At 45.9% G+C, this 72,089-nt stretch overlaps 1 protein-coding gene across 1 annotated transcript; it reads left to right on the top strand.

The window, feature by feature from the left end:
* Positions 1-22,639: 22,639 nt before the first annotated feature.
* On the top strand, positions 22,640-41,568 carry PYM1 (PYM1 exon junction complex associated factor). Its single transcript, XM_075334437.1, has 3 exons — positions 22,640-22,812; positions 34,844-34,937; positions 40,246-41,568. The coding sequence occupies exons 1-3, from the start codon at positions 22,740-22,742 to the stop codon at positions 40,700-40,702; spliced, it is 624 nt and encodes a 207-aa protein (XP_075190552.1). The 5' UTR covers positions 22,640-22,739; the 3' UTR covers positions 40,703-41,568.
* Positions 41,569-72,089: the final 30,521 nt, after the last annotated feature.

Here is a 72,089-nt window from a genome sequence, read left to right as displayed (position 1 = left end):
GGTAGCCCTGGTGGAGTGCTCCGTGAATCCGGTAGGCGGAGCGAGATGCTGAGCGAGGTAGGCGTCTCTAATGGCCCGCACAATCCAGTTAGCGACGGTACTCTTAGCCACCTTCCTGCCCTTATTTCGACCAAAGGGCTGGATAAACAGGTTATGATCAAGACGCCAAGCTGCAGTAACATCCAGGTAGTGCAACACTGTCCGACGAACGTCCAAAGAATGAAACACTTCCTCACCCTGAGTCCTAGGATGCTGACAGAAGGAAGGCAGGATGATGGACTGAGAACGGTGAAAATCCGAAACCACCTTGGGAAGGAAGGAAGGATCCAGCTGAAAAACAATGCTGTCATCTCTGACGGTCAGGTAAGGCTCCCGAATAGATAATGCTTGAAGTTCCCCGACTCTACGAGCAGACGTTATAGCCACAAGAAAAGCAGTCTTGTGAGAAAGAGAACGAAAGTTACAGGAGGACAGTGGCTCAAAGGGTGACTGAGAAAGTTCGGTAAGGACCACATTGAGATCCCAGTGAGGCGTCAGGACCCTCTGACGCGGACAGATCCTATTAGCGGACACAAAGAACCGGCGGATCCAGCGATGATCTGCCAGAGCCATGTCAAAGACTGCACTGAGTGCCGATACCTGAACCTTCAGGGTGCTAGGCCGAAGGCCCAGGTCCAAACCACTCTGGAGGAAGTCTAGAATCTGCGCAATATTAGGCCTGAGTGGGTCAGGAGGCCGAGAACCACACCAGGAGGAAAATCTCATCCAGATTTTATTGTAAATACTATTAGTCACTGGTTTATGGTTCTTCTGTAGGGTAGTCACCACTTTGTCAGATAGACCCTGGGCCTTCAGTGCCCGGGCCTCAGAAGCCAGGCAGCCAATTTGAGGTTCTGAGGATCCGGATAGAAAATCGGACCCTGGGATAGTAAACTAGGGTCTGAACCCAGGAGGACCTGTCCGTCTATCCCAAGAGTTATGATCAGGCTGTACCAACTCCTCGGAGGCCACAGCGGGGCTACTAGGATAGTCGTGACCCCATCGTCTCTGATCTTCCTCAGGGTCCGTGCGAGAAGAGGAAGAGGGCGGAAAGCGTAGGCGAGGCAAAAGGACCAATCGTGGCAGAAGGCGTCCACCCCCAACGCCTCGTCCCGAGGGTTCAGGGAGAAATATGTTGCCACCTTGCGATTTCCTGCCGAAGCAAAGAGGTCCACCTCTGGAGTACCCCACCTTGCCACCAGAGAGCAGAACACTGCTTGATCCAGACTCCATTCCCCCGGATGAACATTCCGACAACTCAGGAAATCTGCCTGAAGATTTAGTGAGCCCTTTAGATGGACTGCAGAAAGGGATAGCAGGGACTGTTCCGCCCATTGGAAGATCCGGGAGGACACCGACTTCAGGGCGCCTGATCGTGTACTGCCCTGATGGCGGAGATGTGCCACTGTTGTGACATTGTCTGAGTAGACCAGGACGTGAGAGTCCTGGATAAGATCCTGAGCCGCAAGGAGGGCTTCCCTGACTGCCCTGAGCTCCCGGTAGTTGGAAGATTGGGAGCTGACAAAAGGACTCCAGACCCCCTGAAATGGGGAGTTTGCCACCATAGCACCCCATCCCCGCAGGCTGGCATCTGTGGTCATTGTAACCAGGGGCGCCTGATTCCAAGCAACCCCTACCTGCAGGTTGTTGGGCCGCAGCCACCAGAGAAGGAATGAGGAGACGGTCCCTGATAGGCGAAATCGCCTGTTTAGGGATGACGGGAGTCTGTCCCAATGTGCCAGGATATGATCCTGGAGACACCGAGAATGGGCCTGAGCCCACCTGACTGAGGGAATGCAGGATGTCATAGAACCCAGAGCCGACATAGCCTCTCTAAGTGTCGGGCGAGCCTGACTGCGAAGCTTTGATATTTTGGCTAACAGAGCCACCCTGTGGCCCTCCGGGAGAAAGGACGCCTGCCTGTCGGAGTCTAGCAGTAGTCCGAGAAACTGCCGAGTGGAGGAGGGGTTAACTGTGATTTTTTGAGTTTGTGAATCCATCCCAAGGACCGAAGGATTCCCAAAGACTTCTCCACATGGCTCCGGAGGGTCTGAGCAGAGGGAGCCACGAGAAGAAAGTCGTCCAAATATGGAACTAGACAGATACCCTGCAATCGTATGAAGGCGACCACCTCTGCCATGATCTTTGAAAAGATCCTTGGAGCCGAGGAGATCCTGAAGGGAAGTACATTGAATTGGAAATGAAGCACTTCCTCCCCGTGCAGAACCGCAAACTTGAGGTATTGTCTGTGACCCGGATGGACGGGCACATGGAAGTAGGCGTCCTTCAAGTCTATGGAGGCCATCTGGTGGTGCAGACCTATCAGGGGGATAGCCGATTTCACGGACTCCATCTGGAACCGCCGGTACCTGACCTGTTGGTTGAGACGCCTCAGATTGATGATAATCCGGACGTCACCAGACGGCTTTTTGACAAGGAAGAGGCGGGAGTAGTGTCCTATCCCTTCTTCCTGACTCGGGACTGGGGAAACGACCCCCGAGTGCATTAGCTCCAGAATCTTTGCGTACAGTAGAGCCTGTGAAACCTGTGACGCCAGAGCTGTGACTCGGAGACCCGGAAGAGGGGGGGAGATGAATTCTATTAAGAGGCCCTCTGATATGATCTTCAGAACCCATTGGCAGGAGGTTATGGACCGCCACTGGGGAAAAAACTCCGAGAGCCGGCCCCCCACCCGGGCCGAGTCACTCTTTGTCCTGCTGAGGACGTTGTTGATTGGGAGGGATGAGGATGTTTCTCCCTCTACCCTTAGGATAGCTCCACCTGCCCGTCTTCCCTTTCCCTCTGGATTGGGAGGCCGTAGGCAGTGAGGGATGAAAGGACCGCTTCCTGGTGGGTCTAGAATCAGGTAAGGCCTTACGATCAGTCGCCTTATCCAGAATATCATCCAGGGCAGGCCCAAACACCAAATCCCCTTTAAATGAAAGGGAGCAAAGTCTCATTTTAGAGGTGGAGTCTCCACTCCAGGCCTTAAGCCAGAGGGCACGTCTGGCAGAGTTAGATAGAACTGAGGTCCTGGCCGCCAGGCGGACTGATTCCACCGAGGTATCTGCCAAAAAACTGGTAGCCTTCCTAAGTAATGGAAGGGATTCAAGTAACTCCTCCCGAGGGGTACCCTGGGAAATATGAGCCTCCAACTGGTCTAACCACCTAAGTAGGGACCTGGATACACAAGTGGAGGCAATGTTAGCCTGAATGGAAGAAGACAATGCCTCCCAGGATCGCTTCATAAGGCCTTCTACCTTCCTATCCATCTGATCCTTAAGTTGGGAAGTATCCTCAAAGGGAAGCGCTGTTTGCTTAGCTACCCTAGCCACCTGTACATCTACTTTGGGGACCTCCCAATGTAACCCAGAAGGTTCTAGAGGAAACCGGCGTTTAGGGTCACTCCGGAACCGCCTCTCAGGAAATTCCCATTCCTGAGAGACAATATCCAGAAAATTGGCATGAACCGGAAACCCTAATTGTTTGACAGTTTTCAGGCCAGCAAACATTTCATCTTGGATAGAGGGAAGAGACTGTACTTCCTCTAACCCCATAGTACTCCGAACCGCCCCAATTAGATCCCCCAATTCTTCTGAGGGAAATAGGAAGGACTGGGCAGACCTCCCGGAGATAAACCCTTCATCGGGACCCTCTGAGGCGGAATCAGCGTCCTCATGATCAGACGGGGCTGACTGGAGTTTCCTTTTCTTTGGAGAAGAGGGGCCAGGAGCAGGGAGAGAGGCTAGTGAGGCCTGAATCTCCTGTTTCATCATGGACTGCAACTCGTCTACCAGGGACGGTTGTTCAGCCCTAACAATCTGGTCCGTACACTGTTGGCAAAGCTTCTTATCCCAAACTGCAGGAAGCTTCTTTATACAGACTGGACATTTTTTAATCTTTTCATTCCGTTCATATCTGTCAGGTCTATCCGGTTTATCGGACTTCTCAGACCTCTCTGACTTCTCTGACTTTTCATTTTTGTCAATTTTCTTAGTGGCCTTGTCCTCCTGGAAAACACAGACCAGAAATAGCCATAAAATAGCCGCCTGAGACCTATGCATGAGGGACCATCCCCCTCCGTACTTACTGTGGCAGGGGGAACACTGGGCTCTGCAGATGCAGCTGCAGGGGAAGACATGACAGGGAGCAAAGCCGAATCTCTTACCATGAGTCTGAAGTCTTCATGGCAGCCCTTATGCATAAGGGCCTGCCCCCCCAGTGACAGCTAACGTTCCCCGCCTCCTGCATCCGGTCCCGGGCAGGCCGAGTCAGTGTCGGCGTGTCCTCCACGCTGCCTCCGCGACCGGAAGTGCCCAAACCGGAAGTACGCTAGACCGGAAGTCCCGCCCGCAGTAGCACTTCCGGATCGCTCCAGCAGCGTGCATGCAGGAAGCGGCCGGCGGCTCAGGGAGGACGCCGGCCGGGGAGCTCCACAGCCTGCATCACCCCAGAGGAGTTCCGGAAGGCTGGAGCAGCGGTCCCCCACAGCGTGAGGGAACAGCAAGGGAGGAGCGGCGAAGGCCCGACCGATACTGTCCGGCTTAAGGTAAGAGGGAAAAAAAAAAATAAAAAATTTTATACTGTAGTTCGCCGGCCACCACAGCATAGGAGAAAAAAGAAAACCTCTCCATGCCCCATGGGGACAGGAAAAACACTGGCTATGGGAGGTGGGAGGGTCCTTTTAAACCTCTTGTGCTTCCTGTCCCAATGAGGGCGTGGAGAGACAACCTCCTATGCTGTCGTGGAAGGGATTAGAGAAAATTAAACGGGTTGTTCGGCCTTAGGATACAAGTCTGAAGTCACTCTATGTGATTGCTGTCTGTGAATCCTCACAGCTCGCGCACACCATGCTGTGAGCATTCTGCGGGGCCGACTAGATGTGCGCAGCCTCGCCTAATGTAAGTGAATTGAGCTCGGACGGATACATCCAAAGTATACAAATTCCATACTTGCGGTCACATGACCTCCAGCTCCCGACGAATCCTCACAGTATGGAGTGCACGCACTGAAAGGCTTCACAAGTCAGAAATCACTTACAGGCACTGCAAACTTGTACCCCAAGGACAGACAATCCCTTTAATTTTCCACTTGCAAATTAACCCCTTCACGCTCTAGGATGTATATATACGTCATAGGTTGGCTCCCTCAGCTTACCGCTGGCTCGCACCGCAAACCCGCAGTCATTGTCGGACCACCAGCGCCTGTTAACCCCATAGATCGCACTGCCAAATTTTGACAGTGCAAACTTACGTACTCCAGTGGTGATTGCGCTGCTGCCCGCCACCACTGGCAGCTACGAGATGTGATCATGAGGTGCCAATAGGTTGTCATGGCAACACGGTATCAGAAGTTGACCCCTGTCGCTGTCATGACTCACTTCCTGTGAATGCTGGCAGAGCATTGGCATTCACAGAAGAACAGCATTTCTGCTGATCAGAGCGATGCTAAAACATTGCTCTGATCAGCATGAGTGAACAGACTATGCGGGCATAAAGTCCCCAAGGGGGACAAGAAAAATAAATAAAAAATGTAAAACAACCCCAGAGTTTCAAAAAAATAAAAAAAACCGAAAAGTTCAAATGACCTTTCTTTTGCCCCATTAAGAAAACAATTAAAACAAATACACATTTGGTATCATTGCTTTCAGAAATGCCCGGTCTATCAAAATATAAAATCAATTAATCAGATTCGTACAGGACATAGTGAGAAAAAAAATTCCAAACCCCAAAATTACGCTTTTTGGTCGCCGCAACGTTGCATTAAAATGCAATAACAAGAGATCAATACATTGCATCTATTAAAAAAAGGTATAATTAAATCATCAGCTCAAGACTCAAAAAATAACCAGTTACTGAGCCCCAGATCCGGAAAAATTAGAATGCTAATGGTCTCAGAAAATGGTGTCAAACGCTCAATTCTTTTTTTATACAAACTTCTGAATTTTTTTCACCACTATAGTAACAGTAAAGGGATACATGTTTAGTATCTACTAACTCATACTAACGTGAGGCATCATACTGACACATCAGTTTTACCATATAGTGAACATGGTAAATAAAAAAAAGCCAAAACACAATCATGCAATTGCACTTTTTTGCAATTTCGCCGCACTTGGAATTTGCTTCCCATTTTCTAGCACACTATGGGGCAGAATGAATAATGTCGTTCAATGTTGTTCAAAAGTACAACTCGTTCCGCAAAAAGCAAGTCTCCCTCGGGTCCCTGGTCGGCATTCCCAGACCCAGTCAGGTCTCCAGGATCCCTTGCGTCAATCACTTTTGAAAGCCAGGCGTCTCCTTCAAAAATATCCAAGGGTGCCAGGTCGCAAACCATTTAGAATCAAACTTCTTGTCGAATGCCCTGGCTTCTTCTAGGCATTGGAGTGTGTTAACTGTGTTAACTGTTTCTACCCAATCTATTGTTGTCAGGATGTAGGTGGTTTTCCAGAACCTAGGGATAAGCTGACGCACTGCAATCAGAAAGAAGGGCAATTAGGTACGGATCTCGAGAACATGGACAGGAGAGCCAGCTCAGGGGAAGGCCCGATCTGGTCAGAAAGCAAATGGTTGTATAGGTGAAATATGTCATTCCAGAGAGGTCTAATGTCCGGGCAGCATTACCATACATGTAGCATTGTTCCCTTCCCCCCAGCGCATCTCCAACAGAAATTTCAAATTTCTGAGTTTATCCTGTGTAGTTTCACTGGGGTTCTATACCAATATGTTAATTTTATAATTCAGCTCTTGAATCCTACAGGAAACAGAGATCTTGTGGGTGAGGTTGAAGGCCATTTGCCAACAAGCCAGGGGAATCTCACAGTCCAGTTCTCTATTGCAGGCATCAACATATAATGGGGATTTCTCCTCTGTCTCCCTGGACACTATCATTTTGTACAGCAAAGAGATGGTGTGTGATGAGGCCTCTGCCCCCAAGCACATTTGTTCGTATGGGGTAACAATGGAGGGGATCCCCTCCTCCGAGATCAGAGACTGAACGTAGCTACATAATTGAAAATATTGTAGCCAGTGCCCAGGGGCTCTCTCCCTACCCCCCGGAATTTCTGCTAATATATTTCAACCCGAGGAGTCCACGACATCTCTAAGCGAGACACCCGGCCCGAGCCAGAGGAGAGCAGACTCATGGCCGGTTCCTGTAATTACATGGGAACTGGGGGTTGCCCTCCAATGAAGTGAGAGGTCCTGGCGTGGATGCCAAACCCAAGTGTCTGACAATGCCTCTCGAAATGGTGGCCAAACTAAACAATGTGTATGACAGACCCTAGTTGGCCATAGATAACCAAAAGACCCCCAGCGCCTGAGCTTCCGAGATATCATGTTCAATTTCCACCCACAATTTAGAGGCCCTGTTATGCATGAAATCCAGTATACAGGTACCAATTGCTGTCACGTGGTAGGCTCTCAGATCTGGTAGCCCTGCACTCCCGTTCTCCCTCAGTCTGACCAGGATCCTATCACTCAGATGGATCCCACCCCCACGCCATATAAAGTTCCTCATGGTTCTCCGTAATTTGAGAAAGAAGGCTGCATATAGTTCCCACGGGATCGTCTGGAAGAAATATAGTATCTTAGGAAGAATGTCCATTTTAAGAGCATTCATTCTCCTAAACCAAGGCAAGTTGCTCCAAGCCCTAATTTCCAGGTCGACCGGATCTCAAAGAGTAGAGTAATTCAGATCATATATGGATTTGGGGTCTATAGCTATGTGAATCCAAAGGTATTTAATTGACTGGGTGCTCCATTTGAAGGAAAATACACCATGTTCCAAATTATTATGCAAATTGGATTTAAGTGTCATAGCGATTATTTTTTTTTCAATGAAACTCATTGATGGAATTGTGTCTCAGAGTTCTTTGGATCACTGAAATCAATCTCAGATATCTGTGATAATTAGTTTGCCAGTTGAGCCCAATAAAAGGAAAACTGGTTGTTTCACAATTTAAAGCAGGCCACAATTTTTAAGTAACATGGGAAAGAAAAAGGATCTCTCTGCTGCCGAAAAGCATCTCAAATAGTGCAATGCCTTGGACAAGGTATGAAAACATTAGATATTTCACGAAAACTTAAGTGTGATCATCGTACTGTGAAAAGATTTGTGGCTGATTCAGAGCACATACATGTTCGTGCTGATAAAGGCAGAATGAGGAAGGTTTCTGCCAGGCAAGTCCATCGGATTAAGACAACAGCTGCTAAAAAACCATTACAAACCAGGAAACAGATATTTGAAACTGCTGGTGCCTCTGGAGTCCCTCAAACTTTAAGGTGTAGGATCCTTCAAAAGCTTGCTGCTTGGTGCATAATCCTACTATTCGGCTACCCCTAACCAGTGCTCACAATCAGAAACAGTTGCAGTGGGCCCAGACATACATGAAGACTAATTTTCAAACAGTCTTGTTTACTGATCGAGTGTCGAGCAACCCTGGATGGTCCAGATTGATGGAGTAGTGGATGGCCACCATGTCCCAACAAGGCTGTGACGTCAGCAAGGAGGTCATGTTTTGGGCGGGAATCATGGGGAGACATCTGGTAGGCCCCTTTATGGTTCCTGAAGGTGTGAAAATAACTTCTGCTAAGTATATAGAGTTTCTGACTGACAACTTTCCTCCATGGTACAAAAAGCAGAAACATGCCTTCAGAAGCAAAATCATCTTCATGCACCATCTCATGCTGCAAAGAATACCTCTGTGTCATTGGCTGCTATGGGCATAAAAGGAGATAAACTCATGGTGTCGCCACCATCTTCCTCTGATCGCAACCCTATAGAGAACCTTTGGAGTGTCATCAAGCAAAACATCTAGAAGGGTGGGAGGCAGTTCACATCAAAACAACAGCTCTGGGAGGCTATCCTGACATCATGCAAAGAAATTCAAGCAGAAACTCTCCAAAAACTCACAAGTTCAATGGATGAAAGCATTGTGATGGTAATATCAAAGAAGGGTTACTATGTTAACATGTAATTTGGCCTGTTAGGATGTTTTGGAGTTAAATAGCTTTTCATTTCAGTGAATGTGACCTCATAATGCTACAAATTCCACAAATGAGCATTTTCAGTTCTTTAAAACATAAAATGTTTAGAAACTCTACTGTGCCTAATAATTTGGAACAGTGCATTTTGAGGGTTTTTTAATTTTGAAGATTATACTGTTATCATTGGGAGGTTTCTTCAATAAAATGCGATGTATACTCTATCGGTGATGACTTTTATTAGACTGACTGTCATTTGCACCGACCATTTAGGAAAATCAGAGAAAACTATAATTTGCATAATAATTTGGAACATGGTGTACTACCTGGAGCGACTCAACCTCCGAAGGCGGCAGCGAGACATTTATTATCTCTGATTTCTGCAAATTCACCTTAAAATTGCTTAGTTTGCTAAAATGATCAAATTCTTTTAAAATGGAAGGGATACTTGTTCTTGGAGAAGACACGTAGAGGAGGAAATCGTCGTCAAATAACGACATTTTATATTGCCATGGGCCGACTTGAATTCCCTTAATTGAGCGATTCTGCTTTACCGCATTAGCCAACGTCTCCATCACTAATATGTAAAGGAAAGGGGCACCCCTGTCTAGTCCCATTCTTAATTGCGAAGGGGGCTGACAATCTCCCGTTGGCCCCTACCCGTGCTGTTAGGGCGTGATAGAGGGCCATGATCCATTCCATCATCCTCTGCCCAATGTTGACCGCTCTCGGAGTGGCCTCCAGGAATTTCCAATGGACCCTATCAAATGTCTTTTCGAGATCAACAGATAACAAGCAGAGTGGTGTTTTACCCACTTGTGCTCTATTAATCAGGGACATGGTCTTGATGGGGTTGTCTCAGGCTTCCTTGCCCGGGACGAAACCCGCCTGCTCCTTATGGAATAGCCCAGGGATATATGGTTGAAGGCGTAGCGCTATCATTTTGGAATATAATTTAAGGTCCACATTGATTAATGATATTGGCCTATAATTTGAACATACCGAGGGGTCTTTACCCGGTTTCAGGATCACTGATATACCTGTAGCACCTGTAGTGGAAAATTACAAGATTTTGAGATGGAATTGAAGGCCTTAATAAGGAGGGGGCCACACTCCTCGCCAAATATTTTATAGAATCTGGGGATAAATCCATCTGGGCCCGGGCTTTTCCCTATTTTCAGACCTTGCATAACTGTTTTCAGCTCTGGTTCCGTAAAGTCAGACTCTATCGATCGTTTGTTCTGTAATTTTTCTAGGTGAGAATTTGTGTAAATATTCCTCAACGTCTCGCTGCACACCCAAGGAATCCTGATCCGACCTATCAGGAAGAGTGTATAAAGCAGAGTAATATGATCTGAATTCCTTCAAAATCTGCGAGGTAGAGTGAACCATCATGCCCAGGGTAGAGTTGGTAGAGGTGACAAGGGTCTGTGCTAATCTAGAATGTAACGTCCTAGGAAGCCATTTGCCACATTTATCTCCAAATTCTAAATAGTTCCTACGTAGTTTGTCCCTGCCACAGAGATAACGTTGGTCCAATAGGGATATGATCTGCTGCCTCAGGGCAGAAATTTCTGCTCTCAAAGAATGACATGCCAGAACCCTATTGGAGGTCTCCTTCACACCTAAGAGGAGTATGGCATCTCTCAGTTGTTGAGAGCGTTCCTTTTTTACCCTGGACCCATGTGAGATACATACCCCTCTAAAGAAGCATTTGAGAGCCTTCTGTTTGATCAGGTCAGGCCAGGAGTGGGGTCTGTGCCATGATCTACCAGAAAGGACGAGATAGTTTTCTTGATATCAGCTAGACATAACTCATCCTTCAGAAGATTATCATTCAGTTTCGAGGTGTACCCCCATGACCCGCCTTTCTCCCTGACCCCCAGTTCACCATAAACCGATGCATGATCTGACCACAGTGGGACGTCCATAGAACTCCTCGAGTTATCGCCCAGCAAGTCGAGTTACAAAAAGGTGGTCCGATCTGGAATAGCTATTGTGGGCCACTGAATGATAGCTAAAGTCTCTGACCCCGAGGTGCAACACCCTCCACAAGTCCACCACGCCATGGACAAAAGGTCTTTTTTTAAATGCCGAATTGTGCTATGGGAGACAGAGGTCTTACCTGCAGAAGAGTCGATAGATGGATCCATAGTGAGATTAAAATCGCCTCCCAGGATTATCTTTGAACAACTGGCAAAGGACGCCAACCTCCCCAAGACCTCGACACCAAACCTTACCTGTCCCTGTTTGGGAAAATATATGTTAGCAAGGGTGTAAGCATTTTGTAAGTAGAAAATCTGGAGAAATATATAGCGGTCCTCAGGCTCTGCATCCACACCCAGCACCTCTGGGGTAAATGATTTGTGGAACACAATGGACACACCACACACCTTATGCGAGGGGTGAGGTCCATGATACCAAACTGGGTAAAATCTAGATTTATAATTGGGTACATTTGTGGCCGGGAAATGCGTCTCTTGGAGCATCACTATCTGAACCCTTTTTTGTGAAAACGATATAGGATATGACTTTTCTTTTTTTTGGCTTATTTGGACCTCTTGCATTATAGGTACAGAAGGTCAGGGTATCCATGAAAGGTGTAAGAGGAGTTAAGAGGGAGACTGGAAAAAGAGAAAGACAAGCGGTAAAGCAAGAAAAGGGAAAGAAGAAAAATCCAAAGAGAAAAAAAAGGGAGAAATTCTTCGAGGAAGAGAAAAAAAAAGACAATATATCTTCTCAAAATACTACAAAGACTTCTGTCTAGGGCAGCATCTGTGCTGCAGTCCCTATTGGGGGAACGCAGAAACACTAGACCAGGACAGAGCTCCATGCATGCCGAGTGAACATGTTTGGAGTCAACTGGCTGTAACCACACAGAGACTCTATGAAACAAGCAACATATATTGCAGTAACTTAACATGCGGCAACATTCACAATACGAGACATTATCTGTCTTCAGGGAACTTCTGTCAATGCCTGCCAAGGCACCCATACGGAGCCGACTCACTGAGGAGCACGATGAACAATTAACTTTTGGGTCGTGTAAACATGAATACCGCCTCTCCTGCACGTGGCTCAGTCGTCCAGCTGTACAAAAGTGGGTGTTCGCAGTCCTGCAGAGAAAACCAGGTTTCAAAGTTGGCAGGAGAGCTTCCACTCTGTCCCACCCTACTGTGGGCAGATTGCCAGGTTTCTGTGGGTGGTATGGGAGACACATGGCAAGATGGCTGTCAGTCTGGTAGCTCCACCACGGGTAGTTAGAAAATCCCCATAAATTTTGGAAGGTCTCCCAAGGATCTCAAGATTGCAGATTTCCCATCTTTTCTGACATGGACTTGGAAAGGGTATCCCTATAGAGGATGCCCCTGGAACTGAGTATCTCCAGGAGAGGTTTAAGGGCTTTCTGGGGCTACAGGTTCCTGCGGGCTTAGTCCGGAACTATAAGGAAAGGGGAACCTTGGTACGAACAGGAGCCTTTGTCCCTGAAGCTCCTCAGGATGGCATCTTTCTCCTTAAAAAAGTGAACCCTGCAGATGACATCTCTTGGGCGTTTAGGGTCAATAGAGCGGGGGTCCCAGGGATCTATGAATCCTGTTCAGGTCAATATGTGATCCTGGCTTAGACTGGAGCAAGTCCCCAAAGAACTTCTGAGCCAGCCCATGTCTCGAGCTGTGCCATTTCCACCTCCTCACTTAGGCCACTGCTCCGCAGGTTATTCTTCCTGCGTCTGTTTTCATTGTCGTCCAGGTGGTTCAGGATGTACCTAAGCTGTATAGAATGTGACTGCAGTGCCTGCTTATGGTCTTCTAAATGCTGGAATATTTTCTACTGTGCTCACTCAACAGCCTCTATGCATCTGCCAATATGTTGTATTTCCCCTTTAAGTGCAGATATGTCTTGCTTGTGTCGTGTGAATTCTCCATTCTGCCCAGGAGGAGATCCATCTCCTGCCTGGTAGGTATGGCCTTTATGTGTGCCTTCCAGTCCCAATCCTCTTCAGGGCTCTAATGTGCATCCATATCCCTGTCCCTCTCGCCTTCTGGCCAGCACTCAGCATGGTGGACTGAGGGGAAGAGAGCCTGCTTCTTGCCGAGGTCTGGTGAGGTAGTGGGGATGATGGAGAGGGAGGGGGAAGCTCCGATGTTGTGGGGCAGCTACAATCCTCTGTCCACCATGTGGGAACTCGCACAAGTCCTGGTTGCAGTCCACAGCGTGAGCTGGAGTCTTCTCCTGCGTCCGCACGGCAGCAGCGGGATGCTGCGATGCCATCTTTGATCCTGCATGGCCGCCTGTGCTTGGGGCTTCAAAAAAGCGGATATCGCCTCCCTGACCCTCAGAGCTTCTGCTTCCTACCCGGCCATCCGCAAGCCACGCCCCCAGTGCAAAAACTTTAAAGCACCACTTCAGTGTATTTTTTTATTTCAGCGCTGGAGTGGTGGAATAAGTCTCCTGTACCATCCTATACTTATACCTGTTGTCGTATGTATCTCTTTGAAGCATCGCTCTTAGGCAATCTGTAACCTGCCGGCAGCCCCAGTGTTTCATGAAGCGCACTGGAGGTCACAACTAAATACAAGTCTATGAGAGGCTCGTTCTTGCTATCAAAGAGATGCATTAAGCGCTTGTGACATAACTTCTGACTTTCGGCAGGTCAGAAGTTACAATAACAAGATGGTGCCGAGGAGCCTAGGAGGTGTCAAAAAGTGAGGAAGCTGCCAGTGGGTAAGTATAATTCAAGGGGCAGGAGGCTTACATTTAAAGCACCACTCTAGTGCTGACCAAAAAAAACACCAAAACACTGGAGTGGTCGTTTAATGAAGTCGAATTGGAAAAATTATTTTTAGCCGCAAATACATGCACTTTAATAAAGATAAAAACTGTCTCCAACAGCTGGACAACCCCTTTAATGGTTCCTTCATACATACCATTTTAATAGATTTTATTTGTAAAAAGAACAACAAAAGTAAATTTTAAGTATTTTCAAAACCATTTTTTTTTTCAAGTGTGTCCAGTAGTAGTAATTTTAAAGGGAACCAGTCGTGATAAAAATGCTATTACCCTGCAGCTATGAGGTTAATCGCGTTTGGAACCTGCCCAGCCCTTGTACATTGAACCCCACTGCCGGGAGGAAAAGAACTTTAATCCCCTGGCTACATTTGGCTTTCAGTGACAGGGGCGGCATATATGTTAGTGATATACTTAGGATGATATTTTTAAGTTTATTTTTAAAAATATTGGAAATTTGGTGAAAAACTTTTAATTTTTATGCCCTTAAACCAGAGAGTTATGAAACACAAAAAAGTCAATAAATAACATTTCCCAAATGTCTACTTTACATCAGCGCAATTTTTGAAACATAGTTTTTTTGTTAGGAAGTTAGAAGGGTTAAACGTTTATCAGCAATTTCTCATTTGCCCAGCAAAATAAAAAAAAAAAAAAAATTTTTTTGGGGAGACAACATCACATTTGAAATTACTTTGAGGGGCCTATGTCACAGAAAATACCCAAAGTGACACCATTCTAAAAACTGCACCCCTCACACAGCTCAAATCCACATCCAAGAAGATTATTAACACTTCATCTGCTTCACATAAACTAAAGCAATGTGGAAGGAAAAAATGAAAAGTTTCCTTTTTCCCACAAAAATATTACTTTAGCCCCAAATTTTGCATTTTCATAAAGGAAGGAGCACCACACAATTTGCTGTACAATTTCTTCTGAGTACATCATGTTATGGTTAATATTTTATATTAAGTTATATTATCATTTAAGCAATTTATATATCTATATATCTTTGATAATTTTGTACTTTTATATTAGCTTCATAAGTGTTATTCATAAAAGCAATAACACAGGGTGTACTCTTTGTTATAAAGATGCTTTTAGTCTCAAAGGTCTTTGTTAATGAATGTCCAGAAAACTGGACAGAACTAGACTTAGGCGGGCTTTGCACACTACGACATCGCAGGTGCGATGTCGGTGGGGTCAAATCGAAAGTGACGCACATCCGGCGTCACTTGCGATGTCGTAGTGTGTAAATCCTAGATGATACGATGAAAGAGCGCAAAATCGTCGTCATCGTATCATCGCTGCAGCCTCCGACATTTCCATAATGCCGGGGGAGCGACAGGTACGATGTAGTTCCTCGCTCCTGCGGCAACACACATCGCTGTGTGTGAAGCCGCAGGAGCGAGGAACTTCACCTTACCTGCCTCCCGGCTGCAATGAGAAGGACGGAGGTGGGCGGGATGTTTACATCCTGCTCATCTCCGCCCCTCCACTTCAATTGGCCGCCTGCCGTGTGACGTCACTGTGACGCCGCACGACCCGCCCCCTAAGGAAGGAGGCGGGTCGCCGGCCAGAGGGACGTCGCACGGCAGGTATGTGCGTGTAAAGCTGCCGTAGCGATAATAATCGCTACGGCAGCTTTCACTATATATCGAACGTGCGACGGGGGCAGGACTATCGCTGCAGCATCGGTAACACATTGTTACCGATGTTGCAACGTGCAAAGCCCGCCTTAGGAATGCAGAAGGATCCATCATTTACGATCTTGTTTTTGTCAACCTATATACCCATTTAAGGTAATCTATTAGGTCATGCCCCTTTCTTTGTGACAGTAATAAAACTAGTGTCTTGGGCATCTGAGATTTCAGACAAGCCTAGCACACTGACACAATTGGCTGTGTGTGTGTCCTTGTTCTCCGATCGATCGACCAACTTGTTTTAGTTAACACTGGCAAACGTGTGAGACCATTTGTCTTTCTCCTATAGTTTTTTTTGTATAGCAAGGTTTCCACGACAATCAATACCCCAAATGTGGTGGAAAACTACTGTGTCGGAAGGGAAGGAGCTTCATTTGACTTTTCAAATGCATAATTGGTTGGAATCTTTAGCGGACGCCATGTTGCGTTTGGAGACCACCTGAGGTGCCTAAACAGTGGAAACACCCCCCAAGTGACCTCTTTTTTAAAATTAGACCCCTTCAAAAATGTATCTAATTGTTTGGTGAGCACCTTGAACCCCCAGGGGCTTCACAGAATTTTATATCGTTGAGCCGTGAAAATAAAAAAAATCACATTTTCATACAAAAATGTTGCTTTAGCACTCATTTTTCTAGTTTCACAAGTATAACAGCAAAGAATCTAAATTTTTGTTGTACAATTTCTCTCGAGTACGCCAATACCCCATATGTGGTGGAAAACAACTGTTTGAGTGCATGGCAGGGCTCAGAAGAGAAGGAAAATCACCATATGGGAGCTGAAGCTGCTGTCACTCCCACCGCTTCTTCCATGTATTCTCCATGCCAGAAAAAAACATTAATGTCTGTGACCAGGTAAGCTACAGAAGTTCTGCTTTGTTTCCACCTTGTGAGCATCAACAATACAAGGTGTTAGGCCATCAATGCAAGACGCATGTGAAACCATAAAACATTTCTTTTAAAAAAAGGGCAAGTTAATCACATTATTTAGGGGAAATAGTTTATATGTGAAACAATTGTGACTATTCTAAACAAAATATTCTGGATTTCTGTTTGAAACGCAGCTGTGAAGTAAGGTTACATGAGTTCATGAAACGTCTGTTGATTTCCTATTATAATATGGACAGATATTGGTGAGATGTTGTCGTCACAGTCTTGGTACCATTTCACTGCAGAACTGCAATATTCAGATTACATGTCTGAGATTATTGAGCCACATGAATTGTAATTAAAATAGTTTTGTCCATCTTACCCTAGCAATGTACATAGTACGAGGGGCGATCCAAAAGTAATGATAATTGGTTATTTCTATTGCAAACAGAAATTAAAATAAAATGTTTTCTTCTCTCTTAGGTACCCACTAGTCCAGGAAAAAAATCACTTAAATAGGCCACGATTCCCGGGAGCTACATTAATTTGAATTTGAACTGCCGAGGAGTGAACATCAAAATGGAAAAAAACGAGCTCAGAGCTGTCATCAAATTCCTCTGCTTGAAAACAATGACTACCAAAGACATACACAGCGACTTGGTGGAAACATTGGGGGCTCTTCTCCTCCATATTACACAGTTGCACGCTGGGCCAAGGAATTTAAGCTGGGAAGAACATCAATGGAAGATGAACATCGTGAAGGACGCCCATCCACGTCCCTCAATGAAGAAAACGTGAAAAAAGTTGAAGAAGTTGTATTGGCAGATCGAAGAGTGACTATCGGGCATGTAGCTGAGGTCACCGGGATCTGATATGGCAGTATTCAAAGAATCCTTGCAAAAGAATTGCATATGAGAAAGGTCTCCGCGCGTTGGGTGCCAAAAATGTTAACCGACGAGCAAAAGAAAAAACGAGTTGGCATTTCAATAGCAAATCTCGAAAAGTTCCAAGCACACAAGGAAAATTTTTGTCACGTTTTTTGACCATGGACGAGACCTGGATCCACCACTTTGATTCCGAAACTAAACAACAATCGATGACATAGAAACGAGCCGACGAACCGACGCCGAAGAAATTCAAAGTGTCAAGCTCAGCAGGGAAGGTTATGGCGTCCGTTTTTTTGGGACGCTGAAGGAATTATTATGGTGGACTATTTGGAGAAGGGAGCCACTATTACGGGCTCCTACTACGCAGAACAAATAAGACTATTGCGTGAGGCTATCAAGGAGAAAAGGCGCGGCAAACTGCGGGCTGGAGTGCTGTCTCACAAAGCTGCAGTTGCCATGGCAACCATTCAAGAAGCAGGCTTTGAACTGGTGGAACACCCCCCCTATTCATCAGATTTAGCCCCCAGTGACTTCTTTCTCTTTCTTCGCCTCAAGGAACACCTCCGGGGCAAGAAATTTGACGACAATAGCGACGTGATAACCGCTGTTGGGGATTTTTTGAGGGTCAAGATCAAGAATTTTTTTCGAAGGGAATTCTAAGTTTAGAAAAGAGATGGACTAAATGTATAGACTTGTTAGGAGACTATGTAGAAAAATATATATATTTTTTTTAATATATTCATTGTGTTTATTATTGATTATCATTACTTTTGGATTGCCCCTCGTATATATACTTTGCCTCCATCAGGCCGGTATATATCAGTAAACCTTTCTATTGCTGTACGAAATAGTGCCGTCTGCTATACTACAGTGGTCTCCTGTAAAACACCCAATAATAATATGTAGTGGTGCTGTGTGAAATTATAGCAAACAAAAATTATAGAATCAGTATGTGTAAGGCACCCTAAATTTTCGAAATATTTTTGGTAATAATAAAGACAAAAAAAAATAAAGACTAGCAATGAGGAAGAACTACCATGTTCGGGTGTTCAGTACCCATAACGATCAGTGACGACCGAGCACTGCCATGCTCAGGTGCTTGGTACTTGCAATGAGCAATCGGATGCTTGGAGTGGCTCGACTCATGTACCTAAGTAAAAACGGAAGTCAGTGGGGAACTTGAGAATTTTTCTGTAAGATCTTCGGGAAAGATGCTCGAATTCCTTATTGACTTCCATTATACTCGGTACACAAGTCGAGCCCATCCAAGTGTTCAATTGCTTATTACAAGTACCAAGCACCCGAGCATGGTAGTGTTTGCTCATCACTGATTGTTAAGGGTACAGAACCCTCGAGCATGGTAGTGCTCGCTCATCACTGATCATTATAGGTACTGAACACTCGAGCATGGTAGTGCTAACTCATCACTGATCTATATGGGTACTGAACCCCTGATCATGGTAGTGCTCGCTCATCACTGATCGTTATGGGTACTGAGCCCCTGAGCATGGTAGTGCTAACTCATCACTGATCTTTATGGGTACTGAGCCCCTGAGCATGGTAGTGCTCGCTCATCACTGATCTTTATGGGTACTGAACCCTTGAGTATGGTAGTGCTCGCTCATCACTGATCATTATAGGTACTGAACACCCGAGCATGGTAGTGCTCGTTCATCACTGATCGTTATGAGTACTGAGCCCCTGAGCATGGTAGTGCTTGCTCATCACTGATCGTTATGGGTACTGAACCCCCGAGCATGGTAGTGCTCACTCATCACTGATCGTTATGGGTACTGAACCTCCGAGCATGGTAGTGTCACACCCCAGGGCTATGGGGTACTCGGCCTGGTTGTACTGGAGAAGTGTCATGGGTGTGGTGGTCGATGCCCTGTTCTGTGACCCTTGCGGACTCGCTTTTAAAAAGGAGTATTTACAAGGAAAATAATAAAGTTTTTGTTGTGATGCCACCTGTGCTGCACGGGCAGGTAGGGGGCCACCGCTGCAGGGTTCTTCTCACCGGGGGTCGATGTTGCTTGTAGCCAAGATGGAGTCATTCCCCACAGGTGGAGTGGGTGCCCTGGGAGGATTGCCGGCTAGCTGGAAGTGGGCGCCGGAGGGCGGGATAGCATCGCCAGTAAATAATGGAAATGAGGCAAGAGCTCCGGTTCAAGTGTTTTACTCACTGTGCCCGAGAGTGTCCTGGTTCACTGCTGGTAAGTCTCTGGTTATCCGGTGCAAGTTCCAGGCAGTTACCGGTGTCAGTGTAAATGTCATGTTTGTCCTCGCTGTCCAGCGACTGGCAGAAGGAACCTGGGCTGAGCTCCTGCTCACAAGCCCCAGGCTCCGCAGCAGAAAGGTGAGCTGTGTGTCGTCCCTCCAGCACTGGTGCTCTCCTGCACCCAGTCTGGTCTCAGGGGACGTTCCTCCAGGAAAAGCTCACTATGTGTCATGGCTACCTCCTCTTATACCCCATGTGGCACCCGCCCCCCAGTGGTTGTCCTGGCAAGTATGGGAAGTTCCATACTACTGGATGACTAACTCTCCCTGTCCACCCCAGTCCACTCCCCCCGTGGGGAAGACACCTAACTGAATGTGTAATGTATCTGGTGTGAGCATCGGCAAACCTCCTGTCACTTACCCCAGATAGAAACTGCTCCTTAACTCAGTTGCAGTACCCTGCAGCTACCAGAGCCTCCAGGGTGCTACTAGCGATGTGTAGGTCTCGAACGATCCGACACAAAGATCCGGCTCCCTGCTGTGACTGACAGGAGCCAGATCCCCAGTGAGAGCACTACATTTTCTAAACGTCTCTTTTCGCTGCTGAAACCCCGCTCACCCACAGCTAAACCCCGCCCACTCAACGGTTTAATATGTCCCTTGTAAGTGGGCAGGGTTTAACCGTGGGTGGGCGGGGTTTCATCGGCGTTATTATCATCTTAAATATGGACCTAGGAACGAGCCAAGAGTCGCCTCTTTTTGGTGAGCGGAGCCATGGGAACCGGATCACCAAAAAGAGCCGGACTGCCCATCACTAGGCGCTACAGTACTGCTCACTCATCACTGATCGTTATGGCTACTGAACCCCCGAGCATGGTAGTGCTCGCTCATCACTGATCGTTATGGGTACTGAACCCCTGAGCATGGTAGTGCTCCCTCATCGCTAATAAAGATCTACGCAAAATTCATGAACCTCATGTGAGATTTTTCAGAATTTATCACAAATAATCCCTGAACAGACAAGATAAAGAAGGAAATGTGACGATAAAACCCAAAAATGAGGAATTGGGGCCAATGTCCTCTTCATTCTCAGTGAGAAGGTGAAGCCTCCAATCATAATGCGGTGGTATATTGTAGTTTTATGACATAAGCTGGAAAACCCCCAATAATTCTGTGTAGTGTACGGGAGGATGGAGGAGCCGCCAAACCGCAGAACGCCGGTTCAGTCTGTCACCGCGGTCTGTTCCTCTAGACCAGGGGTGGGGAACCTCTGGCCCGCGGGCCGCATGCGGCCCACCATGACCTTTTATGTGGCCCCCGGGCAGATTCCCGGGGGAGGCAGTGCTGGTGCTGTCACCGCGGTCTTGCTGCCGCCGGCCCTTTAAATCCACACATTGCTGTTTGTGCTGCAATGTGTTCTCCCATCGGCCAGTGCCAATTGTGGGCGGGTCCACAGCAGCCTCACAGCTTCCAGCCTTGTGTGTCCGCCCCCTGCCCTCCGGAGATCAGTGCCTGACTTCTCCTTCTGATGCAGTGTGTCCAGCTCCTGCACTCCGGTGATGTGAGTGCAATGCTGCTGTGAGTCCAGCGCCGACCCTCTGCTGCTATGTGCCCTGCCCAATGCTTTGTGCCTCCCCACACCAGTTCTGTAAACCTTCTCCCCCAGAGTTGCATGAAACTCAGCGCAGTGTGCCCCCCAATGTCCTGTGTGCACCCCTCCCCCAGTCCTGTGTGCAGCCCCCCAATGTCCTGTGTGCACCCTTCCCCCAGTCCTGTGTGCAGCCCATCATCCAGTAGTCGTTTGCACCCCCCCAATCCTGTGTGCAGCCCCCCAATGTCCTGTGTGCACCCCCACACAATCCTATGTGCAGCCCATCACCCAGTCCTGTGTGCACCCCCCAGTCCTGTGTGCACCCCCCAGTCCTGTGTGCACCCCCCCAGTCCTGTGTGCACCCCCCCCAGTCCTGTGTGTACCCCCCCAGTCCTGTGTGCACCCCCCCAGTCCTGTGTGCACCCCCCAAGTCCTGTGTGCACCCCCCAGTCCTGTGTGCACCCCCCCAGTCTTGTGTGCAGCCCCCCCTAGTCTTGTGTGCAGCCCCCCAGTCTTGTGTGCAGCCCCCCCTAGTCTTGTGTGCAGCCCCCCAGTCCTGTGTGCAGCCCCCCCCCCCAGTCCTGTGTGCAGCCCCCCCAGTGATGTCTGTGCCTCCCCCCAGTGATGTCTGTGCCTCCTCCCAGTGATGTCTGTGCCTCCCCCCAGTGATATCTGTGCCTCCCCCCAGTGATGTCTGTGCCTCCCCCCAGTGGTGTCTGTGCCTCCCCTCCAGTGGTGTCTGTGCCCCCAGCCCCTTCAGTGGTGTCTGTGCCCCCAGCCCCTTCAGTGGTGTCTGTGCCCCCAGCCCCTTCAGTGGTGTCTGTGCCCTAAGCCCCGCGTGTGGTGTCTGTGCCCCCAGCCCCATGTTAATTAATTGCTTCACCCAATATGGCAGGGTCATTTAAACATTGATAATTTAGTGCGGCCCCCGAAGGTTGGTAGAAATTTCCAAATGGCCCCCGACAGAAAAAAGGTTCATCACCCCTGCTCTAGACCCCAAACCTGTGACATGAGCTTTTGGCTGTGTGGCCCTAAGAATCGGTGATCTCATACTGTGATAGGGGTGGACCGCACATGGCCGACCCTTCATGCTCTACACCACCATTCTCCTGATCACTAGCGGCTCGGTGGCTTGTAATACATTTTGATTCTGAGGAAACTCCTCAGAGAACCCTCAAGTCCTCCACCATTGCTTTTTCCTAACACAGTGATTGCTGACGCCCAAATAAATCGTCATTGTCAGAAAGAAGGAGACAGCAAACTGACAACAGCTCTTAAAGGAATAACAGCAGTGTCTGGAAATCCCATCACACAGGAGTGCACGGAGGTACATGGTCCTTCTAGATCAGAGCACAACCGAAAATGTCCAACTTCTCACACTGCTTGTAAATAAAGTAAAATGGCGGCACAGACAGCTTGGACTGCTTCGCTTTCCGTACTAGTGGGCGGGGTGCCGTGTGGTCACGTGGTGTAAACAGCCGGCTCCTATTAGATACCGCTGTACGGATTATTTCGCCCAAGGATGCTCTGATCACGTGTCCGCCTCCTGCTTCTGTTGTGTTCTCTGCAGTATCAACCAATGCCCGTGAAATAAGCCGCCATTATCCTGCGCCGACTTCCACTGCATCAGCTTCCTCCTCCTCCTCCTTCGTCCCGTCGATGACGTCATGGAAGCAGGTGTCGGAAGGAAACGTGGTGAGAGGACCAAGATGGCGACTCCCTATGTGACCGATGAGTCCGGTGAGTGTTGGAGCGGGAGAGGCACGGTGTGAACGGGACGGTGTCTGTGTCAGGTGGGAGCGCTGCAGCGTGTGATGGGTGGCGCCTCTGGCCGCGCAGGGTGAGCTCCGGTCCGTCCAGCATAGGGCGCTGCTGCCGATGGAGCTGTCCGCAGAGTGCCCGTCCTGCATATGTAATATGTGTATGTAATATATATGTCTCTATGTAGTATATCCTATGTGGCCCTGCATGTAATATATTAGACACATCATATACGGACTGATATATAATATGTTACATACGAACAGATGTCTGTGTGTAATACATTATATATCTGCATGTAATATGTCTATAATATATCATGTCTGTCACATATAGTTTGTATATATGTGTGTCCATGTAGTAGATATATGTATGTGTTATGTCTATAATATATATTATAAAAAACACACACATGCTATGTTACATAGACATATCACATACGGACTGATATATATGTTACATAAGGACAGATATTTGCGCCTGTCTATATATAATACTTTATATATCTGTAATATGCCCATGTAATACATCATATATCTGTATGTAATGTGTGTGTGTGTATAATATATAACATACACACATATGATATATTACATAGACATATAACTCGCGGACTGATATATAATGTCTCTGTATATATTACGTGTCTGCACTGTATTATCGTGCGATGGTTTAGTGTGGGGATGTGATACTATTCGTGGTCTCCGCTGTTGGCAGAGGTGATGGACAGCCCTACATTACACTGTTTGGGTGATCGGACTCCTTAATGACATTTCTATAGGGCTATTGAATTGTCCCATATCTATACTTTGTTACTTTATTCATTTAAATTGGCAATTTATTCGCAATCTGTTTTCATTATAAACTCATTGCAACATATTTGATGGAGAAGCAGCAGACGGACATTTCCAATGTGTCGACATGGTGGATGTCCTTCGGCTGCTCCGGCTCTTTAGTGGACGCACCAGGATTGTTTTCAGCATACGACCCCCTTTTCCGTAGGTTGGGCTCAGTACAGGCTGCGTATGGCCCAGATTTCTATGTCCCGGCAGAGGCCACAATCTGGATGAATGTATAGTCATTCACCAAAATGATCCATTCTACAAATCCGTATTTCTTTTATCGGCCTTCAGCTCGATCTCGAGCCATGGCGGCTTATGGCTGAACGCTCTGTAGGAAGATAGGTCCACCAGGGTCTTCTGTTAACTCAATAGTATCTGGTCTTCCTCTTCACCTTGGTCCTTCTACTCTTCTGACCATGATGTCCTTCTCCAGTGATTGCTCTCTTCTTATGATGTGTCCACAGTAGGCGAGTTGTAGCTTGGTGATCCTTGCTTCGAAATCTGTATACAACATGGTATTGTCTTCGCCCTGTACAGTGTACAATTCTCCACTGTGCACACGTACACTGCAGATTCAGTGTGGAGACAGTGTGCACACATCTTTCCAAATTTTTAAACCTAATGGCCATCATTATTAAATAGTCACTCTTGTCTTTGTTACATCAGGCTGTGGCTGTTGTTCTGCTTTATTTTGTGCTACCACTACTAAGGCCTGGGCTACACGGGGGACTACTGCGATCCTTGCGTGACACTCGGCTCTTGCTGGCAGCACAGCAGGAGCCGAGTGTCATTGTGACTGAGGTCCGATCATGTGATCGGACCTCAGCTGCTGGGAGCGGGCCGGCTCTGTGGAGGGGAGGGTTGGCTCTGAGGAGGGCGGGAGGGATTTGCTGGCTATTGCCATGCTCGCCCTGCACTCGCGTTACACCGGTGTACCGCGAGTGCAGTGCAATTTTTCTTTCGCCCCATAGACTTGAATGGGTGCGAGAGAAAGAGTCTCGCATTACAGTTGTAGCATGCTGCGATTGTTTTCTCGGTGCGATTAGGGCTGAGAAAATAATTGCTCATGTGCGCTGACACACAGGCTAATATTGGTCCGAGTGGAATACGATGTTTTATCGCATTCTACTCTCTCCGATTTTCATGCCGTGTGGCTTAGGCATAATGTAAAGCATGGCACCATCAATTTTAGACAGCTGGATGACACCTATACTTTATGGACCAAAAATAAGAACTTTTCTTCAGTTATTACCCGCAATCTCCTTCCTGTCGTGCCTGACCAGATTTGGTCTTTCTTCCTCCAGTTCTTCATTCTTCGTGGTCGGCGCCACATTCTATTCATACTAAAGTGCCGAGGATCCCATAAATAAATGATGTGCTCCTCGTTGTTTGTAGAAACCAGTTCAATGAAATGAAATTGAATCCATGTAACACTACAATGCTGCGCCAGATATCCATATACTCAGTAAGTGTATGCTGGAGACATCGCACATAACAGAAGCCCTGACAAACAGAAAAGAGAGAACACAAAGTATATTTACATTACAGGGTTAGTCTCATGTCCTTTTAATTTGTAAAATTGCAAAGTATTTGTAAATTAAACAACTTTGCAATTTACTTTAAAAATCTTCATTGTTATGAGTGTATGAATATTCTCCTACTTGTGAATAAGACGCCTTTATAACATTTCTAAATTTGCCTAAATTACAGTTGGTGCCAGAACGATCATGTCATTCAAGCGTGCTAATACAAGTGCATCTCAATAAATTAGAATATCTTCAAAAAGTTAATTTATTTCAGTAATTCAATACAAAAAGGGAAACACATATATTATATAGTCATTACACACAGAGTGATCTATTTCAAGTGTTTATTTCTGTTAATGGTGATGATTATGGCTTACAGCCAATGAAAACCCAAAAGTGATTATCTCAGAAAATTAGAATAATTACCACAAAACACCTGCAAAGGCTTCCTAAGCATTTAAAATGGTCCCTTAGTCTGGTTCAGTAGGCTACACAATCATGGGGATTTCTGCTGACTTGACAGATGTAAAGAAGGCAGTCATTGACACACTCCACATTGTGGGTAAGCCATAAAAGGTCATTGCTAAAGAAGCTGGCTGTTCAGAGCGCTGTATCCAAGCATATTAATGGAAAGTTGAGTGGAAGGAAAAAGGGTGGTAGAAAAAAGTGCACAAGCAACCGGGATAACCGCAGTATTGATAGAATTGTTAAGAAAAGGCCAAGTGTTTATTTCTGTTAATTTTGATTATGGCTTAGGCTAAGTTCACACTTCTGTTGTTTTGCATCAGTCACAATCCGTTGCCTTGAGGAATTACGGTATCCTGCAAAATATTTTGCAGGAATCCTGTCTTTCCCTATTAGTGACGGATTTCGACTGATGATGCTGTGTTGCATCCGCTGCGTCGCGGTTAGTCGTTTAACCTCATAACAACGGCCGTACGACTTAAAGCGGCGGCAAAACAGGGTACTTATTCTGTTCCGCCGCTTTAAAGCGGTGGCCCGAAAAAGCCCTGTAGCGCCCCCCAGCGACCAAAAATCTCGGGGGTTTCAGCTACCGGGGGTAGCTGAGACCCCCCAGATTATGAATCGGGGTGTTTTTTTTGGACTCCGACCATGTGATCGCCGGTATACACCGTATACCGACGAACACATGAAAAAAAAAGAAATGGCCGGTAAAACTGATTTCTTTTTCATCTGACATGATCAAACATGTCAGATGAGAAAGAGATCTAAAACCCTAGTGCCCCCAAAGCCCCCGGTACCGGAGAGTCCCCCCACCCCCACCCCTACCCCCACCGGACATCCAAAATGGCGCCGAAGCGCATAGAAAACTGCAGCCGCCGCCGGCTCTGCAGTCATTTCCCTCCGATCTGAAATGATCAAACATTTCAGATCGGAGGGAAATGTCCTCCCCCTGACCCCTCCTCCGGTACACCGGAGATCTCTGGTCCCCGGAGCCCCCTCCGGTCTCCAGAGCCGCCTCCCCCCTCCCCCCTCCGGAGCGTGGAAGATGGCGGCGCCGCGCGGCCGCATTCATTCTGCTCTTTCTGCCGCATGTGACACGTCACATGCGACAGAAAGGTGTCCCCAGGTCCCGCTAGGTCACCCCCCGTCACCCCCCCCCCAGCCCCCGGTCATACGTTACCTGTCTGGTGATCCGTCCCGCGATCACGCCGCCTCCTTCTTGAATGCTGGCGGCGCATGCGCAGACAGCGGCTGTCAGCTGGATCCCTGGGACGCTGACGTCGCTGCTGCGCAGGCTCTCCACTGTGGACCGGGGGAGAGTGAGTGCAGTAATCAGCAGTCTCTCCATGTGAGGAGTGTGGTCCTCACATGGAGAGACTGCTGTTCCAGAAAATGGGGGGTACGTTCTGTGAGCGTGCCCCTCATATTCTGGAATGAGGTTACTGCAGGTCACTCTGCCCTAAGTTGGACCGGGGCAGTGTGAGTGCAGTAATTCTCAGATTACTGCACCCACACTGCTCATGGAGAGCTTGCTCTTCCAGAAAATGGGGGATACGTTCCCTGAACGTGCCCCCCATATTCTAGAAGATCCAGAGTCGGCGTGGGACGTCCAAAATGGATTACAGCGACCGGAATTTCTTTATTTTCAATAAATTGGGGAAAGAGGAATGTTTCGGGGAGTGTTTTTTCAAATTTTTTTTTTGTCTTTATTTTTTTCTATTACTTACTGGGTTAGTGATGTCGGGTATCTGTTCAGATGCCGTGACATCACTAACCCCAGGGCTTGATGCCAGGTGACATTACAGCTGGTATCAACCCCATATATTACCCCGTCTGCCACCGCACCAGGGCGCGGGATGAGCTGGGGCGAAGCGCCAGGATTGGCGCATCTAATGGATGCGCCACTTCTGGGGCGGCTGCGGCCTGCTATTTTTAGGCTGGGAAGAGTCCAGTAACCATGGCTCTTCCCCCCCTGAGAATACCAGACCCCAGCTGTCCGCTTCACCTTGGCTGGTGATCTAATTTGGGGGGGACCCCACGTTTTTTTTTTTTTTTTTTTAAAAAAACGCCTGGGGAGCCCTCCAAATTGATCACCAGACAAGGTGAAGCTGTCAGCTGTGGTTTGCAGGCTACAGCTGTCTGCTTTACCCTAGCTGGCTATCAAAAATAGGGGGGACCCCACGTCGTTTATTTTAATTATTAATTTTTTGGGGGGCTAAATACAAGGCTAGGCACCCTTTAGTGCCACATGAAAGGCACTAAAGGGCGCCAGCTTAGAATATGCAGGGGGTGGGACGTTATATATGTTTGACATGTATCCATTCATCCATTGTAGCATTTTAGGCTGTGCGCCCATAATCGGGATTTGCAGCGTTTTGGGCGCAGAGTGTGTCCATAGTGTGTCCCTGTGTCCATAGCGCTGCATTGTGCAGTAGAAGCACAGTGGAAGGATTTTTAGAAATCCCATGCCCAATGTGCTTGCCCAATGTGCTTCTTTTCTCCGCAGCATAAACCGACCTGTGGCGCAGCTTCCCGAGCCTCAGCATGTCAATTTATGCTGCGGAGATGAGTGTTTTCTGCAGGTAGCATAGAGCTCCACAGCGGCCTGAACCCAAATCGTGGGCATGGGCAGCTGCGTTCTCCCGTGGACAACACTCACATCTCTGCAGGAGGCTGACACTGTGTACTAGACGCCGTGTCGCTGGATCATGGCCACATAGCCTAAAAGTGAGACATTTGTTGCTACAGCAACATTTTTGTGAAGTACCTGTGGATTCAAAATGCTTACTATACTCCTGAATAAAATCCAGTTTCCAAAATGGGGTCACTTGTGGGGGGTTTCTAATGTATAGGTACCCAAGGGGCCCTGCAAATGTGACATGGTGCCCGCAATTTATTTCAACTTTCCCAGAATTCAAATGGTGCTCCTTCCATTCCAAGCCCTCCCATTTATCCAAACAGAGGTTTTTGGCCACATGTGGGGTATCCCTGTGCTCATAAGACAATGGATAACAACCTGTGGGGTCCACGTTTTGTTGTTGCCTCTTGAAAAAGTGAGAAATTTGATGCTGAAGCAACATTTTTGTGAAAAAAATGAAAATTTTCAATATGGCAACCTAAGCTTATCAAATTCTGTGAAGTATTCGTGGATTCAAACTGCTCACTATACACCTAGGTAAAAGCCTTGAGGTGTCTTGTTTCCTGAATGGAGTCACTTGTGGGGGACCGCCACTGTTTCGGCACCTCAGGGGCTCTCCAAATGCAACCTGGCGTCCGCTATTGATTCCAGCCAATTTTGCAGTCAAATGGCAATCCTTCCCTTCCGAGACCTGCCATGCGCCCAAACAGTTGATTTCCACCACATATAAGGTATCGCCAAACTCAGGAGAAATTGCACAATAAATGTTATGCTGAATTTTTTCCTTTTACTCTTGTAAAAAAAAAGCTACCTGGTTGAAATAACAATTTTGTGGTAAAATTTTTATTTTTTTTTTTTTCATGGCTCAACGTTATAAAATTCTGTGAAGCACCTGGGGGTTCAGGGTACTCACCAAACATCTAGATAAATTCCTTGAGGGGCCTAGTTTCCAAAATGGGGTCACTTGTGCGGGGTTTCTGCTGTTTAGGTACCTTAGGGGTCCTCCAAATGTGACATGGTGCCCGCAATCTTTTTCAGCCAAATTTCCTTTCCAAAATTCAAATATTGCTCCTTTCGTTCCAAGCAGGGCTGTGGAGTCGGAGTCGTGGAGTCGGAGCTCATTTTGGTGGAGTCGGAGTTGGAGTCGGTATAAAATGCACCGACTCCGACTCCTAAAATATATAATAAATTGGGGACAGGAGTGCAATGCAGAATGTGCTGAATATTTTACTAAATAATAACATTTAGTATAATGCTTATATTTAAGTGAAAAATTTATTGTAGTATAATGTGAACATCAGACATTTAATTGTTTTTATGATACAATAATCAAGATATTTGGATAGAACATAAAATATTTATTGGATACAACTTTAGAACACAAAAAACTAATAAATTGTAAATATGTAATATTATATATATATATACACAGTGTATATACACACATAAGATATATATGTAATCTACTGTATATTACATAGTGTATTACATATTTACAATTTATTACAGTTTTTTGTGTTCTAAAGTTGTATCCAATAAATATATTTTATGTTCTATCCAAATATCTTGATTATTGTATCATAAAAATTATTAAATGTCTAATGTTCACATACACATATTCATGTACTACAATAAATTTTTCACCTAACTATAAGCAATATATGTCTGAGTCTGAGTCTGAGTCTGAGTCTGAGTCTGAGTCTGAGTCTGAGTCTGAGTCTGAGTCTGAGTCTGAGTCTGAGTCTGAGTCTGAGTCTGAGTCTGAGTCTGAGTCTGAGTCTGAGTCTGAGTCTGAGTCTGAGTCTGAGTCTGAGTCTGAGTCTGAGTCTGAGTCTGAGTCTGAGTCTGAGTCTGAGTCGAAGGTTTGGCTTACCGACTCCACAGCCCTGGTTCCAAGCCCTCCCATTTGTCCAAACAAAGGTTTCAGACCACATGTGAGGTATCACCGCGCTCATAAAAAAGTGGTTAACAAACTTTGAGGTCAAATTTTTGGAATTACCTCTTGAAAAAGTGAGAAAATTGATGCTAAAGCAACATTTTTGAGAAAATTATTAAAATTTTCAATATGACAACGTAACGTTAACAAAATCTGTGAAGTACCTGTGGATCCAAAATGCTCACTATACCCCTAGATAGAAGCCTTGAGGGGTCTAGTTTCTAAAATGGTGTCACTTGTGAGGGGTTTCTTCTGTTTAGGTACCTTAGCGGACCTGTAAATGCAACATGGTGCCCGCAATCTATTTCAGCCAAATTTGCTTTCCAAAATTCAAATATTGCTCCTTCTGTTCCGAGCCCTCCCATTTGTCCAAACAGAGGTTTCTGACCACATGTGGGGTATCGGTGCACTCATAATAAAGTGGGGAACAAGTTTTGGGGTCCATTTTGTTGTGCTATTTCTTCTAAAAGTGAATAAATTTGGGTTAGAGCAACATTTTTAGGTAAAATTTAATTTTTGCTTTTTTTCATTCCACATTGCTTTTGTTCATGTGAAGCACCTGAAGGGTTAATAAACTTCTTGAATGTGGTTTTGAGTACTTTGGGGGGTGCAGTTTTTAGAATGGTGTCACTTTTGGGTATTTTCTGTCATCTAGGCCTATTGAAGTCACTTCAAATGTGATGTGGTCCCTAAAAAAATGGTTTTGTAAATTTTGATGTAAAAATGAGAAATCGCTGATAAACTTTGAACCCCTCTAACTTCCTAACAAAAAAAAATTTTGTTTCCAAAATTGTGCTGATGTAAAGTAGACAAGTGGGAAATGTTATTTATTAACTATTTTGTGTCACAGAAATCTCTGGTTTAACGATATAAAAATTCAAAAGTTGAAAATTGCTAAATTTTCAAAATTTTTGCCAATACTCATTTTTTTTCATAAATAAACGCAAAAATTATTGTCCTAAATTTGGTACTAACATGAAGTCCAATATGTGACGAAAAAACAATCTCAGAATCACCGGGATCCGTTGAAGCGTTCCAGAGTTATAACCTCATGAAGTGACACTGGTCAGAATTGCAAAATTTGGTCTGGTCATTAAGGTGAAAATTAGCTCCGTCACTAAAGGGTTAACTGACTGCCGGGCGGGAGCAACGCAGCCTGTAACGTTTTTTCAGCAGCGCGATCCGTAGGATTTTGCTGCGCATGCTCTCTCTGGCTCCCTGCCAACGTAACCAGGTTAAACATCGGGTAACCAAGCAATGCGCTTTGGTTAGTTACCCGATATTTACAGTGGTTACGGGTGCAGGGAGCCCGCGCTAAGCGGTGTATGCTGGTAACCAAGGTAAATATCGGGTAACCAAGCAAAACGTGCTTTGCTTTTAGTTACCGATATTTACCCTGGATACGTGTGCAAGGAGGCCGACACTTCACCACTCGGCTCCGCCCCCTCCCGCTCTCCGTATGTGTGTACACACACACACACACACACACACACACACACACACACACACACACACACACACACTCTCTCACTTGTCCCCAGCCCTGCAGTCCCCGCAGCACTGACGTCCTCAGCTCCACGGCTCCGCCCCCTCGTTCTCCGCCCCCTCCCGCACTCCGCATGTACACACACACACACACACACACACCTACCTGTCCCCAGCCATGCAGACCGCGGCACTGACGTCCTCAGCTCCGCCCCCCCTGAGCTCCGCCCCCGCACACATCGGAGACCGACAATGAAATTCTTTTCTTTGTCATCCGTTGTACAACGCATCAGTCACATGCGTCAAGCAACGCATGTGACTGATGCAAAACAACGGAAATGTGAACTTAGCCTTACAGCACGTGGCCTAAAAACTAGAGGAAAAAAAATCCAAGGGCATCGGAATTAAGGTAGTTGTGCATCTAAATGTATTTCCTCTAGAAAATTGTCGTAAATAAATTAGTGCTTTCATCTTTTCTTCGCCTTCTTAGTAACTTTTTTCATTTTACATTGACATAGCCATATACCGTGTATTTTGGACTTTGACTCACCTAGGTTTTAGGGGGCGAAAATAGGGGGGTGAGTTGAAGCAAAAAGTATGGTCATAACGCATTGTAGAGGGGCATCTGTGCTGCTCAGTTGTAGGGGTAATGTCCCCCATCCTGGTATATTTGAGTCCCTATCCTAGAATACAGTGAGGAAAATAAGTATTTGATACACTGCCGATTTTTGCAAGTTTTCCCACCTACAAAGAATACAGGGGTCTGTAATTTTTATCCTAGGTACAATTCAACTGTGACAGAATTAAAACAAATCTAAAAAATCACATTGTATGATTTGTAAATAATTGCTTGTAATTTGCTTTTTTTTACATTAAATAACTATGTGCTACAATAGGAAAACAGAAGTTAATATTTGGTACAAAAATCTTTGTTTGCAATTACAGAGGTCAGATGTGTCCATTAGTTCTTGATGCAATTTGTACTCCCTGAAGCAGGGACTTTGGCCCACTCCTCCATACAGATCGTCTGCAGATCTTTCATGTTTTGGGGCTGTCACTGGGCAATGTTGAGTTTCAGCTCCCTCCAAAGATTTTTTCATAGGGTTCAGGTCTGAAGACTGACTAGGCCACTCCAGGACCTTGAAATGCTTGTTACGGAGCCACTCCTTAGTTGCACTGGCTATGTGTTTCTTGTCATTGTCATCCTGGAAGACCCAGCCGCAACCCATCTTCAATGCTCTTACTGAGGGAAGAGGTTGTTGGCCAAAATCTGGTAATACATGACCTCATCCATCCTCCCTTCAATATAATTCAGTTGTCCTGTACACTTGCAGAAAAGCTCCCCCAAAGTATGATTATTTTATTTTTTTTTTTTTTTTTAACCCCAATGCTTCACAGTTGGGCCTGTGTTCTTGGGGCTGTACGCCTCCTTCTTCCTCCAAACACAGCTAGTAGAATTGATACCAAATAGTTCTATTTTGGTCTCATCTGACCATAAAACCTCCCATGTGTCCTCTGGATCATCTAGATGGTCAATGGCAAACTTCAATCAGGCCTGGATATGTGCTGGCATGAGAAGCGGCATCTTGCATGCCCTGCAGGATTTTAATCCATGATTGCATAGTGTGTTACTAATGATAATCTTTGAGACTATGGTCCCAGCTCTCTTTAGGTCATTGACCAGATCCTCCCATGTAGTTCTGGGCTGATTTCTGACTTTTCTCAGAATAATCCTTGCCTCATGAGGCTATATCTTGCATGGAGCCCCAGACAAAGTAAGATTGACAGTCATCTTGTGTTTCAACTAATTTCTAACAATTGCGTCAGCAGTTGTTGCCTTCTCACCAAGCTGCTTGCCTGTTATCCTGTAGCCCATCCCAGACTTGTGCAGGTCTACAATTTTGTCCCTGGTGACCTTAGACAGCTCTTTGGTCTTGGCCATTGTGGAGAGGTTGGAGTGTGATGGAGTGTGTGCACAGGTGTCTTTTATACAGGTAGCGAGTTCAAACAGACGCAGTTAAAACAGGTAATGAGAGCAGAGGAGGAGGGCATCTTGGGCTACTTGCCCACAATGATGAAGACACTGTGTTCTAGACACTTTCATTTTCTACGTCCATCATTCTGTGAAGTGAGACGGCCTTTCCCTTTCTGTTCTTATTTCACTAGTGATGATGGTTATATTGATAACAAATTTGGGACATAGATAAATTAGATTTTTTTTTTTTTTTTATTATTGTGAGGTGGCCCAAACAAAATGCAATTCTGGCGTGTGGGGTTTTTTCTTCCCTCATTACAATATGTACCAAACGGGTTAATTTTAGATTTGGATAAACTAGATTTTTATAGATTTGGCAATATTTTTTTTTTCCTTTTTATTTTGTGTAAATGGAGAGGGGTGTACTTCCATTTTATTATTTATTATTATTATTATTATAATTATTATTTAATGTACTGCTGGGTGGGGTTTTTTTGTTTTTTTGTTTTTTTTTTCTTTTTACGCCTTTTGGGGAAATGAATCCTGCTATGCTCTGATCGCTTTCACCGTTGTTATGAAGTATACGTATACTGTAAATTACAGTCTTGTATCAGTCCCAGCCTGACACTGAGCTTTTCAGGAGTAGTGAGGTAATGATGGGGGGCTTTCAGTAGGCCCCTGGCTGACATGGTAACCCATTGGTATTCCGCGATCATATCACTTATGATATTCCATTTAAAGGCTGCTGGCTGAAATTGACATCGGCATCTAGATGGTAAAACAGCATTTGGAGAAAGTTCCGGTCGCTGCTGTTAGAGACAAATGCCAGCTGTGTAACGCAGTCAGCATCTGTCACATGTAGAGTGGGCTCGGCTCCTAGGTTCTCTCCACACTTTGTCCCCCGTGGGTATATACAGTAAAGTCCATTTGTGCTCAAGGGTTAAATATTCATGCTCCCTTCATCTAGGATGTGATGTATTGATTTTAGATCAATTATATAAAGTTTAACTACTCAAGAGTAATTTCTATGAATTACTCACAAATAATCAGGTATTATTGTATGCTTACACATGTTATTCATTGTGTAATACTTTCATTTTTATTTTTTTTTTTTTTCTTCCTTCCAATTTTTTTAAATACAAGGGAAGTACATAGCAGCTACTCAGCGACCTGATGGCACCTGGAGGAAGCAGAGAAAAGTGAAGGAAGGATACGTACCTCAAGAAGAAGTCCCTGTGTAGGTATCGATCATTACTAGCGATAAGTGAGCACTATCATGCTCGGTACTCGTAACAAATAGTGATGAGCGGACTCATGGATAACCGGGACCGGCTTATCACGGTGATCCGTTTTCTAAAATCCGTTTCTGGGCTGGATTCTGGTCCCCATATAAGTCTATGGGGAAAAGAATCCGGCGATTAAAAATAGTGGTAGAAGGGATAGGGGGATGGGAGCAGGCACGCAATGTACTTACCGAGGCACTGGCCAGACTGTAGACTGCTCCCAAGCTGCACATTCATTTCCGGTGCCGTGCATTAGGCTTATTGAATATGCACTACTTTCCCCACCCACCGGCACCTGTGATTGGTTGCAGTCAGACGTGCCCCCACCCTTAGTGACAACTTGTAGAGAGGAGTGAACCTTAGGCTCTGGGCTCGTAAAATGACGTGAAAATCAGCCGGGTGAGTATCGCACTGTGCTCTTGTCTGCGTGATGCCCTGCATTGTGCGCGCTGCGGGTAGTGTTTCTTCATCTCAAATTAGGCTTACATTTACCATAATAAGATGTGTAGTTCACGGAGAATTTAAAAAAGAAAAACACCACTCAGACACCTTCGTAAAATGTTTTGCTATGGGCCAAAAGCAAAACCCTTTCGGAGGTGTGTGGGCGTTTTTTTTTTTTTGTTTTTTTTTTTAAATTCCGTAGATAAAGCCATGCGCTTATCTTGCCTGCGGATCAAAATCAGAGGGTATTTATTTGTTTAATTTCCCCAGTGCTGGATCCTGAACAATACCCAGAATCTGGGGTCTGGCACGTAGGTACCTTTTGAAACCGCGTGGATCCAGACTTTTACAGTCCGGGTCTGCCCATCACTAGTAACAAGTAGTCGGATGCTCGGATGGGTGCGACTCGAACACACAAGAATAATGAAAGTCATTGGTGAACTCAAGCATTTTTTTCTGAAGAATTCAATTATACTTGGGTATAATGTACAAGTACAGAGCACCCGAGCATGGCAGTGCCCGCTCATCACTAATCATTACATATCCAGTGTGTCCAAAACTACTATGATTTGCAGCCAAAACTAGAAGTGCACAGAGGTTAAAACCATTCAGTATGCCTAAATAGTATAAAACCTAAACATATGACATACGTCTTATATCAAATTTACATATTAATACAAAGAAAACAATTCCTAGACTAGTACAAGGGGAAGGGGCTACACAAATGCTAAGGCTATGTTCACACTAGAAAAATGATTTTTCTTAAGAAATTTCTTAAGAAATTTCTTAAGAGTGAAGGATTAGTGCACCTGCATTAAAAAACGCATCAAAAACGCACCTGCGTTTTTGCCGCGTTTTTGGTGCGTTTTCGTTGCGTTTTTGGTGCGTTTTTACCGCTGGTTGCTCCCTGCGTTATTGTGCCAATTATCTATGGCAAAAAACGCAGTTAGCTGCAGAAAAGAAGTGACATGCTCATTCTTTTTCTTAAGAAAATCTACTGAAAGAATTTTCTTAAGAAAAAAACGCAGTGTGTGCACAGCTAATTTTTTTTGCCATAGGTTTTGCTGGGGAATGTCTGCAGAAAGGTTACAAGAATTTCTCAAGAAATTTCTGCAGCAAAAACGGACCTAAAACGCAGGTAAAAAACGCAGTGTGTGAACATAGCCTAACAATCTGTGATGTTAGGATTTACCATGATTATACATGTGTCTAAACGCTGTAAACATGTTACCAATTGAATGTCCAATTGTAGAAGCAAGTTATTAAAGTGACTAGTGCAAGAGTGAATAAATATGAAGAAATCGTAAATAGAGTATCCCATTGTGTGGGGTATAATTACTCACTAGGGTTGTATGAACCAAATCACGTTCCACCTTATTCTTTGACAAGGGAATTAGTATTCACATGTAGCTCTTTAAAAGACCAGGCCAGAAATACCTGTACATGGTCAGTCTGTTTCTACTTTACTGAGAAATCAGCGTTTACATTTATATGCAAATGAGGATGAAGAACTATAATATATCTGACGCCTCTGTCACTCTAGCTCTATTCCTTGCTCAATACCGGTTCCTACTGCATGACTGATTGCCTCTATGTTGTGTGACTTCTTATATATATTTTTTTTTTGTACCCCGAAAAATGCGCTTGGCTTTATTTTTGGGGTGGGGGCTCATTCCATGCTCACACAAACACACACTCCACATCTGGTGATACTAAAATTGCTTCCAGCCGGCGGAGGGTCCTGGGACTCGGCGCAGTAGAACGAGAGGACCTGCGGTGGAAAGCATCGATGTGTGCCACCACTGGGACCTCCATACAGTCCACCGCAGGTCCTTGCGCTCCACTGCACTGTATCCCAGGATCCTTTGCCAGCTTGAAGTAATAGGTATCGCGCTGTGCGTTTGTGTGCGTGAGATTTGATATGTGTGGGCATGCGTTCCACTGCAGGTGCTCCCGGTCAGCGTCTGGTGAGTATGATTGAGGGGTCTTCTATCTTCTTTCTTCTCTATTGGGGGTGTCTGCTTTCTATAATGAAGTGCCCTGCAGTATCTTTCACTTTTTAGCTTTACGGACACTTCATTATTGAACACTCGACGAGGGCTTCTTTTCGGGGAAACACAGTAGGAGGATGCGGCGGGGCTGGGCAGGGAATAGAGCTGGAGTGACAAAGGCTTTATATCTACAAATAGTTTTTTTAGCCTCATTTACATATTAATTCCAACTCTGAATTCTAAGTAACAGAGGAGTGGACTGGCTATGTAAAGGAATTGCTGGATTTGTATTTAAAAGTTGCACATCTATAAATATTTTGCGGGGTGAAATCCTGCTGACAAAATCCCCTTTCCGTAAATGTGGCTGTGCTTGCAACACCAGACACAACCTATGGACAAATGTGGCGGCGTTTAAAAAAAAAAAAGTGGAAGTTTTTCCCATCTAATAAACTCCTTTTATTGGTTCCTAAGGAACATATGGGTGTATCAATATCTTGCTATGTAAATTTATTTATGTTGTTTATTAGGTTACTTGCGTTTGTTTTGTTTGTTGTTTTTTTTTTACGTGAATTTTTTAGTGTGTTTTTTTTTTTTTTTTTTTTACACACTGCATTTTGTCTTATGTCATGTGTTAAACAAAGCTGCTCTGTTTTTTTTATACTTTGATATACCTGTATTTTCTGGCGTATAAGACTAGGCGTACATGACGACCCCCAACTTTGACAATTAAAATGTAGAGTTTGGGATATACTGTATATACTTGAGTATAAGCCAACCCGAGTAATGCGCCCCTCCTTGTGCCCCTTCCTTGGACCCCTTAGTAATGTGCCTGTCGCTTAGTAATGCCCTCCTACTGGTCCCCCATCTTGTCTCCTATTATGCTGTTGTTTACGTGGCACCCCAGTGGTCAGGTTGCCAAAGTAATGTTGCCCCACAAGGATTAATACTAAGCCTGGAAGCAAGAGGGGGAGTCCCTTGGCCAGTAGTACTTACATTCAACACCGTTCCTACTCTGGGCCAGCAGAGGGAGCTCTAAATATGGTGTTCTGGGGAGTTTCCCAGAAGCTCTGACCTGGGGGAGGAGTTAGGGGTGACAGTTGGAAGCTGACTGTTGAAGAGAGAGGAGCTTGAGTGTGGAGCTGGAGTAGTGCGGACATGCGAGCTGGGGTCTGGGGCTGGCTAAGAAAGCAGAGCCCAGAAAAGTGAGGTCTGCAGAGAGGCACAGGAGGAAGATTCTCGGGAGAGCGGAGCTGAACCGGCTCACCTCAGAAGAAAACGCTAAAGACCGGACATCGGAGTCCGTGGTTGCCCGGGTACTCGAGTCCCGCTAACCAAATCCGAAGGGCAGAAAGACTGCAAGAGACTCCCAACTGCTTCCAGGCCAACCGGATCGCTATCATAACCTGTACCAGTCTCCCAGGACTTCACCGTTTTGTTGCAGAGTACAAGGAAGGAGGTAAAGAAACTGCTATCTTTGTCCGTTATTGTTCATAACCCGACCCTGCACCCTGAAGTCCACCGGGTTCCCTAAATAGACTTTCCAACGGTTGCTCCAGGGTCTCGCTCCATCTGTGGGGAGAAAGATCACCTCAGCTGCGTCATCACCACCTGCCCCGGGGAACACGCAGCGGCGGCCCACATAGCCGCAAAAACCACAGGTAGCGTCACAAACTTTATTTTATTGTAAATACAACTCCCATCATCATCGCGTTTATTATTTAAAAGACACTGCCAGGGTCACGGAGCCGGATCCCGCCACCGTTGACATCCCTGGACTAGTCCGGCCCGGATCCGAGTACCCCCGGCCCTGGGGCTGGGCGTGTCAGTTACACACAATAAAAATTCTTCTCATCTCTCCTCCGTTCCCGCGGTGGCCTCAGCTGCCTCTTGCAGACCGCAGGCCCATAGACCCCGGTGGTCTTGTCCGGTGCACGGAGCCGCTGGTGCAGGCTGCCGTTATGGCTTTACTGCAGTTGAATGCTTTGTGGTGCTGTAAAGCATTCAACTGCAGTAAATCGTCGACGGCAGCGGCGGTGGCCCCGTGTATGGGATGCGATCATGGAGGAGTGCTTCTTGCACATAGACCCCTCCATGATCGCGTCCAATACACAGGGCCGCTGCTGCTGTCAGCGCTTTGCTGCAGTTGAATGCTTTGCGGCTCAGCCGCCGTAAAGCATTAAACTGCAGTAAAGCCTTTCCTGCAGACAGCAGCTCCATACACCGCCGTATAAGACGACATCTGGCGTATACGACGACCCCCGACTTTTGAGAACATTTTCAGGGGTTAAAAAGTCGTCTTGTGCGCCGTAAAATACGTTACTTATGTATGAATTATTTTGGTGCGTTTCCACGTGTGCGCTTGTTTTCTGATTTTCTGCCTCTAATGCAAGTCAGTAGGGAAAGTCTGCACATAATTTCTCTTGCGTGTACGCAAATGTTTGACATGCTGCTGATTTTAAAATGCACACGGCAAGTTAGTTTATGCTGAATAAAAAAACTAAATAGTTTCTATAAATCCTGTGCGCTTTGCTAAAGGTTGAAGACACCACATTTCTGATGCTGCGATGATGCGCTGTCAAATACTCACTAATAACTAACCTTGGGCACAGCCTACACATTTTATTAACCCTAGAATGCGCAACCATAGAAATCAACCATAGAAAACAAGTAAGGCCTGCGAGGCCCCAGGTATGCGTTCTAGGGTTTAAGCGCAGTAGAGACTTCCCACCTCACCGTGTGCAAAAAATATATCCCTGCATAAAGGACTCATTTCTTAAGGAGCACCACTAATGTAGGAATGTTCCTTAATATGATTTACTTATTCTTTCAGGTATGAAAACAAGTATGTCAAGTTTTTCAAAAGCAAACCCTCCCTCCCTCCTGGACTCAGCCACGTCGAATCATCGGGTAACAAAACTCAACAGTCCACCAAGCCGGAAACGGAAACCACTCCTCTGTCTAAAACGGCCAAAAGGAACATGAAGCGCAAAGAGAAAAGGAAGCAAGAAAAGGGCGAGCGAGGGGCAGTGGAAGAGGCCAGGCAGGACTTGGAGAAGATTAGCATTTCAGAAACCGAGGTGCAAAAGGACACCGCAAATAATGAAAACGCTGCTGCCGAGAAGGCCAAGAAGCTAAAGAACCTGCGTAAGAAGCTTCGTCAGGTGGAGGACCTGCAGCAGAAAATTGACTCTGGGGAAATCAAACAGGCGTCCAAAGAGCAGCTAGAAAAGCTGGGGAGGAGAAAAGCTCTAGAGGAAGAGATCGAGGACCTGGAGCTGGACTTGTAGAGGAGACAGAACCATCAGTGGCTAGACCGGTGGAGCACATACCGGAGTTCATGTTTTCTTTGTTTTCCATTCAGTCCATGTTCAATTGTAGTATCATGGGGAAAGCAGGACATCTAACATTGGAGGTCTAATTTCCAGATCATTAGCACTTAGGTGAGGGAAAAAAGATCCCTTCTACACAGACAAATGTAAAATGGCCATCACATGTAGGTATCTGAAGACCATGTGTTAGGGTATATTCACACAATGTTTTATTTGTTTTGCCTGTGAACTGGAAATGCCGGCTTTGTTTTATTTTCTTGTTTTTTTAACCTCCGTAACGTCTTTTGATGCATTTTATTAATGCTTTTTGTTGGTGTTTTCAGTTAAAGGGAGTCTGTCATCAGGTTTTTGCCACCTAATCTAAGAGCAGCATAATGTAGGGGCAGAGATCCTGATTCCAGAGATGTCATTTACTTGGCTGCTTAGTGTGGTTTTGATAAAATCACCGTTTAATCAGCAGTAGATTATCATTAGATGACTACTTGGCGTAGTCCGGCATAGTCATGAGCTCTGTAGAACTGCTAGATTTGCAGCAGAGAAAACATTGATTTTTTTTTTTTTTTTTTTTTTATCAAAATGACAGCAAACAGCTCAGTAAGTGTCACATTGCTGTAATCAGGGTCTCTGTCCCTACATTGTGCTGCTTTCAGATGAGGAAAAAACAAACAAAAATGAGGTCTCAGATGAGGTAGCAATAACCTGGTGACAGATTCGCTGTGAGGTTTGGGGGGTGATGCTTGAATGTTTGAGGTTTGTTTTTTTTGTTTTTGTTTTTTTTTTTTTACATCCATCTCTTAAAGGGAATCTGTCTGGGATTGAGTGTTTTGGCTATAAAAAAAAAAAAAAAAAAAAAAGGTAAAAACATTAACTGCTTAAAGTCAACCTGTCAGGTGCAATGTGCACCCAGAACCATGAGCAGTTCTGGGTGCCTATTGCTACTCCCTGCCTAACCGTCCCTGTATGCACTAGCATAGATAGAGCTCTTTAGAAAAAGTATTTCTAAAGATCTTATATTGTATGCTAATGAGTGACGGGACTAGTCACAAGGGCGTTACTTCCCTTGGCTAGTCGGCCCCCTTAGAATCTGTGGGCGTGCGTACATGCTATTGAATGTGCAGCGTCAGTTGCATGGTTGCACTCACCTCTCTGCTGCCATTGTATCCAATGCTGGACTTGGCTTAGTGCTCATGATCCTGGACTTCCAGTGATGCGCACTATGAAGCCGGGTGTACGTGTCCCGGCTTCAAACTCGTGTGGTTTGCATGATTGAATGTCCGGGATCATGCGCACTGAGCCAAAGTCCAGCATTGGACGCGATGGCAGCGGAGAGGAGAGAGCAACCATGCTGCTGATGCTGCGCATTCAATAGCATGTAAGCACACCGACAGGTGCTAAGGGGGCCGACTAGCCAAGGGAAGTAACGCCCTTGTGACTAGTTGCTGGCCTCATTAGCATATTATATGGGATATTTAGAAATACTTTTTCTAAAGATCTCTATCTATGCTACTAGATGCAGGGATTAGTAGTATGCACCCAGAACTGCTCGTGGTTCTGTGTGCACAGGGCACCTGACAGGTTCACTTTAAGCAATTAATGTCTTTTTTTTTTTTTTCTTTCCTTTCCATTGGCTTCTATTGTAAGGTAAGGAGTGTGTTCCTAGCAGAAAACGCCAGAAGATTGGACGTCATTTCCTTTAACCTCTTGGAGTGTTTGAAAGCCTGATCATATGAACAGCAAGTCGCTTTACCGTGGAAATGAATGGGAACTTTTTTATTTTTTGAGTCCTGGGCATGCTTTTTTCCAGCACAAACGCTCTAAAAAAAAAAAATAAATTAAATAAATAAAAATCTCAGTGTGAACATACCCTAATAGTTAGATATGCAGTAATGGAGAACCTGTTATGCCCATTTCCATATCGTCTTTTGCCAATGGAAGATTAGTCTCTAGATTGGTCACATGGTCTTTGTATCACAGACAGTGCTTTGGACACTATTCTAGATTAAAGCAATAATTACGATCTCGTACCTTACACCTTTCTCCTGTATGAAATTGTAGAATATTTCTGGAGAGATACTGTAACGGGAAAAATAATATCCTGAGACAGAAAAGTCCCATCCTAAGCGTGGCACGTTGAAGAGGATACATATATCTTAGCAATAATAAGTCTTGTGGTATATGGTATATAGTTACACATCTTTTTTTCATTTTATCAAATTATGGGGTTTTATTATTTTTGTAGCGGGGTATTGTTAATGAGTAATCGCCTTCATACAGTATTGTTAGTTTCACGCACATACCTAAAGGGTTATTCTTGCAAAGCTATGGCATATTGCTGGGATATGTCAGTGGTGGCCCCACGTTTAGAATACTTTTTCTAATGTCATCTCAGTTTATAACGGGAAACTGCCGGTATGATGGTAAGCAGCCGATGGCGGGTTCTGTGCTTGTAGCTATGAATGCCCATATATGAAATGGTTCTGTTCCTTCTGCCAACTTTACTCTTTTGGCAACATCTGCCATGTACAGTGCCTTGCGAAAGTATTCGGCCCCCTTGAATTTTTCAACCTTTTCCCACATTTCAGGCTTCAAACATAAAGATAAAAAATTCAATGTTATGGTGAAGAATCAACAACAAGTGGGACACAATTGTGAAGGTGAACGATATTTGTTGCTTATTTTAAACGTTTTTAAAAAATAACTGAAAAGTGGGGCGTGCAATATTATTTGTCCCCTTTTAAGTTAACACTTTGTAGCGCTACCTTTTGTTGCGATTACAGCTGCAAGTCGCTTGGGTGGGATATGTGTCTATCAGTTTTGCACATCGAGAGACTGATAATCTTGCCCATTCTTCCTTCGCAAATAGCTCAAGCTGAGTGAGGTTGGATGGAGAACGTTTGTGAACAGCAGTTTTCAGCTCTTTCCACAGATTCTCGATTGGATTCAGGTCTGGACTTTGACTTGGTCATTCTAACACCTGGATATGTTTATTTGTGAACCATTCCATTGTAGATTTAGCTTTATGTTTGGGATCATTGTCTTGTTGGAAGACAAATCTCCGTCCCAGTCTCAGGTCTTTTGCAGAATCCAACAGGTTTTCTACAAGAATGGTCCTGTATTTGGCTCCATCCATCTTCCCATCAATTTTAACCATCTTCCCTGTCCCTGCTGAAGAAAAGCAGGCCCAAACCGTGATGCTGCCACCACCATGTTTTACATTGGGGGATGGTGTGTTCAGGGTGATGAGCTCTGTTGCTTTTACACCAAACATATCGTTTGGCATTGTGCCTATATAGTTCGATTTTGGTTTCATCTGACCAGGGCACCTTCTTCCACATGTTTGGTGTCTCCCAGGTGACTTATGGCAAACTTTAAGCAACACTTTTTATGGATATCTTTGAGAAATTACTTTCTCCTTGCCACTCTTCCATAAAGGCCAGATTTGTGCAGTGTACGACTGATTGTTGTCCTATGGACAGACTCCCCCACCTCAGCTGTAGATCTCTGCAGTTCATCCAGAGTGATCATGGGCCTCTTGGCTGTATCTCTGATCAGTCCTTCTCCTTATTTGAGATGAAAGTTTGGATGGGCGGCCAGGTCTTGGTAGATTTGCAGTGGTATGATACTCCCTCCATTTCAATATGATCACTTGCACAGTGCTCCTTGGGATGTTTTGGAAATCTTTTTGTAACCAAATCCGGCTTTAATCTTCACAACAGTATCACGGACCTCCCTGTTGTGTTCCTTGGTCTTCATGATGCTATCTGCGCTTTAAACAGAACACTGAGACTATCACAGAGCAGGTGCATTTATACAGAGACTTGATTACACACAGGTGGCTTATATTTATCATCATCAGTCATTTAGGACAACATTGGATCATTCAGAGATCCTCAATGAACTTCTGTAGTGAGTTTGCTGCACTGAAAGTAAAGGGGACGAATAATATTGCACACCCCACTTTTCAGTTTATTATTTTTTATAAAAGTTTAAAATAAGCAATACATTTCATTCAATTTCACAATTGTGTCCCACTTGTTGTTGATTCTTCACCATAACATTAAAATTTTTATCTTTATGCTTGAAGCCTGAAATGTGGGAAAAGGTTGAAAAATTCAAGGGACCGAATACTTTGGCAAAACACTGTATAATTATGTATCTGGTATTGCTGTCAAGATTAGCGCAATCTGCTGGTTATTTTATAATGGGGGAATAGAAGGGCAGAGGATCTGGGGCTGCACCAATGACATTAGGTATCAACTGAAAATACAAGTGCATCTCAATAAATTAGAATATCATTAAACAGTTAATTTTTTCAGTAATTCAATACAAAAAGGGATACGCATATATTATATAGAGTCATTACACACAGAGTGATCTATTTCATGTTTTATTTCTGTTAATGTTGATGATTATGGCTTACAGCCAATGAAAACCCAAAAGTCACTATCTCAGAAAATTAGAATATTATAGAAGACCAATGGAAAAAAATATTTTAAACTCAGAAATGTTGTCGCCTACTGAAAAGTCTGTACAGTAAATGCACTCAATACTTGGTCGGGCTCCTTTTGCATGAATTACTGCATCAATGCGGCAATGTGGCATGAAGGTGATCAGCACTGCTGAGGTGTTATGGAAGCACGGGTTGCTTTGATAGCAGCCTTCAGCTCAACTTCATTTTCGGGTCTGGTGTCTCATCTTCCTCTTGACAATACCCTGTAGATTCGCTATGGTGTTTAGGTCAGGGACTTTGCTGGCCAATCAAGCACAGGGATACTGTGGTTATTTACCCCTTCAGCCCCGGGTCACTTTCCGTTTTTGTTTTTTCCTCCCCTTCTTCCGAGAGCCGTAACTTTTTTTATTTTTCCGTCAATCTTGCCATATGAGGGCTTGTTTTTTGCGGGACAAGTTGTACTTTTAAATGAAACCATAAGTTTTACCATATGGTGTACTGGAAAGCAGCAAAAAAATTCCAAGTGTGGGAAAAATTGCAAAAAAAGTGTGATGGCACAATAGTTTTTGGGATGTTTTATTCACGGTGTTCACTATATGGTAAAACTGATGTGTAGGTATGATGCTGTCGGTGCGAGTTTGCAGACACCAAACATGTATAGATTTACTTGTATCTAAGGGGTTAAAAAAAATTCACAAGTTTGTCCAATAAAAGTGGCGCACGTTTTGCGCCATTTTCCGAAACACGTAGTGTTCTTATTTTTTGGGATCTATGGCTCAGTGACGGCTTATTTTTTGCGTCTCGAGCTGATGTTTCTCATGGTAGCATTTTTGCGCAGATGCTACGTTTTGATCGCCTGTTATTGCATTTTGCGTAAAACTTGCGGCGACCAAAAAACGTAATTTTGGCGTTTGGAATGTTTTTGCCACTACGCCGTTTACCAATCAGATTAATTGATTTTATATTTTGATCGGGCATTTCTGAACGCGGCGATACCAAATGTGTATATTTATTTTTTAACCCTTTAATTTTCAATGGGGGGGAAAGGGGGGTGATTTGAACTTTTAGGTTTTTTGTTTTTTTTTTAATTTTTTAAAACTTTTTTTTTACTTTTTTTATTTTATTTTACTAGTCCCCCTAGGGGGCTATAGCGATCAGCAATCCGATTGCTGATCGCTATCTGCTGATCACAGCTATACCGCTGTAAACAGCAGAAATAGTCACTTTCATTCTTCCTCGGCACGGAGCAGAGGAAAAAAGAAAGTGAAACTTCGTACCAGCAGGCGTCATCACATGACCCTGTGCTACGATGGCAACCACCGAACGTCACGTGATCACTCACGTGACGTCCGGAGGGGGCGGCGGTAAGTAAAAAACATGGCCGCGCGCATATAGATCTCGCTGCCAGACTTTGGCAGCGAGATCTAAGGGGTTAATGTTCTGGGTGGAATGCGATTCCACTCGGAACATGTAGGCACACATGTCAGCTGTTGAAAACAGCTGATATGTGTGCCAATCCACGCCGCCTGCCCACGGCAGGGGGCGGGGCTTACCGGGACACGATCCATGACGGAAAGATCCGTCCATGGTCGTGAAGGGGTTAAACCAGGTATTGGGTACTTTTGGCAGTGTGGACAGGTGCCAAGTCCTGCTGGAAAATAAAATTTCCATCTCCAAAAAGCTTGTTGGCAGAGGAAGCATGAAGTGCTCTAAAATGTCATGGTAGATGGCTGCACTGACTTTGGTCTTGATGACATGGCTCCCCAAACCATCACTGATTGTGGAAACTTCACACTAGACCTCAAGCAGCTTGGATTCAGACTTCCTTCAGACTCTGGGACCTTGGATTTCCAAATGAAATGCAAAATTTACTTTCATCTGAAAACAACACCTTGGACCACTGAGCAACAGTCCAGTTCTTCTTCTCCTTGGCCCAGGTAAGACGCTTCTGGCGTTTTCTATTGGTCATGAGTGGCTTGCCACAAGAAATGTGACAATTGTAGCCCATATACTGGATATGTCTGTGTGTGGTGACTCTTGAAGCACTGACTCCAGCAGCAGTCCACTCCTTATTAATTGCCCCCAAATTTTTGATTGACCTTTACTTAACAGTTCTATCAAGGCTACGGTTATCCCAGTTGCTTGTGCATCTTTTCAAGTCAGCAGTCTTTCCCCATGATTTTGTAGCCTACTGAACCAGACTAAGGGACCATTTTAAATGCCTAGGAAGTCTTTGCAGGTGTTTTGTGGTAATTCTAATTTTCTGAGATGACTTATGGGTTTTCATTGGCTGTAAACCATAATCGTCAACATTTACAGAAATAAACACTTGAAATAGATTGCTTTGTTTATAATGACTCCAAAATTTATGCATTTCCCTTTTTGTATTGAATTACTGAAATAAGTTAACGTTTTGATGATCTAATTTATTGAGAAGCACTTGCAAATTAAGAAAAAACTGGCTTTTTTTTTTTTTTTTTAAAAAAAAAAAGTTTTTATTTTGCAAAACCTAGTAACTCATACTGACCTATAAAATGGTTATTGGATGGCACAAAAACGGAACCTAAACAAAACTTTATGGCTACATTGATTCAGATATTGATAATGTATGCATCTGGGAGTATACTGATAAATGATTGTGTCCTCAAGGCTCAAAATAGCAATGTCTTTAAATGGAATTTGTTAGTAAGATCATTGACCCACCCAAACTGCTTACATGAGAAATGAAGGACTTTGAAATGTAAATATATTGACACCTTTATATCTTCCATCTGTTGCTGCATTTCATTCATATGCAAATGAGATGTGTTTTGCAAATGACAGCACTTAAGAAGCCACTGCCTCGTGAGGTTTTTGGCCCACACTCTTCAGCCTGTGTGATATCTCAGTTTGTGTGAAGTTAGACAGTGATCTATTTACCAATCTTAGTCTATGTGCGCACTAGAAGTTGACTTTTTTCTTAAGAAAAATGCATACCCTCTAGCAGAATACCGCACCCGTGTTTTTGCCGCCGGTTGGTCCCTGCGTTTTTTTACCATTGTCTATGGCAAAAAACGCAGGTACCTGCAGAAACGTGACATGCACATTAATTCCGAAGCGGAAATTCTGCGGATAAATCCGCAGGTATAAAAAATGCAGTGTGCGCACAGCATTTTTTTATACCCATAGGTTTTGCTGGGGAATGACTGCAGAAATGTTAGAAACATTTTCTGCGGCAAATCCGCAGCGTGCGTACATAGCCTTAAGAGGTTAATGCTGGGCAGAGAAACTACCTCAGGAGACAGTGGTTTAAGTGCTCTGTCAAGCCTGGAGCTCTTAAAACCTCATTTGCATACAAATTAAAAGCTTTAAAATTACTTTAAAATGCAGCAACAGATAAAAGATATAAGTGTCAATGGGTTTGCACTACAAAGACCTGCATGCATATAGACCTCATGAGAATTGAAGGGAGCAGGCTACTTTTACAGACAGGGCAAACTGAAGATGTTCTACTTCTTAAATGCCATGGGCTAGAGTCCTGATAACGAGGTTATAACTGTCCGCCCAAATAACCAGTTACCTTTTTAAGAGATGTTTGAAAAAACACAGTTTCGGTACCTTGTGTAACATAATAAAATTTATCCTAAGAGTTGACTGCCGAGGTTACGACCGATCCACTGACTTGTCGATGAATGGCTGCTACTTTCTTTGTCTTCGTGAATAAGGTGTGATGGTTCTTCATGCACAAATTCTCCATTATGATGGGAAATTTTATGTGAAATGGAGCTCCTCTGATGGTATAACTAATGGTTGACCTCAGACATTGGGCCATACAATTATAATCGTACCAGCAACACTAATACTGGAACACAAAATCCTTCCAAGTCTTAGGCTGCTTTCACACATCAGTTTTTTGGCATCGGGCACAATCCGGTGAAAAAACTGATGCGACGGATCCGGTGAAAAAACGGATCTGTTGCATCAGTTTTTTTCCATCAGTTCCTTCAGTTTTTTGACAGATCGAGTGTGATACTTAGCATTCTCAGTTAAAAAAAACAAAACAAAACAGATTCGGCGGACGGATCCGTTTTTTGTCGGATCCGGCATCCATAGGCTTCCATTATAAAACATGCCGTACGGCAACGGATCCGGCGCGATCCGTTTTTTTTTTTGCCGGACATAAAAACGTTCACTTCAACATTTCATCCGGCTGCCGGACAAGTCAATTTTGCCGGCAAAAAACGGATGAAACGCAAGGCCATTTGACGCTAATGAAAGTATGGGGGAAAAAACGTATATGGGATCAACAGACGCCGGATCAGTTTTTCATGTTTTTGCCGGATTGTGCCTGATGTGTGAAAGCAGCCTTAACATGCAGCTCTACCTGAATGCAGCTAAGGTTTTCTGATGCGTTAGGACGTTTATGGCAACTGACAGTCAAATTTTACGTACAGTCCATTTATATGTTTATTAAAGTTACAACCACGTGATGTATATGTGAATTCATATGCCATGTCAGTAATTTAGGATCATCTAACCTCTTCATTATGTACAGACCTTTTTAGTATCATCTTTGTCATATTCATAGATTTTCCCTCTTTTTGTGTTGGGGGGAGTCATCGTTGCATTTCTTTGAGCTGTATTGTACTGTTTGTTACTATTGTTTGTTGTTTTTTTTTTTATAATATAGAAGGTGTAATAAACCTGTTGCACCAAAGAATTTTGTCGGTGTTCGTTGGGTTGTACATACCACAATTTATCACTAGGGGGAGCTAGAACTTTTTTCATAAAGCCATGATCACCAAATCGTCAACAATTATTCCCCAGCTAAAATTGTCTAGGACTACTCGATGGTCAAATGATTTGTGTGGTGTAGATCACTTTGTGCTGACATACAGTTGGGAAAGTAAGTTTTCCAGTACACTATATGGTAAAACTAATGGTGTCATTTAAAAGTACAACTAATTCCTCGGAAAACGACTGAAAAATAAGCTTATGGCTCTTGGAAGAAGGGGGGAGAGGAAAAAGAAAACTGAAATCGCCAGGGCTTGAAGGAGTAAAATTAATTTGCATTTTATTGCATGAAATAATTTTAATATAGCGCCAACATATTCCGAAGCGCTTTACAATTCAGAGGGGACATGTGCAGACAATATGAGACAATTCAAAATTCAGATACCAAGAGGAGTGAGGGTCCTGCTCGTAAGCTTACTCTATCAGGAAATAGGGGAGGCACAAAAGGTGAATGGGGGGGGGGGGGGAAGAAAAGCTTATCATATATGGTCCAGCCATGGATTTTTTTATGTTTTAATCTTTCTTTATTAAAGTAAACAAGAGAATTTACAGGATGAAAAAAAAGATTCAAATACATGATTACTTCATGTAAACTTACAGAGAAGAGTATAAGCCACATCCTAACTAACACCCCCTCTCTTACTAACTATCATAAGGCACGCATATGACATGTAACCACCTTTTATAATACAGACAATCTCCTTCCAAAGGAGAACTACACCTCAAACAAAGCGAGGCTACTGCCGAAAACAAAAAAGAAAAAGAAAAAATTTGAAGATTTAACGAGAACCAGAGAGAAAGGAAAGTAGCAAGCGGGAAAGATAAGGAAAAGGGGGAGAGAAGAGCAACAGAAAGAGAGGGAGGGAAGGCATGGTAGGGATTACTTCCCCAGTACTCGGGCCGCTACCTTGGACTAACGTAACACGCGTCGTGCGTTACCAATAAGGTTCTGAAATGGTAGGGAATCAGGGTCCAGGGTGTCCAGATCCTAAGAAATGTATCCACTGAGTCCTTGGTTTCTGCCGTTGGGGACTCCATCCTGTGGATGATGACCATCTCCGCATACCACTCCCTCACAGATGGCACCCCAGTCTATCTCCAATATCTCGGGATCACCATGTGTGCCGCCGTAAGACAGTATCTCAGAAGGCCCGCTTTCTGTGATTTTAAGCGATCCCGGGAGAATTGAAAGCAATGCCATCTGAGGGGAATCCACCAACTGCTCTCCGCAAATCACAGCGTATGCTTTGAACATGGACTTCCAGAAAGGTTGTATCAATGGGCAGTCCCACCAGATATGCAGCATTGTCCCCCTTCCCCTTCCGCACCTCCAGCAGCTATCTGAGACCCCGGGAAATATTGCGTGTAGAGTATCCGGGCACCTGTACCAACGGGTCAGAATCTTATCATTTTTTTTCCTGTGCTGCACAGGCGATGGAAAATTTATGAGTGAGGATAAAGGACTTTTTCCAGTCCTCCTCAGGAATGGAAGTCCCCAAATCTCTATTCCACTTCTCGCTATATTTAAGGTCTCCCATGTCCGTCTCTGTAATCAGGAAGGAGTAAACCAGAGACTAGAGATGCCCGGGAGAATCTTCCCGCAAAAACAATTGTTCAAATTTTGTGGGCCGAGCCGCAAAAAGCCCAAGTCTGTTGTCAACCATCAAGAAGGACCTAAGTTGAAGGTAGTCCAGCCAAGCCGTTGGATGCCGACCCTCTGGGAGCAAAAGGGCCGAAAAAGGGGGTACTTCCAAACCGTGCAAAGTCTGGGCTATCCGTGTGTCCTCACCCCTCCTCCAACATAAGAAACGCTCGACTCCCATCCTTGGGGGGAACTCCGGGTTGGAGAAGAGCGGTGAGAGTGGACCAGGACCCCTTGAGAGAGATCCCCGCCTGCACTCCACGTCCCACACCCTCAGGGATGCCCTGAGAAACTCAGCCTCCCCATCTATCCGTCTCCTCCGAAGGTGTGATCCACGGGTGGAACCGCAGGGGTGTTTCGGAGCAAACCTGCTCCAGACTCACCCATTGTTTAGTGCTCCTATTAAATTGCCAATCCATTAGTCTCAGCAGAAGAGACGCCTAGTGGTACTTTTTAAAGTCTGGCAACCCTGCCCCCCCCACCCCCCTCCCTTAACTCTACTCAACACTCTCCTCCCCACCCGAGAGCTCCTCCCTCCACTAACAAATTTAATAATTGACTGTATTCTGGTAAAGAAAAACAATGGTAGTGCTATAGGGGCCGTTTGAAATATATATAGAAAACGAGGGAGAACATCCATCTTGATGACATTAATACGTCCAAACCAGGACAGTTTCTGTCTATTGATTTGTTTAAGATCTCTTTATAGTGCGTTCCAACAAAGGGAGGTAATTAAGGTGAAACTTCTTAGAAGTGTCCCATGGTACCGCCACCCCCAGATAAGTCAGGGCCGATGTCTGTCATCTAAAAGGAAAGTTGGATGCAATAAGGTCTACTTCCCTCCCCGGCAGAGTGAAATTCAAGACTTCTGATTTATTATACTTAACTTTAAAGTTGCTTATATGTCCGAAGGTCTTAATTTCCTTAACCAAGGAGGGAAAGGATATGTGGGGCTGTGTAATGTATAGGAGGAGGTCATCTGCATATAATGCCGCTTTACAATTATGCTCTCCCACCTCTATCCCTTTTATATCTGGGTTCTGTCTAATGGCTAAAGCCAAATGCTCCATTACGAGAACAAATAGGAGGGGGGATAAGGGACAACTCTGTCTGGTACCATTTTTTTATGGTAATTGGCGCGGACAAGGCCCCATTTACCTTTTATTCTGGCAGTCTGTGTACTATAAAGGGAGGCCACTCCTCTAAGGAACCTGTCACCTATCCCCACCTGTCTCAAAGATGCCAACATGAAACTCCAGCTGACCCGGTCGAAGGCTTTCTCCGCATCTATGGAAAGTAAACACATAGGTAGTGCCTTCGCCCGAGCCAGCAGAAGAAACTTCTTATTTGTGTTGTCTCTTGCCTCTCGGCCCCCCACAAAACCCACCTGGTCCGTGTGTATCACTTTTGGGAGCAAAGGTGCCAGTCTATTGGCGAGATCTTTTGAAAAGAATTTGACATCTATATTAATCAATGATATGGGACGGTAATTGGAGACGTTAACTGGGTCCTTCCCTGGCTTCGGAATTACACATATATGCGCCTCTAGAGACTGAGGAACAAAAGATGCTCCAGCAGGCACCGAGTTAAAGACCCGTGTCAAAAAGGGGACAATCTGTTCCCTAAAAACTCTAAAAAAATTTAGTTGTAAAACCATCCGGTCCCGGGCTCTTACCTACTGAGGTATCTCTGATAACCGAAGATATCTCCTCTTCCGTAAAATCTGACTCCAGCGTCTCAATTTCTGATTGCGCTAGCCTAGGCAAGGCAGTCCGCTGGACATAGTCCTCGATCTTATTATTGAGTGCAGTCGGCGACATATCAGTAAACTGACCCTTTATGTTGTACAGTTCCCCATAAAAGGCCCGGAACTCTTCAGCTATTTTAGCTGGGTCCTGAATCATATGTCCTCCTCTGTCCTTATTTTTCGGGATATGATTTGTGAGTTTCCTCGGGTGAATAAACCTGGCTAATGCCCTTCTGCACTTGTCTGCATGTTCATATAAGTATCTCTGTAAACGTACCCTCTGTGCATAGTATTTTTGATCTAAGAGCCCCCTAAGTTCCTCCCGGGATCCCACCAATTCAACGTATACCGAGGCCGATAAGGATTTTTTGTGGGACGCCTCCAAGGTCTGTATTCGCTGAACCAAACAGGTAATCAGAGAGGCCCTCTCCCGTTTAAGTCTCGATCCATGCTTTATTAATATACCCCGCACCACACATTTAAGGGCCTCCCACTGTGTCGGCAAGGCCGTCTGGTCCTGAGCGTGAATTTTGCAAGAAATCACTCATCACCTGTCGTATTTCCGCTACACATAAGTCGTCTTTAAGGAGATGTTCATGGTCGCCGCGAACAGTCTGGGGGAGTGAGTTGGACAAACACCGGTGCATGGTCCGATAGACATACAGACCCTATGGAGGCCTGGGCATGCCACGGCATGGCGTGTTGGCTAATCCACAACATGTCTATACGGCTGTAAGATGAATGAATTGGGGAGAAATAAGAGTAATCCCTCTCTGTGGGATGCAGTGCCCTCCAAATATCAACCAATTGTAATGCTTGCAACTTTTTCCCTAGTGCAAACATCCTTTTTTGTGAAATAAAACGCCGCCCCGAGGAGGTATCATTTGCCGGTTCAAAGGTGAAATTAAAGTCACCCCCAGCTATTAAAGTCCCTTCTGCAAAGTCCGCCAGCCGAGGCAGGAGGGAAGGGCATGCCACAGTGGGTCTGGAGTTGGGTAAATACCAGTTAGCTATGGTATATACACCCACACCAATCTGGAGCTTCAGAAATATAAATCTACCCTCAGGATCCACCAAAGAGTCAATCACGGAGAACACCAATGACTTATGGAGAGCAATGGAGACACCGGATTTAGCAATCGGGTTAGGGCTGTGAAACCATGTTGTGTAAAATCTATCCCTAAGAACTGGGACCTGGCCTGCTTTAAAATGGGTCTCTTGTAATAATAATACCTGAGTCCTCTGTTTATGCATAGCATAAAATATTTGCGATCTCTTTTGCGGCACATTCAACCCTTTACAATTAAGGGAGCCAAAATTAAGTTGCGTCATGCCGAGCACTGGGGTCCCACACCTAAGGATAGGGGTGAAGAAGGGGAAAGAGAGATGACCAGAGTAAGGAGCAAGAAACGCAGCAAGAATCAAGAAAAGATTAGGCTGTGAAATAGAGAAAAAGAAAGGGAAAACAAAGATTACAAACTGTAAGCCCAACAAATGCGGTAATTCCTGGGTATTGCTTTAAAGCATCACTCAATCTGCGACGCGTAAACCCAAACTAGGCGTGTGCTTTCCAGAACGGAAGCCCCCCCCCCTCCCAGGCCTCATTATAAAACACAAACCCCAGCTCAGATGCGTGCCCTGCAATTCCCAACCCCCCCATGACCCACCCCCTACAGGGGAAGGAAGGGAGGGAGAAGAGAGGCAGAGGGAAAGAGAGAGGAAAAAAAAAAAAGGGTGGAAGGAAAGGAGAAAAAAAAAGCGAGGGCGGAGAAAGGGGGGGAGAGAAAAAAAAAAGGGGGAAAGGAAAAAAGGGGGGGGGGGGGAAGGAGAGGAGAAAAAAAAAAGGGGGGGGACGAGGACAGGGGGGACAGGAGGGCGACGGGGGGCAAGAAAAAAGGGGGAAGAGAGAGGTCGAGGAGCACAGACCCGAAAAGAGGCGATAAAAGGCCAAAGGGGACACAGAAGTAGGAAGCGGAAGGAAACATGAAAAACGGGGGGGGGGTGTTAATCATAACCATACATGTCCTATATGAAAATGCTAGGAATTCTGTAATAGCATGTAACTAAAAGAATCGGGGGCAGGAGGGCAAAATTGTAGCGGCTGAGAGAGGGAACAGTTTCGACTCACGTCAGTTATTATATCTAGCGTTAAACCTCTCCCATGACTTCATTAACTTAAACTTAGCCCCCTCAATCAGCCCTCCGTATCCAACCCCCAAATAACAATACTACTCAAGTACAGTATAAAGTGTGAGAAGCATACAAGCCCCGTCTTGACGAACATCAGTCCTTGGTAAAGGGACGACCTCCTCCTCCCGTCTTCCTCTCCCCGCGATTACTTCTTGGAGGATGCTGAGGAAGCCCCTGCGAGAATTCTCTTGGAAAAGAAGGCCAGTCCTCAATTTCAACTCTGGGGAGATTCAAGGCCTCCGAAAAGGGTGTCAGATCCTCTGGTGAATGAAGAACGTGCATTCGACCGCCACTGCGGACTTGAAGGCGAAAAGGGAAGCCCCAGCTGTACACCAAGTCCCGTGACCGAAGGAGCTCCAACAGAGGCCGTAGTGCTCTCCTCCTCTGGAGAGTAAGACGAAAGAGGTCGGGTAGGATCTGCAACTTAATCTTTTGGAAAAGGATCGGTAGCCCTACCCGGAGCTTCAGCAGAATAGATTCCTTTTGTAAATAATGGTGGACCCGACAGATCACGTCCCGCGGGAACTCCGAGTCCGCTGGTTTGGGTCCCAAGGATCTGTGTGCTCTATCAAGTTCGATCTCTGTGGCTGGAGGGAGCCCCAATATCTTGTTGAAGATTCTTTGCAGGACACGTGGGAGTTCCCTGGAATCAACGGACTCTGGCAGACCCCGTACTCTCAAGTTGTTGCGTCGTCCTCTGTTCTCTGCGTCGTCCAGTGCTTTAGTCAGGTAGTGGAGGTGGCGAGATTGGGTCTCTAGCAACTCTTTATGAGAGGATAAGTCCTTCTGCATTTCTTGTAATTGGGTCTTCTGAGACAGGACCCTTGCATCTATATTCTGCACACTGGAACGCACTTCTGTCAGCTCTGACCTGCACGCCTTCTCCAATCTGGAGATATAACCTTCCATGTCCTCTTTGGATGGGATGCTGATGATTCTTGCTCTGAGCTCCCTCAGGACACTGGAACCTTCCTGCCCCAGCCCCAGAGTGCTGACATGCTGAGGAATCTTGCTGGTGGAGTGCTCCATACTCTCCATATCTTCTATATTAGCTCTGACCTCTGTGCCTGTCACAGCAGCTGCAGTGCCACTGAGTAGCAATGGGCTGGAGGTCCAGGGAGCCCCATCCTCCTGTCCCTCCTGGAGCTCCATTGACAGTGAAGGGCTCAGGGGCAAAGTCAGATCCCTCTCCCCTCCTCCAGGAGAAGCTGCAGAGTCTGCAAGGCCCAGGCCTCTCACCTGCCGCCCGTCCACCTCCTCTCCCACTGCCAAGACCTGCTCCCCATGCTGTGAAGACACCAGAGCCTGCTCCCTCCGAGTACCTGGCTCCTCAAACCCCACTTCTCCTCCAGCTGCACAGGATCTGTCACCGTCTGAATTTCTGCCTCCACCTTCTGCTCCTCTGGCTGTTCTCTGCTGTGGGCCTCTGACAGGTACTCCGTGCACCTCCACCCCTACCCCCGCCGCCACTGCTGCATAGCTGACAGGGCCAGCGGCCATCTTACTTCCCTTCTGCTCCATCTGTGCCACTGTTGGTTTAGCCAGAAATCGCTGGATGCTGCCTCGATTCTGCCTGGAAAGGTGTCCCTGAGCTCCTCTCTGCCTCCTTGTGCTCATAGTCCGGATAGAGGGCCGAAAAAATTAATGTAGCAGCTGATTTCCTGGGAGATAAGGGGGAGCTGTGGCAAAGCACAACCTCACTCCCTCATGGCCAGGACACGCCCCCAGCCATGGATTTTTTAATAGGGGATTCAAAACCAGCTGCATGGACCAGTCGTCAGCCAGAATTTATACATACAGAATGTAAAAATGCACATGAAGAGGAAGGAATCAGAAGATACAGGGGATAAGAATTGGAAGTAAATTTTATGAAGGGCTGAAGGGGACTAGATTAGATGAGGGAGGTGAGGTGATAGGCTAGTCTAAAGAAATGCGTTCTTAGGGCCTGCTTAAAGGTGTGGATGTTAGGAATTACTCGAATTGTTGTTGGTAGTGTGTTCCAGAGCATTGACGCAGCTCGTGAGAAATCTTAAAGATGGGAGTGGGAGGTTCGAATTGTTGAGGATGTCAGTCTTAGATCATTAGCAGAATGGGCACGGGTGGGGTGATAGACAGAGATGAGGGAGGAGATGTAAGGTGGTGCGAAACCGTGGAGAACTTTGAGTGAGAGTGATAAGTTAATGTTGGATTCTGTAACGGATAGGCAACCAGTGCAATGACTGGTACAGAGCAGAGGCATCGCTGAAGTGGTTGGAGAGAAAAATGATCCTGGCTGTGGCATTCAGAATGGATTGGAGAGAGGAGAGTTGAGTAACACAGATACCAATTAGTAAAGGATTACAGTAATCCAGGTGAGAATGAATAAGAGTCACAGTAAGTTTTTGCTGAGTCAATGGTAAGAAAAGGTGACTTTCTGGAGATGTTTTTGAGGTGGAGGTGACTTGAACAAATGTGGGGAGTGAAGGAGAGATCAGAGTCAAATATAACCCCAAGACAACGAGGGTGCTGCTGGGGTGTAATGGTAGCACCACACAAAGAAATGGTAATATTGGGTTTGGGAAGGTTGGGAGAGGGAGGAAATATGAGAACTTCAGTTTTTGACAAGTTCAGTTTTGGATCGAGAGAGGACATGATGTTGGAGACAGCGAACAGACAATCGGTAGAATTTTGTAATAATGCAGGAGTGATGTCAGGAGACTGTGTACAATTGGTGTCATCAGCATAGAGTTGGTACTGGAAACCAAATCTGCTGATGGTTTATCCAATAGGGGCAGTGTATAGAGAGAAAAGGAGGGGACCTAGGACTGAACCCTGAGGATCCCCGACCGTAAGGGGAAGAGGAGCCGGCAAAAGATTCATTGAAGGTGAGGTCAGAGAGATAGGAAGAGAACCCAGAGAAAACTGTGTCCTTGAGCCCGATAGAGCGGAGCATGGTTAGTAGGAGCTGGTGATCTACAGTATCAAATGCAGCAACGAGATCCTGGAGAATCAGCAGGGAGTAGTGACCGTTAGATTTTGCTGTTAGTAGATCATTAGAGACTTCAGTAAGAGCAGTGTCAGTAGAGTGTAAGGAGCGAAAACCAGATTGTAGAGGGTCGAGGAGAGAGTTAAGGTACCGTCACACTAAGCGACGCTCCAGCGATCCCACCAACAACCTGACCTGGCAGGGATCGCTGAAGCGTCGCTACACGGGTTGCTGGTGAGCTGTCACACAGGCAGATCTCACCAGTGACCAGCCCCCAGCCAGCAGCGACACGTGGAAGTGACGCTGCGCTTGGTAACTAAGGTAAATATCGGGTAACCAACCCGATATTTACCTTAGTTACCAGCGCATACCGCTTAGCGCTGGCTCACTGCACTCCTAGCCAGAGTACACCGGGTTAATTACCCGATGTGTAGTCTGGCTATGTGTGCAGGGAGCAGGGAGCCGGCACTGATAGCGTGAGAGCGGCGGACGCTGGTAACGAAGGTAAATATCGGGTAACCAAGGAAAGGGCTTCTTCGTTACCCGATATTTACATTGGTTACCAGCGTCTGCAGAAGCCGGCTCCTTGCTCACTGCACATTCAGTTGTTGCTCTCTCGCTGTCACACAAAGCGATGTGTGCTTCACAGTGGGAGAGCAACAACTAAAAAATGGTCCAGGACATTCAGCAACACCTAAAATGATGGTTTTGCCTTAGGCCTGTTTCACACGTCAGTGAAAAACAGACATTTTTCACTGACGTATTAAAAACGCATATATCCCCTCTGTGTTCCGTGATTCACGGCACACGTGGGTTATCCATGTGCAATCTTTGATCCGTACTCCGTGTTACGTGATGGCACATGGACGTATAATCACATGTCCCCACTCAGTATGTCTGAGCAGTATGTGGTTCTCCTCCATTGGGGCAGGTATCTGAATACCTTATTTTTTTCTCCCCCTTAGGGGGAAAAATTGCCCGCACCGAAGAAGGAGAAAATTACGATCCGAAAATGTCCTATATGTGCAGTAAAGCTTCCCCCTTCAAGTACAAAAAAAGCTTTGCCAATATTGCACGGATAAACTTCTCAAGGATGAACGACCATCATTCCTGGAGGAGATTAAAGGGCTCGTACGTCAGGAGGTCCAAGCTTCCATTGCCTCCCTCTCTCAATCCCTGCCTACCCCAGCTCCCGCCCCGCTCCTACACCGGCTCCTGTCCCAGCTCCCACCCCGATTCCCAACCCGGCTCAAAAAAAACGTAAGCGGCCTATCACTGAAGACTCAGACTCAGATTCCTTGGGACATCCAGCTTCTCTCTCAGAAGGACAGTTGGACGAGGAGGAGTCGGTCTCCACACTAGGGCCCCACTCTGCAAGGAAGAAATATTATTTCTCTTCCGAAGATATGGATGAGTTGCTGGGGGCAGTGAGGAACACTATGGGGGTAGAGGAGGAAGAGACTGTACAATCTATACAGGACGAAATGTTTGGTGGTCTCAGGGCAAAAAAAAATCAAACGTTTTTCCCATTCATGAGACCATTCAGAACCTGATCCTTCAGAAGTGGGAATTGCCTGACAAATGTCTGTCGGTCCCTTCAGAGCTTAAAGGGAACCAAACATCAGGTTTTTCGTCTATAAGGTGCAGCCAGTGCAGTACTGGCACTATCAGGCACATCGTGTACATACCATTAGTGGGCAGCGAAATCCAACTTTATAAAGTTTGAAAATTCGTGCACTTTTTGATTGACGTGTGCACCTCTCTCCTAATGTCCAGGCGTGTTATACACTTGTATCCCCGCCCCCCTGCTGCCTGTTCCCCCCCTCTCTCCTAATGTCCGGGCATGTTATGCACTTGTATCCCAGCCCCCCCCCCCCACGCCGCCTGTTCCTCCCTCTCTCTGGTTGTATTTAAATTTCCCTCTTCAGTGACATGACGTCGGAGTTGGCGCCTGCACATAGCGCTTATCTCCAGCGCCATGTTTCTGAAGCCCGCAGTACCGATCAGCCAGGTGCACGAGAGGGCGGCGCATGCGCCCTCGCTTCTTCAGATCCCGTTGTGACTGCGGGAGCGCGCGCGGTTACAACAGGACTGGAGATCAGCTGACAGGAGGACACGATTGCTACGCTACCAGCACAGCAGCCGCCTAGGACACCGGGGCTCAGGTGAGGTGAGTTCACAATGCTTTATGTGCGCCCCTGCGTTGACCTGGGCTCACCTTCTGAATGCCAGGTCACCGCAGGAAAGCACTCACAGCTGTGTGTCTGTGCTATGTGTGTGTGCAGTGTGTGTGTGCAATGTAGATAATGGTGATGAAACCGGTCTTTGAGCGCTAATGATGGATCAGATTCTAAATGTTCTTTTGAAGATTAGGCTTTATTGTTAAAAAGATAAAGCTCTTGTTATCACTTCACAACGCGTTTCAGCAAGATCCCCTTGCTTTCCTCAGGTCCTGAGGAAAGCAAGGGGATCTTGCTGAAACGCGTTGTGAAGTGATAACAAGAGCTTTATCTTTTTAACAATAAAGCCTAATCTTCAAAAGAACATTTAGAATCTGATCCATCATTAGCGCTCAAAGACCGGTTTCATCACCATTATCTACATTGCCTACTCCTGAAGGGGAATCCGGCAAAGAGCTGCTGAGGATCACAGAATCTATCAGTTCACTTTGAATAATCCAGCGGGAGGACGGAGAGCCGACCTGAAAGCTCCAGGATCAAAGGAGTCGGTGAACCAGGAGCCATCAGCGGTAAACCTCCAGCTCCATCCAGCCTAAAAGGATCGGATAACACCAGTTACCACAGCCCCTCAAAACCAGAGGAATTACACGCTCATCACCGAGGTTGTGCGAGGGCGCACAACCAAAGCAGGTGAGCAGCTTCTAACTACACTAATCTAACACAAATACATCGGGTGCTCTTAGATTGCGCTATTGATTTATTTTTACAGTGTGCAGTGTGTGTGTGTCTGTGCTATGTGTGTGATTCTGTGCAGTGTGTGTTTGCGCAGTGTGGTGTGTGTGTGCGTGCGCACGCTGTGTGGTGTGTGTGTGCGCACGCTGTGTGTGGTGTGTGTGTGTGTGCGCACACTGTGTGTGTGTGTGTGTCTGTGTGTGTGTGCACCCTGTGTGTGTGTGTGTGTGTGTGTGCGCACGCTGTGTGAAACCCAATAAGGATTCAGTCTCCTTAACAGTAGCCTTCCTCATGACCCCCAGCCTAACAAGTGCTTTTTTATATTTACCAATTTTAGCCATTGGTAACCAATAATCACCCTTAACTGTATCTAGAACAATACCCAAATATTCAAAACAGAAATGAGGTAACACAGTTATCTTTTGCCAAAGGAATACCAAAATGCCGATAAACACCCATAAACGTTGTCAAAAGCTGTCTACATATAACCGAATCTTTAGAACCCACAAACAGGAAATCATCTAAATAGTGGGCTATACCACCTTTCATAAATTCCACTGCAACAACCCACTCAACAAAAGAAGAAAACTCTTCAAAATAAAAACAAGAAAGGGAACAACCCATTGGTGAACATTTGTCTACATAAAAAAATAACATTAAACTGAAAGGCCAAAGAATTAAACCCCTTTGGATGAATCGGCGACAACCTAAATGCTGCTAAAATATCCGCCTTGGCCATTAGTGCCCCAGGCCCAAAAAGCCTCACAATCTCCGCTCCTGATCAAACCATGTGCCATTGTACATCAAGCCATAATACATCGTGCCATGTGGCATAATAAAAGGTACTATTTGCCATAATATACAGTTAGGTCCAGAAATATTTGGACAGTGACACAATTTTCGCGAGTTGGGCTCTGCATGCCACCATATTGGATTTGAAATGAAACCTCTACAACAGAATTCAAGTGCAGATTGTAACGTTTAATTTGAAGGTTTGAACAAAAATATCTGATAGAAATTGTAGGAATTGTACACATTTCTTTACAAACACTCCACATTTTAGGAGGTCAAAAGTAATTGGACAAATAAACCAAACCCAAACAAAATATTTTTATTTTCAATATTTTGTTGCGAATCCTTTGGAGGCAATCACTGCCTTAAGTCTGGAACCCATGGACATCACCAAACGCTGGGTTTCCTCCTTCTTAATGCTTTGCCAGGCCTTTACAGCCGCAGCCTTCAGGTCTTGCTTGTTTGTGGGTCTTTCCGTCTTAAGTCTGGATTTGAGCAAGTGAAATGCATGCTCAATTGGGTTAAGATCTGGTGATTGACTTGGCCATTGCAGAATGTTCCACTTTTTTGCACTCATGAACTCCTGGGTAGCTTTGGCTGTATGCTTGGGGTCATTGTCCATCTGTACTATGAAGCGCCGTCCGATCAACTTTGCGGCATTTGGCTGAATCTGGGCTGAAAGTATATCCCGGTACACTTCAGAATTCATCCGGCTACTCTTGTCTGCTGTTATGTCATCAATAAACACAAGTGACCCAGTGCCATTGAAAGCCATGCATGCCCATGCCATCACGTTGCCTCCACCATGTTTTACAGAGGATGTGGTGTGCCTTGGATCATGTGCCGTTCCCTTTCTTCTCCAAACTTTTTTCTTCCCATCATTCTGGTACAGGTTGATCTTTGTTTCATCTGTCCATAGAATACTTTTCCAGAACTGAGCTGGCTTCATGAGGTGTTTTTCAGCAAATTTAACTCTGGCCTGTCTATTTTTGGAATTGATGAATGGTTTGCATCTAGATGTGAACCCTTTGCATTTACTTTCATGGAGTCTTCTCTTTACTGTTGACTTAGAGACAGATACACCTACTTCACTGAGAGTGTTCTGGACTTCAGTTGATGTTGTGAACGGGTTCTTCTTCACCAAAGAAAGTATGCGGCGATCATCCACCACTGTTGTCATCCGTGGACGCCCAGGCCTTTTTGAGTTCCCAAGCTCACCAGTCAATTCCTTTTTTCTCAGAATGTACCCGACTGTTGATTTTGCTACTCCAAGCATGTCTGCTATCTCTCTGATGGATTTTTTCTTTTTTTCAGCCTCAGGATGTTCTGCTTCACCTCAATTGAGAGTTCCTTAGACCGCATGTTGTCTGGTCACAGCAACAGCTTCCAAATGCAAAACCACACACCCGTAATCAACCCCAGACCTTTTAACTACATTGATTACAGGTTAACGAGGGAGACGCCTTCAGAGTTAATTGCAGCCCTCAGAGTCCCTTGTCCAATTACTTTTGGTCCCTTGAAAAAGAGGAGGCTATGCATTACAGAGCTATGATTCCTAAACCCTTTCTCCGATTTGGATGTGAAAACTCTCATATTGCAGCTGGGAGTGTGCACTTTCAGCCCATATTATATATATAATTGTATTTCTGAACATGTTTTTGTAAACAGCTAAAATAACAAAACTTGTGTCACTGTCCAAATATTTCTGGCCCTGACTGTACGTTTCTATGTGCCATTATTTATCATGCCATAATATATTGTGCCAGAATAGATTGCGCCATGTGCCATTATACATCAAGCCATAATACATTGCGCCATAAAACATTGCGCCATGTGTCATAATACATTGTGCCATGTGTCATAATGCCCAGTGCCATATGCCATAATAAATCATGCCATAAAACATAGTGCCTCGTACCATGACACATCAAACCATAATACATTGTGCTATAAAACATTGTTTCATGTGCCATAATACATGATGCAGCTTGCCTTGCCCCCCAGACAAAGTAGATAGCTGATTGGCCATCATTATTACTATTATTTACAGTATTTCTAAAGAGAACCTGTTATCCAGTGGCATAACTGGAGTCTGATGGGAACCCGATGCAACAATTTGGCCTGCCCCTTCACCCCTCGCATGTTGGTCAGATGTATGAGTCATTGTAGCATTCTAAATTCTATAAAGACATACAAGTTGTCCCCCTCTCCCAGTTATGTCCCCTATCCTGTACTAATATCCCCCATCCAGGGCCACATCCTGGTAAATATGTCCCCCATCCTGATATATATGTCTCTCATTCTGGTATATTTGTCCCCCTCTTGGGTGCATTCTGGCATACGTCACAATCATGCCTCCATCCTGGTATATGTCCCAATCATGGCCCCATCCTGGCATATGTCCCCATCATTTTATATATCCCTATCAAGTTATTATTAAGTCCCCATCCTGGTATATATCCCCATTATGTCAACATCCTGGTATATGTCCACATCAAGTCCCAACCCTATTATATATGTCCCCATCATGACGTATATCCTTATCATGGCACCACCCTGGTATATGTACGCCATCATGCCCCCATCCTGATGTATGTCCTCATCATGTCCCCATCATGGTATCTGTCTCCATGAAGTCCCCATCATGCCCCCATTCTGATATATGTCACCATCCTTTGCTCATCCTGGTATATATCTCCATCATCTGGTGTATGACACCATCATGGCATATATGTTCCCATGATGACCCCATCCTGCTATATGTCCGTATCCTGGCTGTATACTGGCACACATGATCTCCCATCACGCTGCACACAAAAAAAAAAAAACAATTATACTCATCTTCCCTCCACTCCCCCGGTGTTGTCCTCCTATGCTGGCAACTGACCTCAGCATGTAAGCGATGCAGTTCATGACGTCACTTTCATGCTCGCAAACTAACACTGCTGTCAGCTGTTGGCATATTCACTGCTCCACACGCCTGGGATTATGGGCATAAGGAGCAGTAAATATTTAAATTCTTTAATAGCAGCGTAGGTTACCACCCAGCCACCACTGGGTTTAATACAAATATTCATATTTCTGTTCACAGTGAGAGAATAAGTCTCAGAGACAAGTTTTTTCAGCAATACATAATTGAATGTGTTGATTCTTCTGAATGGGTTTATTAGGGGTTCACATGGTAAGGTGCATTGTCTAAGTTGCAGGTTAGGGTTGACAACACAAATTAAGGCGATGACAGGATTTGTCAGATGGAAAGTGTTAGGGGTACTTTGCACGTTGCAACATCGCTGCTGCGATGTCGTCGGGGTCAAATCGAAAGTGACGCACATCCGGCGCCAGTAACGACGTCGCAACGTGTAAAGCCTAGATGCACCGATAATCGATCGCAAAAGCGTCGTAAATCGGTGATCTGTGTAGTGTCGGTCATTTTCATAATTTCGCTGCAGCGACAGGTGCGATGTTGTTCTTCGTTCCTGCGGCAACACACATCGCTGTGTGTGAAGCCGCAGGAGCGACGAACATCTCCTTACCTGACTCCAGCGGAAGGAAGTGTCGCGGGCGGGGAGGATGCCGTCGGAGCTGCGCTCTCGCTAACGCTCGGGTCCGGCGCTGCTGCGGCTGCTGCTGCTCGGTGGCTCGAGCGGTGGGCCGGATCCGGGGACTCGAGCAGCGCTCCTCGCCCGTGAGTGAAAGGGGTGGTTGGTTTGGGGGATTTAGTCCGTGACGCCACCCACGGGTCATGGTGAAGATAGGCACCACCGCTGCTGATGACGGGGATCCCGGGAGCGATGGTAAGGAGCAGCTGGGATGTTGTTTTCCCCCTCCGTGGGTAGGGGTCGGTGGTCCCGGGGCCCGGAGATGTTGTAATGGGGAGACAGGGTCGGTGAGGTGCAGGGTTGCAGGGACAGCGCGGCGCGGTGCCGGATGGCACGGGTGTACTCACTCAGCAAGAAAGATACAAAGTCCTCTGTAAACCAAACGGCTGGATGGACGGGTCCCGCAGCCGGCTGCAGTGCTTCTCCCCGGACAGGTGATGGCGGCTGTCTTTCCCTGCACCTTGATGTTCTCTTTCTGACTACTATGGATTCCCAACGGTAGTCCGCTCCCCGGTGTATGGGTACCGGAGGAGCCCGTTTGCCCGCAGACGCTGGCCCTTGGGTCTCTAGCCTGAGGCGGTAGCTGTATACCCTCACGGTGTGGGCGGTTGCCTTCAATCGGGACTTTTGCTGTTGTGAAACCCCTGGGGTTCCAGTCACATTCGGATTTGACTATTGTCGGCGGCTCCAAGTCTGGTCGGGGTCAGATGGCCCTGCCTGTGTGTGCTGGCTTCACTTCGCTCCCCGGTCGGTACCGGCGGGCCATCGCCCGTCCCCGGTCCTACGGTTCCGCGTTGCTCCACCACTCCTGCAGACGACCACCACCGTCTGCCAACCTTGCTGTCAGTGCCTGGGCCACAAACCCAGACACCCAAGTGCTTGTTCCTCTCACTTCAACTCCTAAACTGTTCTGTCACTTTTCCCGCCTCCAGGCCTGTGAACTCCTTGGTGGGTGGGGCCAACCGCTTAGCTCCGCCCCACCTGGTGTGGACATCAGACCCTGGAGGGAGGCAACAAGGATTTTTGTTTGACTGGTGTCCCTGTCTAATGGGGGTGGGGGTGTTTGTGTGTTATCTGTGACGACCTGGCTAGGCCAGGGCGCCACAGAAGGAGGTGGGAGGGATGTTTACGTCCCGCTCATCTCCGCCCCTCCGCTTCTATTGGCCGCCTGCCGTGTGACGTCGCTGTGACGCCGCACGACCCGCCCCCTTCGGAAGGATGCAGGTCGCCGGCCAGAGCGACGTTGTAGGGCAGGTAAGTGCGTGTGAAGCTGCCGTAGCGTATAATGTTCACTACGGCAGCTATCACAAGAGACCTGAAGCCATCAGGGAGCTACAAGGTTTTGCATCTTCACCAGGATGCAGGGCCTACCCCCTAGGGCCTCTGAAGACCAGTGCTGGTCACACACAAACACTCCAGGTAATCCCAGTTTTCCCCAACAATCCCCCATACAATAGTGCAAAGCTAGGGTCATACCAATGGATGGCCAACTAGAGGTGGAGACAGTCCAGTCCACTAGTTGACCAGGTGGGAGGGGCAGACTGTGGAGAGGAGTCAGTACAGAGTAGTAGGAGAGGAGTGAAGGTGGACGTGAGGAGACGTTCTGACGTGGGGTTAACAGTGACCTGGTACCCAGGAGAGTAGTTGCTGGTGGAGTATGGTGGAGTACTCCCGGAACTACTCACTGACTGGGTACAGGACCCTAGGACAGGAAAGAGCGCCAAGCCGATCTGTTAACACCTGCACAGTGAGGGGACCATCAAGGACCTCGCTGACCCTAAACTAAAAATCCGAAGACTCAGTAGCAAAGGGAGAACCAGGGACAGGACCAGAGACTCCAACCCTACAGGATTCACGCTACCGTCAGACGGACAAAAGTGGACAAACCACCGGACGGGGACCCCCAGTTGCTCTACACCACGGGGACCCATTTACCAGAGACAGGTGCAGGCGATTAAGGTATCAGATTACTACGAGGTCGATATGAACTTTTCTAAAAACCACTTCATACATACTGAGCTGTCATTTCTGAGTCATGTTATTTCACAAGAAGAGCTGGAAGTGTATCTAGAACCTATTGAGTCTATCACCAAAACGCTTGTCCCAACTTATCTGCAGATGCTTCGCTCTATCTCAAGACTTACCTCTAGGTGTTCAAAGCTCATTCCTAGTCATGTCTTAATTGTGGAACCTCAGGGTACGAACAGTTCTGGGTGCATATTGCCAATCCCTGCCTAACTGTCCCTGTATACACTAGCATAGATAAGGGATCTTTAGAAAAAGTATTTCTAAAGATCTTTTATCTTATGCTAATGAGCACGGGGACTAGTCCCAAGGGCGTTATATCCCCCGACTAGCCGCCCTCTTAGCATGTTAGCACGCCCACAGGGGCGTACTAACATGCTATTAAATTCAGCATCACCAGCGGTGCAGCTCGTACCTGTGTTCGCTGTCAGCACTCTTCTGAATCCCAGTCACTTCCAGTCAAAAGGAAAAGCCTACAATAAATTTTGAATTGTGGTTTAACAGAAAAAAAATAATTAATGAAAATGGTCTGGATAAAAAGGGTGCCACTAGAAAAGATTGAAAATATTTTGACCTTAGGGACATCTTAAACTATGGTGCCAACAAACGTGTAATCAGTTAATCTGTTTATTTTAAGTGTGAAGAATAGTCACTCTGCTTTTTGGCATCATGGTGTGTATCACACTGAATATGGACCAGCTAAGGAAGGAGTTGTCTCAGAAAATTATAAACAAACATGTTTAAGGTAAAGGCCATTAGACCATCTCCAAACAGCTTGATGTTTCTGCTACTATAATTGCACATATTATTTAGAAGTTTAAGGTCTATGGGACTGTAGCCAACCTTCCTAGACATGGCCAAAAGAGGAAAATTGATGACAAATTGAAGAGATGAATAATATGAATGTTAACCGGAGTCCAGAACAACTTCCAAAGAGATTAGAGGTGAATTCTAAGGTCAAAGAACATCAGTGTCAGATAGCACCATCCGTCGTTGTCTTAGCCAAAGTGGATTGAGGATGAAACTGCTGTTCAATGTAAATCATAAAAAACCAAGACAAGAATTTACCAAAATGCATATTAATTAACCACAATGCCTCTATGAGAATGTCCCAAATGAGACAAATTCTAGAGCTTTTTGGCAAGTCACATCAGTTCATCAGCTCTATGTTCATACTTGCAAAAATGAAGCATACAAAGAAAAGAACATTCTAGGAACGTCAAAACCTGGAGGAGGTTGATGAGCCCACGGGGTTGAGGGATACTTGTCGCCGGACCGCGGTGCTTCTCCTACACTGCGGTGGCCTCGCCTGGTTTCATGACCCCAAGTGTCAATAAAATGGTGGGGATGATGGGGGTAGTGGTTGTTCGTGACGCCACCTGTGGTGTGCAGCCAACATGAGCCACCGCTGCGGGACTTCTCTGCTGGGGCGGATGACTACGCAGCTCGAATGGTTCAGCTCTCCACAGGCAGAGCTGTGCCTCAGGGAGGATGGTGATGGTAGTAGTCTATCAGGCACTGATGGTGCTGGGGGAGCTATGATGTGGGCGCGGGTAATAACGGGACAACACAATCAGTGCAGTTCAAGGTCTCTTTACTCACTGCTCACCCGTGCAACCGTCGAAAAGTGCCGATCCCCGCTGTGATGGACTCCAGCCGATCCCGGATACTTCGGAGGTCATGACCGGCGGTCCCTTCTGTTAGTCTCCTTTCTATGGTCTCCATCCAACCCAGCTCCTGGTCCTGGGCTGTGGAAAGGGTCACAGGTGCCTGCTGCACTCCCCATGAACCCTGGGATTCCCCTTCTTTTCCTAAGAACCTAGGTCGAGGCTCCAGACCACAGGCCTCGATCTGTTCATTGCCTGCTGCTTCTCCAAAGTGCGACCTCACACAGACACTGTCCGGTGCAGGCTCATATTGTGTGTTGGATGGCTCCTAACTTCCCCTTGGTGAAGACCCGCCTACCGGTTTCCTGACTAGTGGGCATGAGGTTCCATACCTCGTGATTGCTACCCCAGCTCCTACCCTAGCCCAGTCCCAGTGACAGAACCCCGTGTTATGTGTTGGTTGTGGTTGTTACCAGAGACGACCTCCTTCGCATCCAAGATGAATACTGCACCTTAAGGGAGTTGCAGTACCCTGTGGCGACTGAAACCTCAGGGGCACCACATACCCCCACAGCGAATCACAGCACTCCGGGGCTGTATAAAGAAAGTAATTCAGTGAAAACTGCATCATTTGTTTTATAGATTATCAACAACTTTTCTTCCCTTCATGGGAGGTACGGACTCTTACACATTGCAAAACATTATACATCTCACATGTCACATGGAACCGGTTGACACTGCAAATGCATAAACTATTCATGTAAAACATTCTCCTTTAGATAATAAAACATTTTTCCTTCTCATTGTACTTTCACTTTCACTTGCGCAATAAAACCTTCACTTTGCATTTCACATAACACTGTTTCATTTCACATAGCATAAGACATTTTTAGTAACATAAAACTTGTTATTTAAAACTTTTCACATCATATTCAAATGCAATCACTGTATGGGGGACCTTCCTCTGAACTCCCAACGTAGGTTCTGGGTGGGCTCAGAGTGTTCCGGACCCTTCTTCTCCTCTTCAGCACACCGACAGGTTTTCAGGTCTTACTAATTCTGGTAGGATGCACAACTGGTGCAACATATTTACAAGGCAAGTCATGGCCATTCCAAGTCCGATGGCCCAGCTGTCCATTAAACACATCACTTTCTATGCAGTGCCTTTAATTAAAACTATTTACAGGGACATTACCTCCACATTCTTACTCTCTCTTAACTGCTGACTCTTGGGAACCGGCTCCAGTCCCCAGGTTCTGTCTACTGGTGGGACATCCCCAGGCATAGTGCCCGGTTTTGAAACAGCGGAGGCAGATCAGCTGCCGGTCAGAATTATAGCGATCAGGAACTGATGGGAATGCGTTCTTCCCTCCTGCAGCTCCAGCAACTGAGCCCACAACTGCCTCACTTCTTCCTCCAACAACTCAGGGGTGATTACGGGTCGTGTCACCGGTGCTTCCTCGGAATGACCGGGGGAGCTGGCAGCTTCCACCCCATGCTCCTAGGTGCTCTCCACCATCTTACATCCGATCCCAGACTGCGCAGTCAGCGCATCTTTATACCCTTTCCAAACGGGGCAGGTCAGTTCTTTTAGATAAGTTTTGTTTCTCCTCTCTCCTCAGGGTGGGCTGGGACAGTCCTTCACTCCATTCTGTCACCCAGCCCACGAAGGGCGGACACATCCAGGTGGGGTGATTCCACATGGCGCCAGTCGTCTTCAACGGCCGCCAGTGCACAGTCAGTCTCTCAGTTCCCAGTCTATAGGTGCACAGTACCCGCGGTTGTGGACACAAAATTCTGTTTGTGACATCAAAGTTGACGCATCCACAGGGTCAGGCGATACTCGTCGCCGGGCCGCGGTGATTCTCCTGGGATGCTGTGGTGGCCTCGCTCAGTTCTGTGACCCTGAGTGTCAATAAAATGGCTGGGGAAGGGGACAGTGGGGGTAGTGATTGTTCGTGACCTCACCTGTGGGGTGCTGCCAATATGAGCCACCGCTGCGGGACTTCTCTGCTGGGGCAGATGACTACCCAGCTCGGATGGTTCAGCTAGTCTCTTCTGTTTCTGTTAATCTCCTTTCTATGGTCTCCCTCCACCCCAGCTCCTGGGCCGTGGAACGGGTCACGGTTGCCTGCTGCACTCCCCGCGAACCCTAGGATTCCCTTTCCTTTCCTAAGAACCCGGGTCGAGCCTCCAGCTCCAGACCACGGGCCCTGATCTGTTCGTTGCCTGCTGCTCCTCCAAAGTGCGACCTCACATGGACACCTCCTCCGCATCCAAGATGAATACTGCAGTACCCTGTGGCAACTGAAGCCTCAGGGGCGCCACAAGGCCCAGTTTTGTTTTAGGGCTGCTTTACTGTATCTGGCACATAGTATTTTGAGTCTGTGCAGGATACAATGAAATCTCAAGACTATCAAGACATTTTAGAGGAAAAGGTGTTGTCCATTGACAGCTTGATCTTACTCTCAGGTCATGGGTAGAGATGACCCATTTGGGTTCGGAGTTCGTACACTTTACGTTTGGTGACCTCGCGAGCGAGCATCCCTGTGCTTTCAGTGTTTCAATGGCTTGCACTGGGCGTAACAATAGAATGACTGCATGTGGTGTGCACCAAACTAAACAAAAAATGGAAAAATCTGC

The sequence above is a fragment of the Anomaloglossus baeobatrachus genome, chromosome 2 (assembly GCF_048569485.1).
Source record: "Anomaloglossus baeobatrachus isolate aAnoBae1 chromosome 2, aAnoBae1.hap1, whole genome shotgun sequence".
Taxonomy (NCBI): Eukaryota; Metazoa; Chordata; class Amphibia; order Anura; family Aromobatidae; genus Anomaloglossus; species Anomaloglossus baeobatrachus.
This window is presented reverse-complemented; position numbering and strand designations above follow the sequence as displayed.

What these genes read in the sequence shown, in the direction of transcription:
- PYM1 (XM_075334437.1), top strand. Translation starts at nt 22,740, where the DNA reads ATGGAAGCAGGTGTCGGAAGGAAACGTGGTGAGAGGACCAAGATGGCG. An exon ending in CTATGTGACCGATGAGTCCG is followed by an intron (nt 22,813 to 34,843) that starts GTGAGTGTTGGA and finishes TTTAAATACAAG; the next exon opens with GGAAGTACATAGCAGCTACT. An exon ending in CCTCAAGAAGAAGTCCCTGT is followed by an intron (nt 34,938 to 40,245) that starts GTAGGTATCGAT and finishes TTATTCTTTCAG; the next exon opens with GTATGAAAACAAGTATGTCA.